The sequence below is a fragment of the Eschrichtius robustus genome, chromosome 3, assembly GCF_028021215.1.
Source record: "Eschrichtius robustus isolate mEscRob2 chromosome 3, mEscRob2.pri, whole genome shotgun sequence".
Classification (NCBI taxonomy): domain Eukaryota; kingdom Metazoa; phylum Chordata; class Mammalia; order Artiodactyla; family Eschrichtiidae; genus Eschrichtius; species Eschrichtius robustus.
Window position 1 is genome coordinate 27,925,218 of NC_090826.1, and position 72,089 is coordinate 27,997,306.

A 72,089-nucleotide genomic window follows, 5' to 3' on the forward strand; every position below is an offset into this window, starting at 1 on the left:
TATGACAAAGGAGGCAAGGATATACAATGGAGAAAAGACAGTCTCTTCAATAAGTGGTGCTGGGAAAACTGGACAGCTACATGTAAAAGAATGAAATTAGAATACTCCCTAACACCATACACAAAAATAAACTCAAAATGGATTAGAGACCTAAATGTAAGACTGGACACTATAAAACTCTTAGAGGAAAACATAGGAAGAACACTCTTTGACATAAATCACAGCAAGATCTTTTTTGATCCACCTCCTAGAGTAATGGAAATAAAAACAAAAATAAACAAATGGGACCTAATGAAACTTCAAAGCTTTTGCACAGCAAAGGAAACCATAAACAAGACGAAAAGACAACCCTCAGAATGGGAGAAAATATTTGCAAACGAATCAACGGACAAAGGATTAATCTCCAAAATATATAAACACCTCATTCAGCTCAATATTAAAGAAACAAACAACCCAATCCAAAAATGGGCAGAAGACCTAAATAGACATTTCTCCAAAGAGGACATACAGACGGCCACGAAGCACATGAAAAGATGCTCAACATCACTAATTATTAGAGAAATGCAAATCAAAACTACAATGAGGTATCACCTCACACCAGTTAGAATGGGCATCATCAGAAAATCTACAAACAACAAATGCTGGAGAGGGTGTGGAGAAAAGGGAACCCTCTTGCACTGTTGGTGGGAATGTAAATTGATACAGCCACTATGGAGAACAATATGGAGGTTCCTTAAAAAACTAAAAATAGAATTACCATAGGACCCAGCAATCCCACTACTGGGCATATACCCAGAGAAAACCGTAATTCAAAAAGACACATGCACCCAAATGTTCATTTGCAGCACTATTTACAATAGCCAGGTCATGGAAGCAACCTAAATGCCCATCAACAGACGAATGGATAAAGAAGATGTGGTACATATATACAATGGAATATTACTCAGCCATAAAAAGGAACGAAATTGAGTCATTTGTTGAGACATGGATGGATCTAGAGACTGTCATACAGAGTGAAGTAAGTCAGAAAGAGAAAAACAAATATCGTATATTAATGCATGTATGTGGAACCTAGAAAAATGGTACAGATGAGCCGGTTTGCAGGGCAGAAGTTGAGACACAGATGTAGAGAACGGACATATGGACACCAAGGGGGGAAAACTGCGGTGGGGTGGGGATGGTGGTGTGCTGAATTGGGCGATTGGGATTGACATGTATACACTGATGTGTATAAAATTGATGCCTAATAAGAACCTGCGGTATAAAAAAACAAACAAAAAAACAACTAATACTAAACTTTCCTTGGGTTATGTGTATGGAAATATGTTAATATAAATGTTTCAGACATTACATGAAATTTCTAAAAATCTTATATGTTCTGGTATAATGTTATAAGTCATAATTCTAGTTATTACTTTAAAATGTATATCTCAGAAATAACTAATTTTCTTGTCAACTGCATTATTATGAACTTTCATCAAATCTTTAACTGTGGTCATTTTTAAGTCTTTTGTCATTTACAGACAGTTCTGGGTGTACTCTGATGCTTTTGCAAATATGTTCCTATAAAAGGGTTTCACCTTCAAGAAATTCATGGAAAAGACTCTGACAAGTACAGGTTTCTGGTAACTGACTGTACTGCTGAACTGAATGAATAAGCATTTTCAGAACGCTAATGAAAAACTGATGAACTCGTAAAAGTGCTAACAAAAGATCAAGATAAAAAAAAATTAATTACATGGGACTGAGTGAACTGATGAGGATGAGTATAATTTTTGTGACTTTCTGTCTGAATTAAAAAAAAAAAAATCCCACAATAATAAGTTCAGTTCCAAACAGCTGTTTGCAAGGCCATTTGTTTGCAAGTCCAAAGAACCTAGTGAAGGTTAAGTATGTAATCCCCAGGTACGTTTTCCACCAAATAGAAAAGTGAGTTGATGCTTCACACAATCTTCTGTTTGGCTCAATATGTGTTCTTTTTCCAAAATCTCCTAGTTCCCCCACTTTGAAAATCTGTTGAAGCAGGCAAAGCCCTCCTTCAAGATCTTTACAAGAGAAGCCCTTGGCAGCTATAGTATCAACATCATTTGGGCCCTGGGGAGACATTAGAGGCACTCAGCCTATGGAATCATTCATAGCTCACAACAGCAGTAAGACTTTTACTGTGGCCAAGTTCTCAAATAGACTCCTAGGTGTCTCCTGGACTCATGTTAGGCTAATGAGCCTCCCTTGATGCCACTCCTTTCTAGCCAAATACTCAAAAGTTTTTCTGCTTTTTTGATTTTGTCAATTGCTTCCCATCATATTTTACTGGCTATTGTCGATAGCACGGGTGCAGCATTTTTTTTTTTTTTTGTATGTTGCCTGATTCATTCTTGGTCCTTCACAATCATACCACTGTCAAAAAGTGTATCCCATTTTCGCTTGCAACATCCATTTTCTCATCACCTTCAATTTTCGAAATTATTATTCCACTTTGATTTCCATCGTAACCATATGTCTCTTCTGACTAGCATTTTCAGTGCACTCTCACTCACTGCTTCTCCACTTATCGGTCATGATGATAACAACATTTGTAAAACACCTTCATTCTAAGCACCAACACTGCAAACAAGCCCTAACAAATCAAGTGACAACCAACTACAACCACTGTCGCCATCTGTTGGTGGCAGGAAGAGCTGAAGCGCTTTTGCTGTGGAGCAGGGGTCAGCAAACCTTATTTGCAAATAAAGTTTTATTGGAACACAACCGTGCCTAGGTATTTATTATTGTATATGTTAGCTTTTGAGCTACAATGGTAGAATTGGACAGCTGTGACAGAAACCGTGTGGTCCTTAAAGCCAAAAGTATTAATGATCTTTATAGGAAAAGTTTGCCAGCCCCTACTCTAGAGCACTTGTGGAAATTAATAAATTTAAAGTTTGCAAGGAAGGAGCATACAGCTTGAGTCCATGCATGACTCAAGTAGATGGTCCTCATGACGCTCGTTTGCATGAGAGCCTTTGAGAGAATTCACCCTAAGTAAAGAACGGACCAAACCCAAATAGCCTGACCCAGTCAGAAAGTTTAAGTCAGTGCACAGAATAGAATTTCTCATTACTAGTAGTGGCTATAACTCCAACCTGTCCTGAGCTCATTTCCATTGATGTATGTCTGGGTCTTGGAGGGAAGAGGGCTTATCTCAGTCTGCTATAGTCTAAATAATGCCGCATAACAAACCATCTCAAAACTCAGTGGCACACAGTCATAAGCATTTATTCCTCACTCTAGCATCTGCAGGTCAACTAGGGAGGCTCTGCCTCAGTCACTGGTCTGCCCTGTCTGGCTCAGTCCCCCATGTCTCTCATTCTTCCAGGACAGTGGTCTATCTAGGAGGGCATGTTCTTCTCCTGACAATGGCAACAGCCCAAGAAGGTAAGTCCAAATGCACAGGCACATTTCAAACCCTTCCTTGTTCTACATCTGCTAACGTCCCGTTAGCCAAAGCAAGTCACATGGTCAAGCCCAACGTGAATGGTTGGGAAATACACGCCTCTCATAGAGGTTTGGGGGAAGGAAATGAATATTTGCTGAACAATAAGATACCTAAGTAAAGCCCGCGAGACTGTTTCATCAGACTCTATAGAATTGGGGGATGATTCCAAGACAGTGCAGCACAAAGGAGGAAGAGGCTTTCTCCTTTGCTCTCCACCCTCATTCACTGTAGACCACCATTCAGCTTTGACATTCAGACTGTGTCCCTTGAGAGATGGCAGCAATGAAAGAGCCCAGTGAGGCAATGGTGGTGCCTGTTGGCCACTGCTGGGCCTGGCAGATCAGCAGCAGAACTCGACAGGTTGCCCAGGAGTACAGAAGGAGAGGCTGCAGTGCCCAGCCGAACAGCGACAGTGCCCGAAGTTTCCAGTACCTGCGGAGCAGCCGTGGCATCTGCAGGGGTTAGCCATACCCAGTGGAGGAGCAGCGCCCCCTAGAGCGAACATGGGACTCAGCAAAACAGCCACATAGCCGTCCAGAGGCGCCAGGAACACAGCGGGGGAGTCTCAGGAAACAGTGAGATCTTTTACAGGAGTCGAAGGTGAGGGCACACGGCAGTGAAATCTGAGTCACCTCATTGATACCCACAAACTGGTGGATCCCGGGGAAATTTATATTATACAAACTGGGATATCTAACCCTAAATCCCAGAGAACACATTCCCTTAAATACACACACACAATACAGAGTGAAGTAACTCAGAAAGAGAAACACAAATACCGTATGCTAACACATACGTATGGAATCTCAAAAAAAAAAAAAAAAAAAAAATGGTTCTGAAGAACCTAGGGGCAGGACAGAAATAAAGACACAGACGTAGAGAATGGACTTGAGGACACGGGGAGGGGGAAGGGTAAGCTGGGACGAAGTGAGAGAGTAGCACTGACAAATATACACTACCAAATGTAAAACAGATAACTAGTGGGAAGCAACCGCACGGCACAGGGAGATCAGCTCGGTGCTTTGTGACCACCTAGAGGGGTGGGATAGGGAGGGTGGGAGGGAGGGAGACGCAAGAGGGAAGAGATATGGGAACATGTGTATATGTATAACTGATTCACTTTGTTATAAAAGCAGAAATTAACACACCATTGTAAAGCAATTATACTCCAATAAAGATGTTAAAAATAAAAATTTTTTTAAAAAATACACACACACACACACACAGCACAAACACCCTTAGGTCCCACCCATTAGAAAGAAGCAGGAGCATTAGATTCTCATAGAATTTCCTTCCTTCCTTTGGTAGACTCATCAAACAGAGATTCCTACCTATTCTAACCAAGACAGAACCGTGAGCTGTAACTAAGCCTGTGCCTGAGGGCAGAGCCTGCATCCTGGAGTCTCCGGAGAAGCGCGCTGGAACACCTCTTTATGGGGGAAGCTCCTCCCCGCTCTCCATCTGTCCAGCCCCACCAGGCCCTGGAGCTGCTTCTCATTAAGCAGTAAGTACAGTCCTAATGGTGGCTAACGGCGGGCTTAAGTACTTGTTACGGAAGGAGCTCCTAAGGTTGGCTGACTTACATGTATCGAGTGGTCCGGCAGACCCAGGGAACAGTTCCTCCTAATGAGACGATCGACTAAATGCTGAATTTGAGCCCAGGAAATGGCTGGGGAGAGGGAGGAAACCCTGCCAGCGCCCTCTGTGAGGGCCCAGTGTGAAAGTACAGCCTCCTTTGCTATCCCCCGGGGGTCCCGTTGGACGAGCACCCCTGTAGGAGTTGAAGAGTTAAGGTGCTGTTAGGAGTTAATAGGTAACAGTAAGGCTGCCAGGCTAGTCTCGATTTTCACCTCTGCTGCACCTCAGTCATACCCCCCCCCGCCAGGACAACCCTGTGTTCATGCTTACTCAGAACTGCCCTGCCTGCCTCAGAAATTCATCCTGCTCATGGTCCCCTGCCCTCCGGCTCTCTCCCACCTGCCTCCCACCACTCCTGCCTTTCCTTTGACATTCTCCAACCCAGCAATGACCACATATATCTCCCAAGTATTTAAGCCGGAAAGCCAGAATCCTAAGAGTCATTCTAAATACCTTCCTCTCCCTTGAACCCCTATGTCAATCCATCACCAATTCCTACTGATTCTACCTCCTAAATGTTTCTTAAATCTGCCCATCCCTCTCCATCTTCCTTGTCCAACTTCCCATCATCTCTTGCTTGGACTACTTTGATGGACCCCAATGGCAGGGACTCCATTGTATCCATCTTTGTATCTCAAATGTTGCACCTGGGTCTGGCACAAGCTGAGAACTCAGAAAATGCTTGCTGAATGAATGAGTGAGTGAATGAATGAATGAATGAATGAATAAAAGGGCCCAAATATATTCATGTGCAATTATTCTCAGCTTCTCTCTCCTTCCCAGTACTAGCTGTATGCAATTGGACTAGTCACTGCTCTGAGCCTGTTTCCTCACCTGTTAAACAGAGATAATCCAATCTTAGGTAGAGCTGCTGTAAAGATGAAAGGAAATAATACTAAAGGAATTTTTTTTTGCTGCTGATAATAACCTGAGAAACAATGACCTACGCCAAGCGGGCTTTTTCTTTCTTCTCTGGTAAGAAGCTTAGAAGAGGCTGTTGCTGGCATTGGCCCAGAGGCTCAAGACATCTAGGCCAAGACCTGTATAATATTCTTGGCTTTTTCCTTATGATTAGGTTACAAAATGGCGGCTGTACTTCCAACATCAGCCCACATTCCAAGTAAAATGAAGAGGAAATACCAAAGGCAAAGGGCAAAAAAGGTACATGTCAACTCTGTTTATCCCTTTTGAAGAGCTCCACACACTTCCAGTTTGGTTAAAAAGTAAAGAAAGCTTTGGATCAGACACCAAACATCTGCTTGAATGGCTGTATCAGTCAGGGTTCTTGGTTGCAAACACTGGAAACATCTTTGGCTATATTAATTTTTTTTAAGAATTTCTTAGAATGATATTGAAGGCTCAAAAAATTATTAGGAAACTAGGCGCCAGGGTTGGAAAATAAGCAAGAACCAAGGGCTCCCCCAAGGGCCCAACACAGGAAATGATCTGGCCAGGATGCTATGGCCACTACAGCAGGACACCACTGACACTAGCCACAACTACTGCCACTACTAAGCCCCACAATGGCTACCACAAATGAATTCCCAACTATAGTTCTTTTTTGAATAATTTGCTCCATTTTCAAAGTCCTGGGCAGAACAACCAACTGGCCAAGTCCATTGTATCAGTAAAGGTCTTGGCAGGAATTGGGTGATTAAGAATTTAATAAAGGGGCTATTTACAAAGGGGAAGGGAGGGTATAGGGAAACCACAGGAATGGTTCAGCATTCTGCAGTTTGTAATGGCACGGGGCCATGATAGGCCTGAACAGGCAAGGGAAGGGAGTGGTTACAGAAACCCAGAAGAGTCTTACAGAGATAGAGGGCCACCTACGGGGGCTGTGACCTTAGGGAGAGGGACATAGTCAGCCCAAGTGATCCAGCAGAGAGGGATAAAGAAAAATAAAGACTCAGACCTCACTCTCTTCTCTATTTCTCTCTCTCTCTCTCTCTCTCGCTCCCACTCTCTCTCTCTCTCTCCTCTCTCTCTATAGTCTCCTGCAACAGTCCTCCATCGGACACACTCAACCGGAACCCAGAGAGCAACAGGCCCACTGATGTTGATAAAAGTCAGCCTCTGGGAGCACAGAGCAGAGCAGGGCAGGGTGGCAAAAAGATCTGAAGAAGCAAATGTAAGATATCTAGCAAGAGCCACTCTTTCTACCTCTTAGCGTCCACTTTTGCCATTCTTCTGGGTCAAAAGCTCAAAAGTTCATGTCTTCGATACAGAGAACAACCAAAGTCCATCTGCCCCTATATCATTGCAGGGCTAAAAATTTAGCCACCACAAGTGTTCTTCATATAAGGTAGTAGAAGAAGAAGAAAAGGGGGAAATTTTGACATAAAACTTAGCTGCTACTGTCCATACTTTTATAGCTGGACCTGAGACCTAAGTTGGTAATAACAGTGGCCCTCTTCTACTACCAATCCGTGTTCCCTTGGCCTCTAAGAACACCCTGGATGGATGGGGTTTATTGCCTGGTAGGGTTACCCAACCCTCATTCCTGTTAGATCTGAGTCCCTGGTAGTCTTGTCTTTACTGGTTTGCCACAGTTTTACTTTCATCAGGACTATTGGGTAAGGGAATATTAAGAGGAGCCCCAGTGACCCTGGGGTTCTAAGCGGGTCTGTCTTACCCCAGGATGTGGCAAAAAGCAAATTTTCCTCTGGTAGCCAGGATCAACAACCTGGGCCAGTACAGATATGCCCTCTTCAGCCTGGTGGTTCAGCAGCACAGAGATCCCAGGATGGCTAAGGGACACACCAAAGTCAAGGAGACAGCAAGCAAAAAATTTTCAGTTAAGTTACTGGGTGTAATAGTGAAAGAACTACTTCTGCCTCTACCTTGGTGCCCAGATCCATGCATTCTGGCTACAAGAGAGGCAGCAGCAGACATTGGCTACTGGTTTAAGGCATATACTGTACCCTGTAGAACCCCACCCAACTTCACAGATGCTATCCCCCAGTTGGTGTTGTAATTTAACCTTCAACAGACCTCTCCACCATATTGTCAAGCCAACTGCTTCTGGGTGATGGGCCACATGGGTTGAGTGAATTCCAACAGTTGAGTGAATTCCAACAATTCAACAGTGAATTCCATGGGTTGAGTCCATTGTCTTACTTCTTGGAAGCCTTGAAAAGTGTCCCCTCGTTGGAGATATGATTGCGTAAGATACCAAGGAGATAGATTAGGAATTCTCTAAGTCCAGAAATGATAGTTCTGGAAGGAGTACTGTGGGGAGGAATGGCAAGTCCATACTTGTGCAACCTACTCAGCCACGCTGCACTAGCAAACCACGAGAGGGCTTTGGTTTCACCAAAGTATTAGGAAATGCATTGGCCAGAGGGCACCAGAATTCATGGAAGTCCATGGGCTTATCACCTGCCCCATCTCCCAGAAGTCGCTGTCCTGACAGGAAAGTGAAACAGCCTGATGAAAGTTCAGGGTAAGCATCTCCATGTTGGGTTATTGTGGGAAATGCACACACCTTGTCTCTGATGGTTCAGCGTCTGCATTCGACCTCAACAATGCTAGGATCCCATTATTCCCACTAAGAACAGGGATCCTGGTTCCATACCCAGTTTACAGATGAGTCAACTACAGAACTCTTTAAGGATTTTGGTGCCTGTTGACAATGCACTTCTCAATACTTTGGTGAAAGGAGCTTCAGGCCCTCCCAGGTTATAGGGGCCAGGGCGGGGTGGGAGTCAGGAAGTGCTGGGAGGGAGAGCAGTTTACATATCAATGATCCCCTCCTCCCTTCCCATCTCACTGAGGCTTCGGACACCTTTTGCAGCGGTAGTTCTCAGCCCCCCAGGGGACATTTGGCAATGTCTGGAGACATTTTTGGTTGTCACATCTTGAGGAGTGCTACTGGAATCTAGAGGCCAAGGATGTTGCTAAATATCCCTCAGTGTTCAAGACAGCCCCCGACACCACACACACACCCGCACACACACACACACAAAATGAAGTATGCCGGAGACATTCTGGGTCCTTGATCTCATTCAGTGTAGGCCACTGCGACCAGCTTTCCCTTAGCCAACCCAGTAGACCAGTGCTTCTCAAACTGTGGTCCCTGGGCCAGCAGCATCAGGAGCAGCTGTGAAATTATTAGCAGAGTAAATTCTCAAGCTCCACCGCAGACCTACAGAATCAGAAACTCTGGGGGTGGGGCGCAGCAGTCTATGACTTAAAAAGCCCTCGAGGTAATTCTGTTCCTCAAGTTTAAGAAGCACTCCAGTAGACCAGGGGGTGGCAAACTTTGTAAAGGGCCAGAGAGTAAATATTTTTGACTATGAAGGCCAAATGATCTCTGTTGCAACTATTCAACTCTGAAAAAAAAAAAGCAGCTACAGACAACACAATCAAATAAGCAAAGCTGTGTTTCAATAAAACTTTACTTATGGATACCTTAATTTGAATTTCATAGAATTTTCACATATAACAAACAATTCTTCTTTTGAATTTGTCAAGTATTTTAAAATACAAAAACCATTCTTAGCGCCGGGTCATACAAAAACACACAGCGGGCTGGATGTGACCCACGGGTGTAGTTTCCCAACTCCTGGAATAGACTATTAACACCACCCCCAGTGCTCAAGCTGGCGTGTTCAGTTCTGAATCCCAGGAGAATACATCACGTGGATGAATCTTGCCTGAAGAAACAGTTCAAACCGTATTCTCGTCTCTCTCCCACATCTGCCAGTGGTCCCCAGTGGCTGAACTGCTTCCTGGGACACAGACAGGGTGGGGAGTAGATCGAGTGGGGATTGGGAGTAGCTTCAAGTCAGGGGCAGGAAAAGGGAGCTCCCTAGAGGGGGCGCTGCCTCACAAAAGGAGATGGGGTATTGCAAAAATTTTAATATCAAGTATCTACTACAGTGGTGTATTTTCATCAAGCATCAATTGATCTTCTTAATGTCATATTGATACAACCCAAATTTCACACAGACTGGATCTACGAATGCTCTCTGCCACAGCAGAGTTAAGATAGAAAGATAGTCCCCCATGTGCCCAGGGGGCATTCAGAGAAAGCTTGGTCCCTGCAGAGCTCCCAGGCCACCAGCACCGCTGGCTGGGCGGACTTCAGACCCGGTCCTCGGCAGGCAGGCCCATGCGTGCGCATGTGAGTCTCCCTAATGTCCCACCGCAGCGGAAGGGGCAGTGCAGGGTTCAGCAAAGCCAAAACACAACCATCTCCTGGTGTGAGGTGGGCACCATTTCATTTTCCCTGGGGAACTCAGAAAAGCCACAGTCATAACATCCATGACAGTGCTTTCACACCCGAGGGGACTCCTTGACAGCGGTTCGCTTGGAACGTTGACCAGCCCTCGAGGCTACTGCTAGACTAAGGCCACGGTGGGGAACGCTAGCTGTCAACAACCTTGTACACACATACCTCACACTCAGCGCACAGTCACCATGGTCACACCTGCACCTCTCAGAGGTCCCCCAGACAGCACACCACAAGCAGAGCTGCACACACACTCATACAGAAATACAGATGTGTGTATCTTTCTTTAAAATAGAACTGAGCTGCAGAAAACCCTTTAAACTATCTACTTAGAAAGCCCAGAGGTGCTGCATGGGAGCCAAGTCAGGGGCTGGGTGAGAGGAGGAATCTTGAATCCAGGCATAAACAGAGTGGAGGCAGCCAGGTGTATCCTAAAGTTGTTTTATGCCTCCCACAACGGTTATTGATGTCTCAGAAGTTAGGAAACAAAGAAGGGAACAGCTTATACTAACCACTTAGCAGAATGGCTATCTGGAAGTGAGTTTCCAAAAAAAGAGAGAGAGAGAGATAAAGGGGTGAGGAAGTCATTTGTCCTCAGAGATGGGCTAAGAGGGAGCTCTCTGGAACGAAGACAGCTCTGATGCTAGAGACACCCAGGTTTGATTTCCAACTGCACTGATCAGCTGTGTGATCTTAGGCAAGCTACCTCACCTCTCTGAGCTCAGTTTCCCAGGTTTATAAACAGGGTTACTGTGAAAGTTCAGTGAGATAACCTATACGAAGTAGCTGGTGCAATGCCTGGCATAAAGTAGGCGTTCAACAAATGCTGTTTCTCTTGTCTTCCCCCTTCCCATGAAACCTCCTCTCCAGGAAACACTGAGCCTTACCTGCCACACTGTCACCACATCCTGGACATTCTGGCATAATTTCGTTTCTGTTCCTGAGTTGATTCATCTCGAGATAGTGGATCTCCTCTTGCCCCTGGTATTTTGGGTCCCTGTCTAATTTTTGGCTCCACACTGGAATTTCATTTTCTGTCTGTATCTCCTCCTGTGAGCCCCTTTTGCTTGCCCTGCTTCCTGACTCAAGTCCATCCTGCCTTTTTCCTGTTTGTTTCTCCCTCCCCTCCCCCCTCCCTCCATCCTTCCTTCCTTCCCTCTTGCCTACAATAGCTATAGAGAATCTGCTGCATTCCCAGTACGTGCTGGGCATGCAGCCTAATAGGTCATCCTAGAAACAAGACAAATGCAGTCCCTGATCTCAAGGACCTTCAGTCAGGTAGGAGAGACAGTCAATGAACAAATATATTACAGGATGTTTAAATGGAAGTGTTAGCCAGGGCATCAAGAGACAGTAGCTCTCATATTTCAAAGAAGGTGCTAAACCATATGCAGAATTTACAAATGAAGTTGTCAAAACCAGTTTCACATTCAAGTGTACATACAGGTCAAAAGCTGGATTTGGGGGAAATATTTTAGCAAAGAATTTCTTGAGATAAGCTGTGTTGTGAATCCCACCCCCTTCCAGGGGAAGGAGTGGGAGGCTGTGGTAGTCACTACTACTCTTCACTGGTGTTTGGTTTTTCTCTACTTCTGGGCACCAGAGATATTGTATCCCACCCACACACACCCCCTTGAAATTAGGGATGACCATTAATTTGCTTTGGCCAATGAATTTCGTGGCAATGCACATCCTTCCAGCCCCATCTTCCCTTGTTGTGGCAATGGTAGAAGAATTTTTTCTTATTATTTAATTCTATTAAGGTTATTCCACCCATCAATTTACACCAAGTGCTGAAAAGGGAAAATATTGATAATATCCGAATGAATATCTAGCATCTAGTTAAGGTAAAAATTATTTTCTCTTACGAAGCAAAAGTTAAGTTCACAGAAAATAACGTTTTTCTCCATGCAACATTTGTTTTTAATTGCAGTAAAGTATATACAACATAAAATTTACCATTTTAGCCATTGGTAAGTGTACAGTTCAGTGGCGTTGAGTACATTCATTTTGTTGTGCAAACGTCACTACTCTCCATCTCCAGAATTTTTCTGTAGAAGCATTTTTGATATGGAGATGCCATAGATCAAAGCAGCCTGGAATGCTGGGTCAACACTTGGAGGACCACTGCCCATAAGGCTTGTCTGGATCCATGGGGCACTGAGAGCAGGAAATGCACTTGTGTGGTATTAAGTCATTTTGGTTGGATGCTGTTAACTCAGAGTAACCTAGCTTAGTCTTATTAGTGCACGGATGCTACCTCCTACCTGCAGGGTGACAAGAGATTGGCTTTGAGAGACTATTTGGAGAATTTAAGTGGGATGCCCATAGTTTCACTTGAAAAAGCCAAATGTCAAGAGGCTGGCCGCAGCAGCCTGTAGAGCAAAGGAGAGAGCTACAGTTTGGGAAGTAACTTACTCCCAGAGTTCACCAAGCAAAGAAATGACAAAGGCAAAGAAATGTAAGTCAAGTGCAAGAGGAAGCCAGTGTGGAGGTCATCTTGGGTCCTGTCGGTCCTGTCAAAGGGAGAAACCAGAGACACTGCTGGGTTCCCAGGAGAAAGCAAATAGCCAAAATAGAGATGCATGTGTTCTAGACCTGTAGGCGGAAAGATCCCCAATGATGAGATGGCCATCTCCAACAGCCCACAAAAGCACCCAGGAGAGAAAGAGTTCACTTTTAACATCTGCCAAGTCCAAAGAGTGTTGAAACTGGTCACCACCATGGAAACAGTCCCTCCTCCCCTTACCTCTTCTAGCACGCCTCCATCCCATCCTGGAGGTGTCATACATGGCTAGCAAGATGGGAGAGGAGGAGAAGTACTCGGGGAAGGAAGAGAGAAAACACAATCATACATCTCCCTTCCCCAACAGCTTCCAGCCTGCAGTAGGCCTCAGTGGAGGGCATCTTTATGGCAAAATTGCAGGGCTGCGTATTTTAATCACTAAGTTAGAAATACAGTAGAAACATAAAATACACATAGTACTTTTTCTTGCTGAATAACAATCAGAGATGTCAAGTTTTCATCCAGAGGCAGGAGAACTAGCCCCACGGAATGGATCTAAACTGGGACAGTGGGAGACAAAAATGAAGTCGTTTATGATGACATCCCACAAGTCATCATAACTTATTCAACATAATGATACAAATAAATCTACAAATATTTTCTGAAATCAGCAAAGTCAGGTTAAAGGTTTGACAGGGATGTTGTGACTAAAGAAACTATTTGTGAATCAAAATAGGAAGTGGTCTGCCACAGGCACAGAACAAGAAGAGAACCATGGCGTGTCCATCTGAGCCCCGATGGCTCAGGTCACTATGTTCCATGGCCTTGATCCTCCAGTTTCCAATGGCATATGAGTGGCAAATGTAGAGGTTAATTGTTTATTATATGTCAGCTTCACACTATGCAGCTTTCAAATCACATAATTAAATCCTATTATTCTAATTCCACACATGTCAGATGTAAATGGTCAGTTGGCTCTCAGCAGCTGTCCCCATCTCCTTCTACTGGGCATTCCTCTACTGGAGAAGCTGAAAAGATTTTTTATGTGTATACTTACATTTCCCACACTCCCTTGAAGATTGGTTCTGGGTAAGAAATGGGTTTCAACAATCAAGTGATGAGACAGGCTGGAACTTGGGACCCTTTGCTGCAGTGTTGCAATGCTTGCACCTGGGCTAACGTCTCCTTGAGCTACAAAATACAAAGAAACTATAAGGGACTAAAAATAACTGTGGGGCAAATTATAGACAAAAAGATACAAAAAGACCAGAAACCTCAACTGCCACTTCTGAAGAGCCAGGAGCAAAAGCAGGGTACTGCCCATGCCCGCTGCACTCAACACCACCTAAGGGGTGAGCAAAACACCTAACCCATCCCTCCGGCTGGACTCCTGGACAAACCCCTACCCTTACCCCATATAAGGAGCCAGCTCGCCCCACTTTGGGGAGTGAGCAAGCAAGGGAACCTGTTACTTGTTCTCGCTTCCCCCTGCTACAGCAGGGGCCCCAATAAAGCCTTGCCTGAATTTCTTGATTAGGGAAGGCCAAGAACCCTGGTCAGTATCAGTGAGATATTTGCAGATGAAAATAAAGCAGATACTATCTTCCTGGTGACAAGCAAGAGGGTAGAAACACCAGTAGGCCTTTTTCAGATTCTGTTTCAGTGCCCAGGAAATAGTGGTGGCAGCAGCAGCAGATTCCTGAGTCCTGGATCATATCGCTGTGTAGGCTGTGCCTCTGTGATTTCAGGGTCAACCCCTGATCTCCCACAGTCCAGATTATGTCAAAGGCAATAGCTCTCTTGATGGACCCCTTCTACTGGGAGTCATTCTCGAGGCCCATTTTAGAGTCTCTCCTCCAACCCTTCCAACAAATTTGGAAGTACCTAATTCCTCATAATAAAGAAATCTCTTTCTTCTTAAAATATCCAGAGTTTCTGTTTCCAGCGTTGAACACTGACTGATACACAAAAGCAGCTTCTGACTGTAATCTAACTTCTCACTTGGCATGGCCACAAAGAGAGAATGCTCTATTTAACCTATGAGTAACCATTCTCCAAAGTGGTAATATTTTTCAAAGAGGTCTGATGTCATACATCAGATTCTTATGAAGTTCATGGGCATTCCTGAGTTTGAGTAATTCAGGGGCATGCACTAAACTGCGTTTCTATGTTTAAGGGCTTGACTAAAGTCTGGATATGGGTGAATTCACCAAGGAACGTGCCACCTTGGAAGATCTTGGAGGAAGAGGACACCCAGATTTCTCTGGTGGCACTTCAGCTTCATAAATACCTCAACATTCAAACACCCCTTCTATGTCTCCAGTCCAATCCTGGTAAGACCAGCCCTAACAGGCTCCATTGCCCATGGAGCAAATCTGGATGATCTAATCATGCTCTCCATCCCCGTCATACTCCTCTTCTTCTTTCTTCTCCTGCTTCTCCCTCCTATGAAAAAATCACCACACAGTTAGTGGCTCATCAGGAAAACCTTTCATTTTAGCTGGAAAAGTCCAGTTTTAAGGCATTTCCACCCAGGTGTAACACACCCCAAGAAACAAAGTAGCTGTGCTTCCCTCAGCTACAACAGGGAGTTATGCATGAAAGTTAGTGAGTTGGCAGAGACCACCTGGACAATATTCTCTTAACCCTTCCTTTGTGGTCTCCATTTGAGCTCCCTGGACAGTAGATGATTTTGAAGGCAGAAACTGTCCTGTTTGTCTTTACATTCCCAACACCCATCTCTGGACCTTGAAGAGCAGATGCTTAGGGATGGTTTGTTGAATGAATGGATGAATGAATAACACTTCTATTTCTCTGCCTCTTTTTTTCCCTACACTCCTCTTGCGCTCTACATACCAGCCACACAGGATAGCTTTCATTTCATGCTCTCTCTTACCGTCTGCCTCCATATACCCTTTTCCTACTATACTATGCATACATCCATCTTCAAGTTATGCTTGGACCTCCACATTTTCCAGGGACCTTCCCCAACCACTTAGACTAGTTTCTCCCAGTAGACATTCCCATAGCTCCCGTATCTTCTGCTTCATACCACTCATCACCCCTGTGTGTCACTACTTGTCCAAGTGTCTGTCTTTTCCACTATAAGGTAAACTGCAAGGAGGCAGTGGACCACATGCTCTACAATTATTTGTTGAATGAATAAATAAATGTCTCTTTCAAAGGCATGCATTAAGAGTAGAACCTTTCTCCCAAGAACTCTCAGCCAGATTTTCTAACCACAGAGCATGGAAGGGAACTCCAATCTACATCTCTGCCCTTCTAGAGGATAGCACACCTTGTCTCTCACCTGCCACCAGGTTTACCATGCTTAATTCACCCACCGGGTCCCATTGGTCCCTTGGAGGTTGGTACTTGTGTTATCTTCTATACTGTGTTTACTATAGCAATTTTCTTTTGTTCTTTATTTTCCTTGCATTGTGTCATTTTTAGACTATTTTATTCCCTTACATTATGTTTTCTCCTATTTTTTTTTATTACTATTTAAAAGGAAGTTCCATTTTAAGAAGTCATAGCTTTAAGCAGCTGACTTATCCTAAGTCAGGAACACTAAATGTCACCCCCATCACTCCCCACCAGCTAGTGCTACAGAGCCATTTCCTGTGTCCAAACGAGAACTTTTGGTCCAGTCCTGGGAGAGTCCCTAGACTATAAAGACTTTTCAGTAGGGTCATGAAAAGCTTCCCACCAAAAGTCACTATGTCTGATCACAAAGAAGAGCAAAAGAGACATAGAGATAAGACTTGTGGTTGCCAAGGGAGTGGGGAGGGGGAGGAATGGACTGGGAATTTGGGGTTGGTAGATGCAAACTATTACATTTAGAATGGATGAACAACAAGGGCCTAATGTATAGCACAGGGAACTATATCCAATCTCCTGGGATAAACCATAATGTAAATGAATATTTAAAAAAAGAATGTATATACGTGTAAAACTAAGTCACTTTGCTGAACAGAGAGATTGGCACAACATTGTAGATCGATGTTATACTTCAATTAAAACAAAAACAAAAACAAAGGAGAGCAAAAGGCCAGGATTCTCCGGCCCCAGAGTGTGAATAAGTCCAGCCTCCAAATACTACCCTGCTGCCTGTGCATTCATCTGTATTCCCCCAGAGCCAGGCTCAGGAGCCTTCATCTCTAAAGTGTCAGAAAACGGCTGAAAAGCGGATAAATCAACAAATAATGAATGTATGAGCAAATGACTGAGAGAATAAACGGATGGACAAATGGATGAACTAATGAGCAACTGAATAAATAAGAGGAAGGAATCAGTGAATGCATCAATGAGTAAATAAATGGATAAATAGACAGACAGGATGGGCAGAAGAATGGATGAACAAATGAATGAATGAGTGGAGGAGAGAATAAGTGAATTAGAGGATGAGTGATTGAGTGAACAAATAAATGAGTGCAGTAATAAATAAATTTGAGTGAGGCCTGTAACTCAGGCATCAACCAGGCATGAATTCCTAGCAGGAACCATAAACCAGTCAGTTCCAGAAAATGGAACTGGATACTAAAAATACAATAAAGAAATGAAAAACAAAAACCCAATACGGAAGATATTGATCAGGGCCCAGAATCAATATTCTCCTGGACAAGTCTTCAACGTGGCCTCAGCCCCACTCATTGACTGTCACTGGACCTGTAGACCTTCTGAAAAAGACAGACTGAGAGAGACAGTCTGTGCGTGTTGAGAGTCTGTACACTTGATCAAGACAGCAGTACTTTACCCTAGCTTTTCCAAAAAAAATCATAATGCTTGGTCCCCACACCCAAAGATTCTGATTTACCTAGATTGAGGGCAGAGGGCAGGGAGCAGGAGACAGGGGAAGGCAGACACTGCTTTGTTTGATCTTTTTAAAAATTCCCACAGGAATCTAAAATGCAACCAGAGTTGAGAACCACGGTCTCCAAGACAAATGAAATTTTAATGTGGGCACTTGGATGCAATCATTTAGAAGCTGGTGACATCCTCATGTCACCAAAAAAAAAGAAAAATTAGCCTTTCTGTTTTTCACCAAGTAATATGTGAAACTTACAACCCAGCCCCCAACAAGACTTACTTCATTGCCTACCCTACTCACACCCTCTGAGAGGCACAGCTTGACCACGTGACTCCTCCTCCTGCACCCACATTAGGCGGATTTCCTGGAGATGGACCGTTGGCCTAGAGACAGAGTTCTGGGGTAGAACTCAGATGGAGTAAGGCTCAGGAAAGGGGCACAATTCCAAGAAGGAGAGAGATACAGGGGTCAGAGAGGTTCAAAGATATCCAGAATTCAAACTGCCTCGTCATTAAGAATATTTTTTTACATTTGATGTAGCCACTTTGACATGGTAACATCAACATGGATGAACAAAATGTCACCTCTGTCAAAATGTCTTGCTTGGAGACAAGATGGCAGACAAGCTTTTGTGACACAAGAAAACAACAAGATCCCTGGCAACCAACCACCTGGCCAAAAGACAGGCAAGAAATCAGGTGGAAATCAGCAAGCCAACCACTTAGAAAATAAATGCAGTGTTTTTGGTGCCTGGGAACCAGAGGCCTGGGGAGGTGCTTCTCTGCTTCAGTTGGGGGGGCTTAAGCACTGTACTTTCTGCTTCTTTCTTATCTGGGTTGCCTTCATTTTTAAGAAAGTTCTTTTTAGAAGGCCATTCTACTATCTCCATCATGCCAAAGAGATGAAAGGAAAGGTTAGGAGGAAAATGAGAACAGAGAAAATCTTCAGATCTCTTGGGATGAACAATAGGGTTGATGCAAGGCTGGCGTAGAACGTAAGAAACTGCTTATCTATCCCCAGGTTCTCGTTTTAGCAGAAGATAAAGGAATGGGGAGGGGAGGAACCTTGGAACTTGAAATTTGCAGGAGGTAAATTCAGGATCCTTCACTCAGCAGGGGGCAAGCTTATAGAGCTTATCATCCCAAGAGGGGATGCAGCTGGGATGCAAGGAGGTTCCTCAAACTTGTAAATATATTTTGGGTTATTGAAAGAAGAGAGTGATGTTAAGTTGACATCTAGGAGAACAATCCTGTTTTCTCCTAATTTGCTCTTTAGTGTCCTGGACTCAAGATCCTGCACTGCAGGCACCATGGAGATGACCTAGTGTGGTGATCCAATGATCTCATGTTTGATCTGGGGTTAACAATTGCCTAGGAAACTAACTTCCTTCCTTCTCGCTTCCTTCTTATAAGTGCCAGTGACAGACTCCATCTGTTAAACACCTTCTATTTTCCAGGCACTATTACTTTACACCCACTGTTTAATTTAAATCAAGCATTCAAAGTGCACTTATTGAGTACTTTTTTGTGCTCACCACTCTACGAGGTTCTATGGGTAGTGGAGAATTAAAAGATTCCATCAAGGTCTTTAAGGAGTCCATGATATATTTGAGAAGGCAGAATAAATATGCATAATTAATTAAACAATTGACAGATACAGAAAACCACTAGAAATGATGGATAGATACAGGAAACCACTACACATGTGAGGCATGTAAGATAAGGGACCAGTGGGGGCCGAGGACTTAGCAATCATGAGTTTAATAGAGTTCTAGCAAAGTGATTAAGAGCAAAGCCCTGGCTCCAGATGGCCTGATTTCAAATCCCAGCTGTTCCATTTACTAGCTGTGGCATTTGGGTAAGTTACTCAATCTCTCTGAACCTCAGTTTCTTTATCTGTGAAATGTGGATGCTAACAATTCCTTCCCCACAGAGTTGTTGATTAAATGAATCAGTGCACCGAAGCACTTAGACCAATGCCTGGAACGTACTGAGTAATGTTCATTATCACTATGTTTATCTCTGGTAAGGGCTACCACGAGGGGAGTGGTGACCAGAAGGCATATTAAGAACTTCCTTGCCTGTCTGGCTGTGGTCAAGGTGAAATTCAGATACCTTAAACAGTCTGCAAAGCTCCAGATGCTCTACCCTCAGCCTACTCTTAAGCCTTATCTCATGCCCTTTTCCCCTGCTTGTTGTGCCCTAGACACACTGCCCTTCTCTCTCTTCTGTTCCTTGAACACGAGGACGAGCTCTTTTCCACCTCAGGGTTTCACATACGACTTCCTTCTGCCTGGAGCCTCAGTCCTCCCCCGTTCTTCACATAGCTGGCTCCCTCTCATCCTACAAGTCTAGCTTAAATGTCACTTCCTCGGAAAGGCTTTCTGTTGCCATCTGTATCCTTCGGGGTCCTGGCGGGAAACAATGGCACACTCACATAAGGATAATTCAAGGAGTATTTATAAGGGCATGGAGCCAGACAAAGGGATATCACAGGGACAGAGCAGAAACAACCCTCGGCCAGAAGGATGAAGGAGCAGGACAGTGGCTGCAGCCAGCCCAGGTGATTCTGCACAGAGAAGCTAGGAGAATCAATACCCCAACCTCACCCTCCTCTCTAATATCCTGCTGGAGATCTCCTTCGGCAGAACCCACTAGAAGCAGAGGACAAGAGAGCCCACTGACGTGGTCCATCCAGGTCAGCCTGCCAGGGCAGAGACCAGGGTAAGAAGGGTGGAGGGAGTGCCTGGAGGAGGAAGAGGAAGACACCAGGTGAGTTCCCCTTAGTACCCTCAAAGTTGGAACCTTAATCTTTTTTATATCACAGAACAATTTATTTTTAAGGTTCATCTCTAGAACCATATTGGCTTTGCTTACCACTGGGTATCCATTGGGATACATCCTTGCAGAAATAGTGTATAATTGGTGAAGGCTTGAGACAAACTAATGAGTGAATGAAATTGTTGCTACCCACGAAGTGATACTGAAAGGTCCAAACTGTATTGTCCAAAGATGTGGGGCCATCTCCAGCTTGGGTCAGACCAGTAGCCAAGAATTTCAGTGTGCAAGAGACCCAATCAAGTGAACAGAGACCCCCTATAGGTAGAGACTAAACCTGGAGTGGCAGGACCCTAGTTCCAGGTCACTTGTGCATTTTGAGCAAGACCTGAGTCAAGAGCTGAGAATAAGAGACAGAGTCCAGCCCCCAGGAGGGGGCCTGACAAGAACTAGGCAGGGGGTCAAGCACAGGTGAGAACTGGGATGCTTGGGAAAAGAAGTGAGGCCAACTCTCTATCATGGCGGTGACAAACCAGCCTCCCTCCTTTCTCCACACCGCAGCCAGTGTGATTTTTCTAAATTATAAATCTGATCATGCCACTCCCCCACTGAAACACTTCCACTCACTTTCTCAAAAAAATTTTACTGCATGCCTATGATGTGCAAGCCCAACCTTCTAAAGACAGTATATGTAAGTCCCTGCCTATCCTGGCCCCTGCTGCCTCTCCAGCCTCATCTCACACTTCCACCTCCAATGTGCATGCTCTCTCCCTCTCTCTCTCTCTCTCTCCATCCAGCTTTCCAATACACTATTCCCTCTTTCCCCTCTGTATCTTTTCACATACAGTTTCCTCAACTGAAACACTCTTTACCTGTAATTCCCTTTCACCTGGCTAAATTTTGCTCATTCTTTGAGTCTCAGTTTAGACCTTATTTCCTCTGGGAAGTCATCCCTGATCTTCCAAGGAAGAGTTAAGAGATTCCCCTTCAGGCTTTTAGGTTATCATCTCAGCACCCTGTACTTTCCTTATCCAAACGCTTGCCTCTCTGTATCATAGCTGCCTGTATAAGTGTTTGTCTCCCACTTAGACAATGATTTTGTGAAGGTGGGACAGAGTCTGTCTTGTCCAGCCTAGTATACCCAACACCAAGCACAGTGCCTGGCACATAATAGGTGTTCAAAATATTGCTGAATGATTGAGCGAATGGATTGATAGGTGGATGGATAGATGGATGGTACATGATTGATGTTAAGGAAAGCTTTGACTCAGCTCTGCTCAGTGGAAACTCAGCAAAACATATTGCATACTGAGCCAAAATTAGGCAGAAAGCACTAGTCATCCCAGGCCCACCCATGGGGTCAGACACTCTGAAAAGACTCTGATGGGATTTGCCAGGTGAGGTTTTATCACCTGTGAGTGAGCAGGGTCTGGGAGGGCTAGACTGATGTTACTCAAGAAAGACTTTTTGAAAGAAGTGGATACTGGGATGTATGTATATGTATGGCTGATTCACTTTGCTGTGCAGTAGAAGCTAACACAACATTGTAAAACAACTATACTCCAATAATAATTAATTTAAAATTAAATACTAAATTAAAATTTAAGAAAAGAAGAAGTGAATAGTGACACTTGAAGAAAATGATGCACGGAGGTAGTAAATACTGTCACAGCCTGCATTATGGAGCACTTATTTGATATCAGGCTCTGTGCTAAGAGATTTATATATTTTATTTCACGTAAGTGACAGAGGTAGGATGTGAACCCAAGGAGTCTAATTCAAGGGCTACACGTTTAATGAATATACTACAAAGTCTCTCAAAGCTTGGGTGGAGAGTAAACAGGAAGATATCCCAAGCAGAGACATCTAACAAAGACAAAGATGGCAATAAGCAAGTCTTGGACAAGATCTGGCAGAGTGTCAGCCCTGGCAGGTGTAGGGAAACTGAGGGCAAAAGACAAGGGAAAGACTGATGCATAAGATTATCAGGCTAAATAAAGACTTTAGCGTTGGGCCCGCAGGCAATAAGATGTTGGATAGAATCATAATTACCTGGGGTTTGAAAAAGAACATCCCATGGGTGATGTGCAGGAGGGGTCAAAATGGAGGGAAAGACAGAGGACCACTTCGGAGACTTCAGGGTAACCCAGGTGACAGGTGACAAGTAACTGAACTTGGAAGGCAGCCTGGGGAAATAAAGGAGCCCCGGCAGAAGAACACAGGGGAGTATGTGGGGTAGTGAGTGGCAGTGGGCAGCCCCGTTCAGTCCTGTAATTCTGTTTTTACTCTCAACACTAGCTATTGACTCGATTCTGCTCCTGCCCCAGACCCAAAAGCTGCTTCTGTTTTCATTTGTCAACTTAAGTGGAACAAAAGTCATCAACATCGGTTAATCACCTTGCTGCTGCACGGAGGGGTCCTTGGATCTGAAAGTCATCAGCCAGGTCTGGTTTTTGGATTCACTGACCTCCAGTCTCTCTAGGATATGGAGAGGGAACCTTAATTTAATTGACCTGATTAAAACAACAATTTCTGTGATGACTTGCATGGAAATAGGCCACTGGCGGAGAGATCTTGGTGACACATTAAAAATTCAAATGCCTGGAGAGCTTCAACGGTCAACATGTCCACCACTGTGAGCTTGAATTCCCTGGCAGCTTGGTTGACTCCCAGGGGTACTGACTCTTCTCCTAGGTGTGCCCCCTTGACCAAGTGGGAACAGCCCTCCCAGTAAAGGGGTCACTTTGGAATTAGAGGTAAAGGGCAGAGCTTGATGGAGACACACGGGGATGTGAAAGAGAAGATCTGAACCTTCCCCATGTTCCCTGAGTGGAGGGAACCAGCATTTACTCCAACCAGTACGCAAGCCAGAAACCTAGGACTCCTTTCCCTTCCTGGTCCATAACACCCCATGGATCACCAAGTCCTGCCTATTCTAACCCCTCAGCATCTCTCAGAGCACATACTTTCTCCATCTTTCTATCATGTCTCTCTTGGTTACTACAAAATAGCTTCCTACCCGTATAATCTTATGTTCTTTGCTGAGCCACAGTGAATGGCTTTCGCATTTCTCCAGGGCACCAAGGCTCTGTCATTGCAACTAGAGGCCACACGTGCACTGGGCATCCCGACAATGGGGGCAGATGGAGCCCCAGTAAGTGTCAATGTCTTCACACTTAACCCTTGAGTCCCTGTGTTCATTTCCAGGAGCTGCTGTAACAAATTACCACAAATTTAGTGGCTTAAAACAATAGAAGTTTATTCTGTCACAGTTATGGAGGCCACAAGTTCAAAATCAAGGTGTTGGTAGGGCCACAGACCCTCCAAAGTCTCAAGGGGAGAATCTGTCCTTGCCCCTTCCAGCTTCGGGTAGCTGTAAGCATTCCTTGGCTTCTGGCTGCATCACTCCACTCTCTGCCTCCGTCTTCACATGGCCTTCTCCTCTTCTCTCCCCATGTCTTCTCTTCTTCTGTCTCGTACATGGACACTAGTCACTGGATTATGGCCCACCCAGATCATCCAGGATGAGCTCATCTCAAGATCCTTATTTACATCTGCAAAGATACTTTTTCCAAATAAGGTCACATTCACAGGTTCCGTGATTAGAACATGAGCATATCTTTTGGGGCCTGACCAGAGAAGGGCACGATAGGGGTAACTCTTGAGCAAGAGAATGACTAGAGACTGGATGTCTGTGTCACCTCAAAATTCATATGTGGAGGGCTTCCCTGGTGGCGCGGTGGTTGAGAGTCTGCCTGCCAATGCAGGAGACACAGGTTCGAGCCCTGGTCTGGGAAGATCCCACATGCCGCAGAGCAACTGGGCCCGTGAGCCACAATTACTGAGCCTGCGCGTCTGGAGCCTGTGCTCCACAACAAGAGAGGCCGCGATAGTGAGAGGCCCGCGCACCGCGATGAAGAGTGGCCCCCGCTTGCCACAAGTAGAGAAGGCTCTCACACAGAAACGAAGACCCAACACAGCCATAAATAAATTAAATAATTAATTTGAAAAAAATTCATATGTGGAAACTTAATCCTCAATGTGGTAGCATTTGGATTTGGGGTCTTTGGAAAGTGAGTAGGTTGTGAAGGCAGAGTCCTCATAAATGTGATTAGTGCCCTTATAAAAGAGACCTCAGAGAGCTCTCTCAGCCCTTCTGCCATGTGAGGACACATCGAAAAGACCGCCATCCATGAACCATACACCAAATCTGTTGGCACTTTAATCTCGGACTTCCCAGCCTCCAGAACTGTGAGAAATAAATTTCTGTTGTTTATAAGCCACGCAGTCTATGGTAGTTTCTTTGTTTTGGTTTGGTTTGGTTTGGTTTGGTTTTTTTGGCTGTGTTGGGTCTTCGTTGCTGTGCGCAGGGGCTACTCTTTGTTGTGATGCATGGGCTTCTCATTGTGGTGGCTTCTCTTGTTGCGGAGCACGGGCTCTAGGCATGCAGGCTTCAGTAGTTGTGGCTGGTGGGCTCTAGAGCGCAGGTTCAGTAGTTGTGGCGCATGGGCTTAGTTGCTCTGCGGCATGTGGTATCTTCCCGGACCAGGGCTCGAACCCATGTCCCCTGCATTAGCAGGCATATTCTTAATCACTGCCACCAGGGAAGTCCTGTGGTAGTTTGTTAAAGCAGCCCAAATGGACTAAGACAAGGATCCTTCTGGAAATATAAGTCACAGATGAGGTATGGCAGTATGACCCAGGGAAGTGCCAGGAAGGGCAAAGGTGTCAGTCAAATTGTTCTTTAAAATGCACCCCAGTTTTGCACAGAAACCCTGACCCCCACGGAACCCTGGAAATGATCAGAAGTCGGCCAGAGCCTAAAGCTTGAGCCTGTCCCTGCTTCCTGTGGATTTGGGATCCCGTGCCACCACCTGCCCATCATCAGCCCTTGTCCTAAAAGCTCTGAGACCCCACGTCCTTTAGCCTATCTTATGAGCATAAGGGAAGGAGCTGATAGAGGGGGAAAACCATAAACTTGGGAGTCAGCAGACTGGATTTGAATCCCAGCTCAGCCACTGCCTAGTTGCTTCCGTTTCCTTTGCCATAGAAGAGGGTAATGACAGCCCCTTCTCAGGGCCGTTAGAGCATGTGAAGTATGAACACTGTGCCCGGCACAAGATGGAGGTTCTAAAAGCAGTCTCCCACCACTTTCAAAGTCACCCATTCCTTCTGTCCCTATCCAGGAAAGATGGTCTTACACCTCCCCATCCTGCAAGTATCCAGTCTGATGGGGAGGCTTAAGAAGACAGATAATCGATGAGAAGGGGGAAGCTATAATAGACTCCACTGAAGCAGCACCAAACAAGCTCGAGCGAAAACTCCTCCTCCTTTGTTCTTTACAACCAGGCCATGCTGCAGCCCCTGCCATCCTGCATTAAGCCATGTTTCAACTCTCTGTCTTTCTTTATCTAATAAACGGGACCACTGGGTGAAAGCCTGCACTCCCTTGGTACCTTAGTGTGCTTTCCTCTTCCCTCCTGGTTCTTATATATGATTTCATTCACTTAATTTACTATTGCTGGACCAAGAAGGGACTGTCCAGGTCATACCCTTGGTGTGGAAAAAGTCTAACAAAGCTCATATCCTTCAGGTGTGACAGGTGCAAAAAATCCCAAGATCTCATGAGATGTTTGTAAGCAAAGAGACAGAAGGGGGACCAGTGAAAACCAACATCACCAAATTGGGCATGAAAGTCCCCTGATGTTCCACCACCACGACCCCACCACCCCTATCCACTGCTGTGTATTGGGAAATATCACAGTACCAGAAGACGACTGACATTAGGGAGAGTGTGCAATTCTTGGCAATGACTATAAAATATTGCCTGTGGGAGGGGTTTCCTGCATCTTATGTCAGTCTTAAGGGGGATCATCCCTCTTTAGACTCAAGGCTTCACGTTGCCTGCCTCCATGCAACTGGCTCTTGGACTCCACCTGGATAACAGTATTTCCCAAGTGACTGCAGGCCAGAGAGTCTTTGTCATTATTTAGCTACCCTAGTGCCCCAGGGTCCACGGTGACTGAAAGGTATCCTTGTCCAGCTGGCACAATGCACCTTTATTGAAGGGAACTCTAGTCTGGCCCAGTGGGTCTCAACTGGGGGAAATTTTGCTCTTCCCACCCCACCCCAGGAGACTTTTGGTAACGTCTGGAGATATTCTTGATCTTCATAGCTAGGGAGGTGCTAGTGGCATCTAATGGATATCTCACCCTACAATACACAGCACAGCCCCCCACCACAAAGAAGTATCCAACCCCAAATGTCCATAGCCTGAGAGGCTGAGAAACTAGTCTAGACCCTTCACCCAGAGCAATGCAGAAATGCTTCTCTGAGTCGGACCCAACTTGCTCCATCAGCACTGGTCATGCTCCAGCAATGCAAGCTTGTTGGGTGAGCTGGTTTTCCCTCCCAGCACTGGGCCCACCCGACTCTGCTGCCTGCAGCCCCGCCCCCTCGGGGACAGCATCATATGGCTAAGATGAAAGGCTGGTGCCGCAGGCCCCCATGCCAACTCACGGCTTGATTGCTTTTAATTAATTCTGCTTGATTACAGCACATGGGAGTCGCATCGGAGAGATAAGACAGGCCCTTTATATTCTGTCTTCATTTAAAAGTTTGGATCCAGAAGCTTTTTCAAAGAGCCATGTGTCTCCTTTACTTTTGTGTCATTTATTGAGGAGGGCACAGGGAGATGTGCCGAGCTGTGCTGAGCAGAGACTTTGTAAATGAAAGATGAAATGTCTGAGGCCCATTTTAGGGGAGAAGCAGCCAGGATTGGGATCCAGTTGCGATAGCCAGGACAAGGCCAGCCCGCTGTGGCTGAAAGAGGTGTGGGAAGAGAAGCATCTCTCTTAGTCCATTACCAATAGTGTGTTAATCCGGATCTACGGAATGACATGACCGGGTTACTTCACAAGGCGAGAAGAACTCTCGGTGAGGAGCTGGGAGATTGTGCAGTGGTGATAAAAGAAAGGAGATGGGGAAGATGAACCACCACAAATTATCTGTACCCATCTCTAGCTAGAGGACCATCCCAATCACAGGGGAACCTTGCCCAACTTCTCCATGGAGATTTAATCACTCCTACCTCAGTACTCCTACAATACATGCTTTATCTCTTGAGCAAAGCATCATGCTGTATTAGTTACCTATCGCTGCATAACAAATTACCCCACAACTTAGTGGCTTAAAACAGCAAACAACATTCATTATCTCACAGTGTCTATGCATCAGGAACCTGGGTGTGGCTTAGCTCGGTGCATCTGGCTAAGTGCCTCGGGATGCTGCAGTCAAGAGGGGTAGGATGCACCTCCAAGTCCACTCACATGGCTGTTGGTAGACCTCAGAAGATCCATTTCCAAGCTCATTCCTGTGGCTGTTGACAGGCCTCAGGTCCTCACCAGCTATTGGCCAGAGATATCAGTTCCTTCCACATGAGCCTATCCACAGAGCAGGCCTCCCTCAGAGAAAGAGGTGGAGAGAGGGAGGAGGGCAGCCCAAGACGAAAGCCAGAGCCTTTCTGTAACCTGGTCACAAAGGTAACATTCCATCCCTCTTCCTGTATTTGTTAAAAGTGAGTCACTAGGTCCAGCCCGCACACAGGAGAAGGGAGTACACAAGGGTATGAACACAGGAGGCAGGGACCACGGAGGGCCATTGGAGAGGCTGCCTACCATGCGTGTTGCATTGTAATAATCTGCCTCTTCTTCTGGAACAGTTGCTCCTTGAGGTTGGCACCACTGTTGACCTACCTCCGAATCGCCAACAACTAGCCCAGTGTCTGGGACGTGCTGGGCACTCTAGGGGTGTTTGGTAGAGTGAACAAATGCATAAACACATGCATGCATAATTAATAAATGAATGAATGAATGGATTCACAAATAAACAAAATAATCATTTCTTAAACCTTACTTATACTCAGCAAACCAGTCCTCAGCAAAGAAAACCTGTTTGCCTCCAAAACTACCATAGCAGGAGTAGATACATCCAGGTCATCTAAAAACTCAATTAGGTTATTTAAACATAAATTTGAAATAACAGAGTGTAATCATATTTTATTCCATTGAACATGGGGCCATTACTATCCTCTCCTATTATGATTTAATCTGCATCCACTCAAATATTTTCTCTTTGGGGACTAATGACTGATAGTAAATCAATAATGCTGGAAAAAAACCAAAGCTTTTCATTATTTTAAGCTGCCATCTGGGTGACACTAAACAGTATAGCAAAGATCAGTATTCAAGCAGTTCTGTCTAGACCTAGTTAGTCTTCATGCAAGATCGATCAGCAGGGAGCTGGAAACAAGGGAGCAGGGGTTTGAGTGGAACCAGGAGAGGCTGGTGCCTGAAGACCCAGCATATCAGCTAGAATGTGGCCAGGGCCAGAAGTTGAGCCCAGCTGAAGCTGATTGAAATAAGTCAACCCATGCCAGGGGTGCCCCAGGATCCAGAGAAGGGCTAACAAGTAATCAACAGATGAACAGTTTTCCAAGCAAGTTCAGCTGCAAAAGGATTTAGGCAAAAATAAGAGCTTCAAAGGAGAGTGGAACAGGCCAATGCAAAGAACCTGGCAGGGAGTAAGGAAGATTAAGGTCCCAGAGACCAGGGCTCAGAGACAGAATCCCATACCCACAAAGATGGTCTGAACCAGGTAAGACCTCAGTGTTAGTAGGACTGGGGTACAAGGCAAGAACATAAGGTGAGGAGGGAGGAGCCAATTAAGCCCCAGATACCAGGGGTACAAAGGAGGGCTTTGGTTTGAGGATTAAGCAGAAGGCTTCTCTCCAAGATTGGACTGAGTCCTTGAGATACTGAACCCTAAATTAGAGTTCCTTCGAGTCCCCTTCCTCAGAACTGAATTGGGCCCAGGGCCTGGAGGTGGTGGGAAGGAAGATACTGGGATCTAGGGAGAGATCAAAGAACCTGTACCTTCCCATCCACCTGGTTCCCCACCTCCTGGAGGAGGGGTGTCGCTCAGCAGAGTTCAAATTCAGGGCCGCCACAGTCCCACTGAATGGGGCTTTAAAGGGGTTGTGCAAACATGGGTGTGGTCATTTTATGGATGTTCTCTCTTCTCCTATGAGAGTAGGTAAGAGGGATGCAAAGGAAACATCCCAGGGGAAAAAGCCTTGGGTGATCTAGGCGAGCTCAGCTCTAAGCACCAAGGAACTTCTGGTTCCACTCGCTGACCCTGAAGCTTTGGACTAATCTGTCCTCCCACTGAAATCATAGGAGCTGAGATGGGGGTCCAAGCTTTGGGCGGAAGAAAATGAAGCAGACAAAACGTTTAGGTCATTGCTGCCCACATAGCTAAGGCAGAGGTGGTCCCTCACTGCCAAGGCTGCTGACTCATGCATCACACTGGGTTTACAGCCAAGGCCCCTGGTAAGAAAGCCTTCCTGTGCACAGAACACCCTCAGGTTGTCCTGAGTTCCTAGCCTGCGACCATCACACTATCATATCTCAGTCACAATGCAGTATCACTTCTGGGAGTCAATGAGGCCAAAACTCCTGCCCAGGCATCCAGCTGGGAGCCCAGGAGGGCTCTTGGCTTGCAGAGTCCAGCCAGTTATTACAGTTGGGGTTGGAGAGATCTGCATGGGTAGTTTATGGAGGCCAATGATACAGAACCTGGAATGACCATAATTTGGTGCAGATAAAGGGTAAGTCTTTTAGAAGATGTGAGAAGCCACATAATGAATCCATCCTGAGGGAACTATTTCCAAGGAGTTAATTAGGATAAATCATTCAGAGTGGGTTATTTATTTATTTATTTATTTATTTAACAACCCTTTGTTGATGTCTGCCTGTGATGTGGCAGGCACCGTGGGGAATACAAACATGCCCAAGGTATGGTCTCTGGCCTCAAAGGAGGATGTAATCTGGCAGGAGAGACAGATGCCTACACAGTTAACACAGGGAGGAAGGAAGCAGGGGAAGGAGGTGAGCATGCAACTAATCAGCCTTCCCATTACAATTAGAACACTTGGGCTCAGATGCCAGGGACCAATTTAGAATTCCAACTCAGTGACAGAGTTGATAAGATGAAGTCCTCCCAGGTCTGGGGGTAGGAAACATCCTGAATTATGAAGAGTTCAAAGGCAAAGTGCATGTGGTTCTAGTGTGAATCTGATCATTCCTGGTAGATTTCTAAGTCACGTTGTCTGGTTTTGCATAGTGTGGCTAGGTCTTACTCTAGCCAAGAGGTGTTATGGGTAAATTGAATTATTGAGTTACTGTAAATACTGGGTATGGGATAGGCATGAAGGAATAGGGAGCATGAAAAAGAATATTCATTCATTCATTCAAAAATTATTTCTTGTTTTGCCATATTAAAAAGAGTTCTGAAGATGGATGGTGGTGATAGTCACACAACAATATGAATGTACCTAATACTACTGAACTGTGCACTTAAAAATGGTTAAGATGGTAAATTTTATGTTATGTGTATTTTCCCATGATAAGAAAAATTGAAAAAAAAAGTATTGAGTTAATTAATATGTGCACTGTGTTACATGCTGGCCCAGATAAAAACATGAACGGTACAAAACCCTTGCCGTTAGGAAGCCCACAATCTGAGGGAGAAAGGCAAGAAAAAAGTAAAGCTCAGCTCAGACACCACCTCTCCCAAGAAGCCTTCCCTGATCCTCCCACACTGGGTTAGGTCTGCGCCAATTGTCCCTCAATAGTCTGTGCTGGTTTGTTTCATAATTATCTTCATTTATTCAGCAAACATTTATTAAGCTAGGCATTAGGGATATAAAAGCAAATGAGGCTTTCAATGCAAAGGAAGAAACAAACATGCAGATGGTTAAGTATTAAAAAAAAAAAAAATTACTGCGCTTCTCTAAACCATAGACTGAGCTTCTATAGGTTGTTTTCAGTAAATGTTTGCTGGCTGGCTGGATGGCTGGCTGGCTGGCTGGATGGATGGATGGATGAGTATCTGTGGTATGGAGAAGTGAGTTATAAACTATGTGCCTGTGAATATAAACAAGGATCATTTAAATTGGGTTTCAGAAGATGAATAGGAGTCTGCACGGAGAAAGAGAAGAAAGGCACCCCACACAAGGACATGTGTGTGGGAAGAAGTCTGCAAGTCTGGGAAGCAGTGGAGAACTTGGTGCTAGGAGTTCTGGGAGAGAAGCAGAGGGAACCTGACCAGGAAGGCCCATGTAGGCCATTCTAAGGAGGATGCAGTTTGTTGTGATGCTAATCAGAGGCTATGAGAGGTTTTTAAGCAGAAGAATGTTGCCTCGCTTTTTATTTCAGCTTGCTCACTCTGCTGTGGGTTGGAGGAAGTGAGACTGAGTCCACATAGGCTGGCACAAGGGACCAGATGAGAGATTATCTTTACTTATGTGGTGGAAATAGAGAAATGTGGCCAAAATTAAGAAATGTTTATGAAATATTATAGACGGATTTGGCAACAAACTGGACTGAAAGGCTTATTCATTTATTCAACAAATATTTATGGAACACCTACTCTGTAGTAGGCACCATTCTAGACACTGGGAATTTAGCGATGAACAAGGGAGCCAAAGTCTTATCCCCATAAAACTTATGGTGGGGTGCAAAAAGAATAATAAAATAAAGAAGCAAACAAAAACAAACATGATTAAAGATGTGTGAGCTTAGGGAATTCCCTGGCAGTCCAGTGGTTAAGACTTCACCTTCTAATGCAGGGCTTGCAGGTTCGATCCCTGGTCGGGGAGCTAAGATCTCACATGCCTCGCAGCCATGCCAAAAAATCAAAACATAAAACAGAAGCAATATTGTAACAAATTCAATAAAGACTTTAAAAAAAAAAAGATGTGTGAGCTTGAACAAGTGAATTTTTCTGTGCCTCAGTTTCCTCATCTGCAAAATGAAGCTGTTAATAGTATCTACCTCACAAGATGGTTGTGAGGATGCAATGAGCTGATATACATAAAGGACTTCAAACTGGCCTGGCCCATAGTAAGCACTATGTAAGTAGTAGCCATTATAATTAAGAAAAATAATACAGGACCCATGCATTAGAGAGAGACTTTCATGGTGGAGGTAGGGAAAGATGATTTTGGTTAACAGGTTAAGAAATGGATTTCTGGGCTGCTATTCTTGAGCTGAAACCTAAAAAATGGATGAAGGAGCCAAAATGGCTAAGTTCTATAGATTAGCATTCCAGAGGGAAAGATCCTGAGGCTGGAATGAGCTAAGAGCATCCAAGAAGTAGAGAAAAGGCCAGTGTGACCAGAGCACAGTGAACCAAGGCTAGGGGTGATGGATAAAACTAAAGAGGCCAGCAGGGACCAGATCATGGAGGGCCTGCAGGGCCATGTGTTTTTATTTCAGTAGCAGCAGGAAGGAAGCCATTAGAGTGTTTTACATAGGAGAGCGATATTCTCTGATTCTTACTTTTAAAACATCATTCTGGCTGCCTGTAAAATGTTCCAAAATATGGCTCCAATTTCCTCCAATCCCTGTATACACATCCCTTTGCTGTGTGATTTGCCACTCCCCCACCAAGAGGAGAAGCCTGTTTCCCCATCCTCCTTGAACCTGAGCTGGCCTTATGACTTACTTTGATCAATGCAGTGAAATGTTTGGGAGGTCCAAAGCTAAACCTCAAAAGAAACTGTACAGTTTCCTTCTACCCTTACCATCTTGCCACCCTGTGTACTAATCGTATTTATTATTTTCTATATTTTATGATGTCTAGGCATCTTTAGAGGACCTTGCTGGCTGGGGAGTGACTGCCCTCCCAGGGCTGGCTAATTCCTAGACAGTAAACAACTTGTCAGTGAGCCCAACTTTCATTTATAAACCAACCAATCCCAAGTCCATAACCCCAACCACCTCCTTTATCTAACTCTCACACCAGGCCAATATTTCCCTTGCCCTAAATCAACCAGGACCTGCTACCAGACAAGTAAAGACAGCTCCTATGCCTCAAAGCCTGCTAGAATTATTCAAACCAGCCAATCCTAAGCTGTTTGCCCAGGCCGGCCTTGCTTCCTGCAGAAATTCCAATAAAGGCTGTGGCTGATGCCTCCCTTGCATTCCTTTCTGCCTCCTGAATGACACTGGTGCTTCTCCCTGTGGCCCTGCATGGAGTGCTGTGCCTCTCACTTCTAATGAAACTGTAACTTTAAATTATTCTTTCAATGGCACTGACTTCCCCATGTCATCACCCAGTCATCTTTATAAATTAAGACTCAGGCACAAATCACCCTACCATGTGAAGAAACCCAGGCTAGCCTACTGGAGGATGAGACCACATAGAGTAGAGAAAAGATGCCCCAGCTGACTGTCCCTACTCCAACCAGCCCCAGCTGATCTGTCAGCTGACTGCAGTGGAATGAGTGGCCCTGGGTCAGACCAGCAGAAAAACCACCCGGCTGAGCCTGGCCCAAACTGCTGACCCACAGAATTGTGAGCAAATAAAATGATTATTGTTTTATGCCACTAAAGTTAGGGATGACTTGTTACACAGCAGTAGATAACTGATACAGTGTTCTATGCAGACAGGGCTCTATAGGAATCAGAGTAGAGGCCAATGTTAGGAGACATTGGTCCAGACAAGAACAGACACGACTTGGCCTGGAATGGTAGCAGTGGAGATGGAGGGGAGTGGCCAGAATAAAGATATGGTTTGGAGGTAACACTTGCTGGTTAGATGTGAGTAGGACAGGAGGAGCAGACTCAAGATAGATGCCACGTTTTCAGCTTGAGTAATTGGGCAAACAATGGGGGCATTTACTGAGATGTGAAGAAACTGGGGGTGGGAGGCGGGGTGTGTTTAGGCGTGGAGGGAGATCAGCAGTTCACTTTGGGATAGATTCAATTAGAAATATCTATTAGATAACCAAACAGAAATGTGGAATTCCAAGTTGGACATTCACACTGGAGCTCAAGGGAGAGATTTAGGCTGGAGATAAGAATGTGTGAGTCATTCAGCTTAGAGAAAGTATCTAAAGCCATGGTGTTGAAGCCAAGTCTTACGAGATCACCTAAAGAGAGCATAGAAGGAGGAGAAAAAGAGGGTGCAGAATCCCTAGGGTTTCAACGTGGAGTTGAGGAGGGGAGAGCAAGGCAGACTGAGAAGGAACAGATAGCGAGGTAGGAGAAGGACCAGGCCAGCATTTCAGGGAGAAACGGGTGATAGTGGTTATGCTGCCGAGAGCTTGGGTAAGAGGAGGAAGAGAAAGAGCCATTGGATTGGGCAACGTGTGGGTTGCTGGCTGCGATGAGAGCAATTTCAGTGACCTAGGGAGGACAGAAGCCAAGTTCAAGTATGTGGCGGAGAGAACAGGGGATGTGGGCGTGAAGACAATGAATCCAAACAACTCCTCTGAGAAACTTTGCTGTAAAGGATGGTAGGAAAATGGGCAACACAGGGATGGGATGTGGGATCAGGGGAAGGAACTTTTGTTTTATTTTTTATGATTGTGAAGTGCATCCGACATTCAAAAGAATAACTATAGGATCTATGTGTTGTTTGAAGGGAGTTTTTCTTTTTTCTGTTTTTTTTTTTAAGATAAGAGGTACTACAGCATTTTGTATGCTAATGGGAATGATCCAGTTGAGAGGGGAGAAACTGATGATGCAGGAAAGGGAGAGGATATTTACAGGAACGAAGTCCTTGAGAAGGTGAGAAAGAACGGGATCCAGGGCCGCGTGGAGGGGTCAGCCTCTGTTAAGGGTAGGGACACGTCTTCCATTGTAATAGGAGGAGGTATGTCAATTTAGCGATGGGAAGGCACAGGAGTTCTTGTCTGATTGTTTCTGTGTCTCAGTGAAGTATAAGGCAAGGTCATGAGCTGACAGTGAGGAAGTGGGGGAGGGTTGGGGGTTTGAGCAGAGAGAGACTGATGTCTCTGAATGGGAAAGGGAACACAGGGAGGCAGTGTTGTGGCATTGCTGGGCAGTGTCGAGTGCCCATCTGAGGTCTGAGGTCATGAATTCAGAGCGAGACCGGTCAGCAGGGTTATAGGGTTTCTATAGCAATGCTCAGAGGTGCCAGTTCATGGAGAACCAATGAGTGGAGTTAGCCAGGATGGGGCTCTTGCCAGGATGGAGGTTTTGCTAGGAAGGCAGTTAAGGACATTTATAAGGAAATGATTATAATACATCCCGAGCAGGCTAAGGAGGAGGCAAGGGAGACGGAGGGTGACTCCTAGGTTTCTGCAGGGCACCTACAGGTAGGTGCCATTTGCCAAGACGCCATTCCCATCCAGGAGGAAGCCCAGGTTTGGGGAAGGGAAGACCCTGAGTGATGACACTGATAGTTGTGTCTGTGGGAATGCAGGCAGGCAGGATGCCACCTCCCCTTCCTTCGCCCTCTCACCTGCCCTGGGCCCCTACCTGGGAAGGTGGAATCCAACCTCAGTGGCCCCAATGCCCACTGCCCTGCACAGCCAGCTGCAGCTTCCCTCCTTCTCTGGGAACCTGCCAAGGCCTGTTTGCTGGTTTTTTTAGTTTAATACATTTTAATCAGAAAATTAATCAGGAAACACCAGTTCAGCAGGTAATTGAGCAATGAGGAGACACGATAATTGCTGTTTAGTCTAATTAACTTTGTTAAGTCTTTATTGGTAACAGAGACTTCCTGAGTGAAACTTATTAAATGTCCTCCCCTGGAAAACTCAATTCCCATTCAAAGGAAAAGTCATAGGTTCTGTCTTTGTCTGCGTTATTTCAAGAAAAAGGACATCAGCCTCACGGCAGTCCAGAACATCTCTCCTCTGCTCTGGGGGCAGAGGAGACCTGTCAATCTCTCCTTGGGCTCTGGCCAGCTTCCTTCTCCTGAAATCACAAGCAATCCATCTCCAAGGGGCAGGGCTTGCTGCCTCCGCCTTTCACTGCCCCTATACCTACTTTTCCTTTCTTTAATCCCCTTCCCATGATGACTCCACTTCTCCTGTATCCGCTGCCTTGATTTTTCATTTTGCTGCTTTCTCTTTGAACCTCCTAACCTTCCCTGTTCTCCCCCTGCCATGCATTAAAGGGGCTTTGGGGGTGAGCTCTGGGTTTAGGGGCCTCCTCCATCCTTCAGCTACTCTTTGCCTAGCTCCCCCTCGGATTCCCCACTGCAGGGGTCATAGCCCTAGTTCAGGGCTGTGTGTGGACGGAGGGAGAGGACAGGTTCCCACCCCTTCCTCCCTTCCCACCCCCTACACATCACAAAAATCTTCCCCACACCCTTCTCTGCCTTCATTTTTTGATTTATGCAACTTGTAACTAGGTGTTTGTGGAATAAAGGAGAAAGGGAAAAAAAGAGAGAGAGAACCACTGCCCTAGGTCACCAGGCTCTCTCCAAACCACATGACTTGCAGCCCATTAGTCCTGTTCTCCTTTTATGCTTTGGGGATCTTCTTGAATAGAGTCACCCAGAGTCATGGAGAGAGCACCGAGGACCCACCCAGGCGCAGGGACCACCCATGCAAATCACCTGTAGGTAGCAGCTGGCAGACATTATACACCAACAGGCATCTGGCTCCAAGTCGTTTGAAAGCAGGCTGTTGATGTGAATTTTCCAAATAAAGTGCTGCTTCATCCATGCAGTCCCTCTGCAAAGGACATGGTACCTTCAGGACCCCAAAAGTGTGCGAAGTGGTTGGTTCATGCACTAAATGTTTTTCTCCTTAGAGTTTCTTCTCACCCTTTCCTCTGTGATTATTTCTCATGTAGGTCCTCTCAGAGAGAACTTGCTTCTAATCTACTGCCTTGCTACACAGAGCTAGTTCCTGCCCATATCCCATTTCCCCCACAGAGAATGATCTGGTACCAGGAACAGCAGACACAGCCAGGGCGTTTAGCTCATGGAAGCCCTGGAGATTTTACTGAATGATGGGATCTAGAAAATAGGTGTTACCTGCCAAGCTCAAAAAGTGGACATTCAGAAGATGCTTCAGTAAGGAAGAGAAAGCTACCCTCTCCCACTGCAACTTTGCACAACCACCTTCATTTTCAACCCCCTCTCACCAACATGACAATCAGCCTGGGCCTGTACCCCAGGGATGCTTGTCCTGAGAGGTCCCCTCCTCCCTCCACCTTGTGAACTCTTGGCACCTGACCTTGAGCGCCTGTTCACATGTGCTGAAGGGTTTGGTTGCTCTAGACAGTCTGTCACAGGTGGTTTTATTTATCACAATTGCTCTCTGTCAGGTCTAACATCGATAGGCCAAACAGATATTAAATGTATTTAGATCCAGCCTGTCAACCAGGGGAAAGGTGACAGTGAAATATTCCAAGGCAAAAGGAAGTACAGATCATTACCAAGTGGTTTGGTTTAGCAGGCAAAGAAATGAAGAGTGACAGACCGCTGTTTCTGCCGGATCTGGGAGAGCATTCCCCTCACTGCTGGAAACGAACCCCTCAACCTGTCCTCCAGCTCCTCCCAAGAGTCTCTCAAGGTACAGCCCAGGGTGTTCCAGAACAAGCTGTTGCCACGGCCTCCAGTGAGGTCAAGAGGCTGCTGAGCCCAGCCGACCTTGCCTGATGCCACCAGATGGCCACCTCTGATGCCCTTGCTCAGGAATTGACTGCTCTTCTGAACCTGGGTCATCTCCTCCCACAATTTGCTAACGCCGATTACCTATGTTACTGCTGCAAACAAGCTAGAACTTTAGCAGGGCTTTACTGAAGATTTGGGACTAAAGAAAAGGAAGGACAGCATAAGGCACAAGTTAGAGCTACTCCTAGTAGTGGCCACCCTTGGAACATCCAGGTCCAAACCTGACCTCAAAACCTCTTGCGGGACTGGTTCCCTGCTTGACTGCTGGCCAGCCCTTCCTCTCCAAGCACAGATCTGCATCCCAAGTCCTCAAATCCTATCCCCAAATGGTAGACAATGGGGACCCCTACCCACCGACAGGGGTGAGGTCTGGCACCAGGTCCCCAACAAGACAACCCTGCGAGAATCCCACAGCACATTTCCCAAAGTCTGGGTGTCCGGGAGAGCCAGGCTGTGCTGGCTGAGGCCAGTCCAGCCCTTTCCCCACTCTTTCCCTGGCAGTGCCCAGAAGTTCAGGCTACACAGCCCTTCCGTGCTCTCCACTTTCCCAGTTCCACCTTCCCTTCCAACAAGGGCACTAAGAAAAACTTCGCCATCTTGGTACAAATGCAAAAATTTACAGGCACGGGGCAGTCTGGATTCAGAATTAGAAAGGAAACATTTCTCTAAAGGGAACATAATTTGCAGAGGAATGGTTCTGCTAAAATACCCTTCTGATTTACATTACTAAGCAGTACACCTAACATCACATTTAGGTCTTCTCCAAGAAGCAGGGAGAGCACTTGCTTCTCATTTACATAACCACAAGGGCCCACTCAAGAGGTTTTGCCAAGAACAAAGCGACAGTCTCCACCCTAAAAGACAGACACTGTGCATTATTTTTAAAATAAGTTTTTCTGCTTCAGAAATTGTAAGGTCCGATCTACCAGGAGCCCTGTTATATAAGGAGTGGAAGGAGGGTGATAAATCTGAAGGCAGGGATGATGTCATATTTATCTCTAGACATGGGAATGCCCAGCTCAAGAGTTTCTGCACACATAGTAGGTTCTCAATAAATAGTCAAATGAGATGGCATAGACAGGGGCAGGTGTGAGATTCCAGGTCTAGGGCAGCCTGGAAATAAAAACTAGAGAGACACCACAGGCCTATCTATGCAAGCCAGAAGGAGCCAGAGAAGATCTTCTCAGGCCGGAAGATGCTATGGGTTTAGAGAAGCTGAGGTCCTCCATCAAGGCTGTGTGCTTGGGCCTTGGGCCCTGATTACACCCCTAGCTGAGAGCACAGGGCTCTGAGTCCGTGGAATCTGGCTACAGTTTTGTATAATAATAATAATACTAATACTCATGTAATAATAATACTCATAGCCAATGCAGCATGGTATGTATCAGATCATTAAATAATCATAACAACTCCATTGTAATAGGAGGAAGGTACCAGGAGGAAGGTATCATTACCACTTCCAATTAATAAATTGCAAAGTGAGGCACAAGAGGTTAAAATATTTGCCTTTTTGCATAACAAGACAGATAGTATTTTCAGCTTTGCAGGCCATATGGTCTCTGTTGCAAGTATGCAACTCTGCATTTGTAAAGCAAAAGCAGTCATAGACAATATGTAAATGAAAGGGTGTGGCTGTGTCCCAATAAAACTTTATTTACAAAATCAGGCAGTGGGCCACATATGGCCCATAGGCTGTAGTTTGCCAGTCCTTGAGCTGGGAGGTAACTGGCTTTAGGGTCCACGTTCTTAACCCTTATCCACATCCTCTTTTAGAGGCTGAAGTGAGCAAGTCCCAGAGTGAAGACCATCAAAGATGCGGGAGGCAGGCTTCACTTATCAGCCAGGAACCAGCAGCCTGGACCTGTGGTCCACACACCCGATGATCTCAACCTTTCACACCATTTATCACTGATCCTTTCTGTGTTGAGGACGGCGATTGAATCCTCAAGTAAGGAAGGAGAGGAGATAGAAGTTAGGGTGGGAATGAATAGGGTAGGAAGCATTGGGGAACAGGCAGGATATTGGGGCTAAAACAGAGCATGAGATGGGGGGATAGAGGCTAGGGATTGTGGTGGTGACAATGATGATGATTTACAGCATGCTTAGTCTGTACTATCTAACTCCATACTTAAGTGTCTTGATTGCAATATCTCAGTTATGAGTTAAATTTTGTGCCTCCCCTAAAATTCATAAATTGAAGCCTTAACCCCAAGTACTTCAGAACATGACCTTATCTGGAGATAGGGTCTTTACAGAAGTAATCATGTTGAAATGAGGTCTTTAGGGTGGGCCCTAATCCATATGACTGATGTCCTTATAAAAAGGGGTAATTTGGAGACAGATACACATAATGGGAGAATGCCACATGAAGATGGCCATCTACAAGAGGCCTGGAGAGAGGAAAGGAACAGATTCTCCCTCACAGCCCTCAGAAGGAACCAACTCTGCTGACACCTTGATTCAGACTTCTAGCCTCCAGAACTACAAGACAATAAAGTTCTATTGTTTAAGCCATCCAGTTTGTGGTACTTTATTATGGCAGCCCCTGCAAATGAATACAATCTCATCAAGTCATTGCTACCATTCTGGGAGGTCAGCTCTGTTATTATCCCCATTTTACATAAACTGAAATTCATAGGTGTTGAGTAACTTGCCGACAAGAAGTGGAATTTGAACCAAGCTTTGCCAGATTTCAGACAGAGGTTCCAAACAGACATCTCCAAACAGAATATGCCACCCCAGAGAATGCTGCTTTGACATAAGGATTATTTTGAACCGAAGGCAATTGAAAAGAGGCAGATACAAGAAAAGCTCTCTGCCCTCCCCTATTTGCCTAAAAGCAGGATGTAAATTTACAAATGTGTCCCTCCTCTGCTCTGGACCAGGAAGAACAAAGGTTACTTCATGGAGACAACTTTAGACTCCTACCAGTGAAGAAGGCACCAACTTAAATCTGCATAACAAACTTTACTCATCTTTACTGTGCTTTTCCTGGTCACCACCCCAGAACTGGCCTCCCCCATACCTTTCTTTCTTTTGCCTTTAGCTGAAGATGGCATTTAGGCTTCCGTTCTAAGCCACCTCCTGGAGTTACTCGTTTTTCTCTGGGTCTCTCCCATGTAAACATGAGTATACGGGTTAATAAACTTCTGTTTATTTTTCTCTTATTAATCTCTTTTATTCCAGGAGTCTCAGCCAAGCATTCAAAAGAGTAGAGGGGATTATTTTCCTCCCCTATACATATTTTAACCACTAATCTACACCACACTGCATACAGTGTTGGGGTACATGAGAGTGTTGAGTGGCTCTTATCATGTCTTACATATATCTGCTACCTGTACCCTCTCCCTTGAAGGACAAACCCTGACCTCTCACATCTCTTGAAGTCCCCACTCTTGCTCCTCAACTATCAGTGCTCTGTCTTGGGGAAAGGCTCAGCTCTGAACTCAGCAGAGTTGGTTCCAGGAGCAGGGAGCTTGGTGACTGTGCAGTGTGCTATGTTCCCACAGGAGGAAGGTAATTTCCCCTCCAGTGCTAAGAGACCAGTGGGGCTGTCAGCCTGCCCAGGGTAGGATCTGCCTGGTCCACATGGACAACCCTGCCTCCCCACCCCACCTCACCCATCCAGCAGACACTGTGGTTGGCCTGTCTCTTCTCATTAGGCGGGAGGGGACAGGAAGAAGCTCAGCCAGCAGCTTGCTGCAGAGTCTTCTGCCTGGAGACCAGGATTCCACCGTGGAGATGCTGTGGCTGCCAGCCCTGAGTCACCTTGTCTGCTCCAGGAGCCTCGGCCTTCCTGGCTAATCACCCCAGGACCAGCACTATCCAGAGGCCTTCTGCACAGAGACAACCACATGCTTGGCCTTTCACAGACAGGAGGAGTCTGCTGAGGCTGTTTTAAGAAAGCAGAATTGTCAAGAGTCCGAGAGGTAATTAGTACTTAAGAAGCACAAGTTGCCAAGGTTAAAAGCTAAGAAATAAACACACACACACGTGTATACTGTCATACACAATTTCAAATGATTCTTAAAAGCTAAACAGAGACATATGGCCCCTACCTGGAAACCTATTAAAGAAAGATAGGATTTCACACAGAAGAAGACCAGGCATCACTGCTTGGGACAGCTTGGCTGGGCACCTTTAGGTTGCAGAGGTCTATGTTCCCCTAAAACCTGTTCTTCCTCAACCTTCCTTGTCTCAGCCAATGGCTCCACCATCTTGCCAGCACATAACTGACATCCTCAGAATTCTCTACCGCACTGTGCACTCAGACCCCACATTCCAGGGATTTGCCCTTGCAAATGTACTTCATATCACACCCCCCTCTCCAGGCCTGTGGACTCTGCCCTCACTCTGGCCTCATCCCTAGCATGGACCACTATCACTCCTCCTATCTGGTCACTCCCCCACTCACTCCATCTTCCATAAAGAATTCAATCATGTCGTCCTCCTACTTCAAATCCTTTCATGGTGCCCCACCGCCAAGATGCAACATAGAATGGCACATTCACCCTTAATCTTCAGCACTGGGTTTGAACTGCAGCTCTCCCTGGTTTCCCTGTGGCCTTGAGGAAGTTACTAAATCTCTCCAAACATGGCTTCCTCATCTGTAAAATGAGGATTATCTTACTTACCTCAAAGGACCATTATGAGAGATTAAAATGATTAGCACCTTGAAGATGTAAATGACTCAGTAAAGCATAGCTTTTATGATTATCAATCCAGGAAGGAGAAGGGGCTTGTCCAAGGTTACCAGGTGGATTAGTAGCAAGTCCAGATCTTCCAACTCCCATGGCACTCCAGGGCCTCATGTAGAGACTCTCAACAGCTATTTGTTGGATGAATGATCATCAGTCAATCAATCAGTCAATCCCAGCCTCCTGTGCTAGAGCCTCCTTAATCCCCTCTAGGGATTAAGTACCATGAGTCTGTTAAAAACCACTCAAGACAAAGGTAAGGAAACCCACCTTCCTTTTTTGGCCTGTGTTAATCTTTCTCAAGACTCAAGGGAGCCCCCTGGTGCTCTTATCTGGCATTGTATGAACAAGCCCAGATTGGTTCAGACCTTCTAAACCCTGTCCTGACTCATCTGGGCATTTCAGACTGAGAAGGCGCTGTCCCTCTGGTTTCCACATGAGGATGCCTTTCTCTGCACTGCAGCCCAGCAGAGATTGCCTGAGCTCCTGTAGCTGACTCAGGTGGGACTTCAGGTGGCCTGACAGAGGGACCAGAACTGCTATCTGTAATGGGATGATGTCTAGCTGTGGAGGGTGGAGCTCCTGAGCCCTTGAATTCGAGCCTTATCAGGGGCCCAGCTCAGAGCACTCCTCTGAGATGTGTAAGAGGTCAAGAGCCCTGAGGGAACCAGACCTCCACCTGCCACTGAACATTAGCCTGGACCCACCACACCCCTGCTCAAACCCTCAGCCCTTTGCTGCCTGGGCTACAGACCCGAGTGTCTCCCTCCACCCCTTTCTCAACTCAGCCCCACACCAAGTCCCATCCATTCTATCTCCCAAATGTGTCCATTTCCCACCAACACCACTGCCACCAACCTATTCCAAGCCACACTCATCCCTCTCCTGGAATGGTGCCACAGCCTCCTTCGTGGTCTCCCTGCCTCCAGCCTCACCACTTGCTAAAACCAGAACAATCTTGCTATAACACAGATCCTACCTCGTCACTCCCCGGCTTGCAAAATTTTCTCACTGCACCTGGGAGAAAGTCCCCAATCCTTAACCAGGTTGACGATGTCTGAACCATCTGCCCTTGCCTTTGGCCCAGTCTGACCAGACCCTTGACTTGCCTGCTTTTAGAGTTTCAGATTCCTTCTCTCCTCTGGGCCTTGGCATGTGCTATTCCCTCTGCCTGGAACGCCTTTCCCCCCTCTTCTTCACCTGCTGAGGTTATTCAGTGGGTGTCTGTAGAGTGCCAGGGATGTGTCAGGCGCTGTCCTCTTGAGGCTTTGAGTCTCATGGAAGAGTCATAGATTAATCAAATAACCACATGGTGTATAAGTTAAAACTGTGATCAGTGCAATGGAGGAAAATGACACGGCAACCTAACCTTGCAATCTGGGAGGGCTTCCCTGAGGAAGGGATCTTTGAGCTGAGAGGTGAGAGTAGTTCTGGAACTGGCAGGATAGGCACCTGGGGCTGTGAGTGGCCCCGTTCCCCACTAAGTGGGAAAAGCCCACCTGCCGTGAGAGTAAAGGAAGCAAAATACGAGAGGATCCTGAAGGTCAGTGCAGCTCTAGTTCCTGGCCTGAGGCTCCTGACGCTTCTGCCTCTTATTTTCTGAAGCTACCCCATCTTTCTTTCATAGACTAGTAATAAGCAACCCCTGAACAACAAATAATAAGGCTCCCGGCAGACAGTGGCATGGCCTTTGAGATCATAGAGGCTTGGATTCAAATCTTGGAGTGTCCACTCTTTATTGTGTGTCCCTGGGCCAGTTAACTTCCTCTCTGTGAGCTTCAGTCACCCTATCTATAAAATAGGACCACAGACCTCCCTTTGCAGGGTTCTTGTGAGGATGAAGCGAGATGGAAGGCACATCCCTTGCATAATGAGCTGCAAAGGGATGGCAGGGCTTGGGCAGTTTGCCATCTGAGTGGGGGTAAAAGAGTGAGGGGACCCTCATGCTCTGGGCCAGAAGCCAGACCCAGAAGCTGTGTGGGCTCAGAGAGGCAAAACTCGAGAGTTTGAACTTTCTCATCACAGAGAAAAATCAGCAATGCCATTTAAATTGTTGATGTATTCCATTAAAATTGGTTCACTTTCTGGTAGCAAAAAAGTGTAATTGAATCTCTGGACCTCCCAATCTTAAAGAGGTTCCCGGACTCCTCTCCCACACTCCCAACCCTCCATCTATGAAGGAGAAACAGGTTGTATTGAAAATACCTGCTAGCCCTCCAAACTGAGAAACAATGGGCTCTGGGCCCGAGAATGGAGAAAGGGAGGGTGGCTGATGAGGACTTGTGACACCGCTTTCTGATTCTGCCTGAATACAGAACTTAGGGAGGCCAGCAGATGGAGGGTGAAATACCAGCTGTACTATCTCGAGCGCTGGGGACTCCACTGGGGACTGCGGTTCAAGTGGCAACACTGGGCTTCCTGATTCTGCCCTCCGCATAAGACAGCCTCACACCTCCAGCCACAGGGAGCTGTAGGACCGCGAGCTCCACCCCACAGGGGCAGAAGATGCCTAAAGGAGACACAGGGGGCGGTTGAACACTCAGCCCCTTTCCCCAAACTCACTAGTCAGAATGATCACTTGTCCTCTCTGAGAGGAGGGAGAGAGGAAATGGGGCAGAAGGAGGCTGGGATTCACCAGGTGTGGAAAATAGGAACATCTCTCAACATCATTCACCCCATTCTATACCCTCTCTACACTGGTCTTCCTTTTGGTTCTACAAAAATGCATGCTTCTTCCCACCCCAGGACTTTTGCACATACCTTTGTGTGTGCGTGTGTGTGTGTGTGTACTTAGAACACTCTCCTCTTTTCTCCCTTTGTCTATTGACCCCTTACTTGTCTTTCAGGTCTGAGCTTAAACATCACTTCCCCAGGAAACCCTTCCTGATCTCCCGCACAAGGTCACATCCCCCTGTTATACGCTCTCCTAGCTTCTGTACGTCCTCTTTGCAGCATTTGTCATGAGTTTAGGTACATAATTATTTCTATGATTATCTGACCAATGTCTGTTTTCTGGAGAAGACTAAGTGCATTGAGAGCAGAGGCTATGTCCATGAGGGTGTCTGATGTATCTCCAGCAACAGCACATGGTGGGTGCTCAAAATAGTGGTTTTACTGTTTATTTATTTGTTTGTGTGTTTGTTTTAATGATACTTCCCTGTTGTTTTGAGTTTTATTTCTTTTTAACAACTATACTGAGATATAATTGATATACAAAAATTGCACATAGTTAATTTAATGTATACAATGTGATGAGTTTGGGCATATGCATACGCTCATGAAAGCACTACCACGATCAACCTAATAAACGCATCCAACATCTCCAAAAGTTTCCTCATGCCCCTTTGTTTTCTAATTTTTTAGGGTTTTATTTTTGGTTTTGCTTTCACTATAAAAACACTTAAGAAAAATTTCAAGTGCAAAATACAGTATTGTTAAGTACAGGCACTATGTTGTACAGCAGACCCTGGAATTGATTCCTCTTGCAGAAATGACACTCCATACCCACTGAGTAGCCACTCCCCACTTTCCCCCCCTCCAGCCCTGACAACCACCATTCTACTCTCTGCTTCTGTGAAATCGACTATTTTAGATACCTCACATAAGTGGAATCATGTAATATTTGTCCTGTAACTGGCTTATTTCACTTAGGATAATGCCCTCCAGGTTCATCCATATGGCAGCATGTTGCAGAATTTCTTTCTTTTTTTAATGGCTGAATAATATTCCATCGTATGTATATACCACATTTTCTTCATCCATTTATCCATCTATGGACATTTAGATTGTTTCCACATCTTGACTATTGTGACTAATGCTGCAATCAATATGAGAGTGCAGATATTTCTTTGAGATCCTCAATTCAATTCTTTTGGATATATACCCAGAAGTGGGATTGCTGGATCATATGATGGTTCTATTTTTAATTCTTTGAGGAACTTCCATACCATTTTCCATAGCTGCTGCACCATTTTACAGTCTGTGACTGCTCAAAATATTAATGAAGTAAAAATAGTTAACACTAAAGTCATTTTACACACATTAACTTCTTGAAGGTTTATAATTCTAAGGTGGATACTTTTAGTACCTCCATTTTACAAGTGCGGAAGCCAAGGCACAGAGAGGTTAGATAACTTGCTCAAGGTCACACAGCTAACAAGAGGAGCTGGGATTACAAGGCAGGCAGTCAAACTCCAGCTGCATGTTATTCACCACTGCACTATGTTGCCCCTTGAGGAAGGGGGCATTGGAGAAGCGTGTACCTAGGAATAGAGAGGTAGAGGAGGGCTGTGATGCAGAGGGCTTTTGTTGCACAAGAGACTAGCCAGAGGAAAACAAAGGCTATGAGAAAAGACATACAAGAACATCCCAGCTGCTACATTGTGGTAATGAGTCAGGAGACACCTCTGATTTGGGGACCAAATGTGGGGCCATAGAGAGCCCCAGTGCTCACTTCTGCCTCTGGAATCTTAAGCCTGGTCATCAGCTCCTGTCCTTAGAGTAGGTACATGGGCATGGCTATCCAGTTGCCATGGCAACTGGCTCTCTCAGCCCTTTGGAGTGGTCCAGCTGTGGCGACCTCTGCCTCTTGGGCATTCTCAGTGCACCTGAGAGATAATACCCACCTCGTACCAGTTGTCGTGAGATGATGTACACAAAACACTCAGCACAGCACCTGATATAGTAAAAGTTTGATAAGTGTTTTTAAATCCTTTTAGAAGGGCTCATGTGGGTGGCACAGCCCTGACAAAAGCCTAATAGATGTCAGGGGGTGCCTCTTCCTGGAGGGAAATCTCCCTGGGGGGCTAATGGTTCATTAACTCTGCCAAAGAAGTCCAACAGAGATGAAATGCTGCCACCTCCCCCTGCCCGCACCTGCGTGGTCAGCATCTGGCAGGCTCATTGTTTTAAGTGATAAGCAATTGTCATTTTCTGTCACCTCCATGATAAATCACTTTAAGAACTCCCTTCTCTCGACAGCCTAAGTAATTACATCCCTGGTGTCTGGGGCCCTGGCACCGATTAGGAGGGAAGCAAACTACGCTGGAGCTGATGTTGACTCATTTGTCTTTTTCACAAGGGCCTAGAGGCCACAAGGGTCAGAACCGGCTGACTGGACCCTTCCTGGGCTGAAAGACCAAGCAGCCCTTCAGCACTTCCAGAGCTAAATCCTAGAGACTGAGCCCTCCACTATGCAGCCCACGAAGCCCCCCACCCCCTTTTCCCTAACTGTCTTCAAGACATGATTCCCAAATGGACCAGTGATTGGGAGGAAAATGTATTGTACTATAACAGGGAGAAATAATTAGGCTAGATAATAAGAAAGGGAAGCGTACCTTGTAAGAGGTTCTGCATGTGGTAATGTGAGCTTGGTGTATTTTATCTATTATGTTTCCTTAGTAGACAAGGAATGTATTGTATTGAATCGGTAGAATTAATAAACATCTTGCAAGAGGGAAGAGATATGGGAACATATGTATATGTATAACTGATTCACTTTGTTATAAAGCAGAAACTAACACACCATTGTAAAGCAATTATACGCCAATAAAGATGTTAAAAAAAAAAAAATCTTGGTCAGCAAGAACAACATGTCTCTAAGAATCTTGGTGACCCAGAAATGACAATGAGGAAAAGATTAGATGATCTGGACGCTCTTGTAAACTGAGAAGGAGATCCAGGAACCAAACTGGGCAACGTTTGCACATAGGATAGAGAATTAAAGCACAGGGGGCAGGCTTGAGTGGTATAAAGGATAAACAAAACCCAAATGCTCAGCAAAGTCGTGGGCTCGGTGCCCACTGTCATTTCCCCTACTGCCGTGTTGCTACCAGCCTAAATAAACCCAGAGAAACCACATCTTGCACCTGCATGCCTACCCCTGTCCAGGAGTTGGGGAAGGTCATTCTCTTGGAAGCTTCTGTGATTCCACTTGGGTGCTAGCTAGCATGACAGCCTCCTGTCTTGATTATTCTCCCTGCCCCTTATCAAGAGCCAGGGAGGTGTGAGCTTTCCCAAAAGTGATTAGCTTAGAGAGTCAGCAAACAGTCCTGAGGAATGATGCCAAAAATAAAAGGATGGAGAGATGTACATGATTAAATAAATTTGGGGGTGCTGCATACCGTAGCCTTCTTTAGGAGCGTCACAGTAGCTCATTAGCTTTTTTTTTTTTTCTTGGCTGCGTTGGGTCTTCGTTGCTGCGCGCGGGCTTTCTCTAGTTGCGGCAAGAGGGGGCTACTCTTCGTTGCGGTGCGTGGGCTTCTCATTGCGGTGGCTTCTCTTGTTGCAGAGCATGGGCTCTAGGCGTGCAGACTTCAGTAGTTGTGGCTTGCGGGCTCTAGAGCGCAGGCTCAGTAGTTGTGGCACACGGGCTTAGTTGCTCTGCGGCATGTGGGATCTTCCCAGACCAGGGATCAAACCCGTGTGCCCTACACTGGCAGGCGGATTCTTAACCACTCTGACACCAGGGAAGTCCTGGCATTAGCATTTTTAAAGCTCTGAGAAGTCCTGCAGTAAATAACCTACTTAGCTTTGTTTAACCCATTGTTTCCCAAACTGCTTTGATTAAGGGATCTTTTTCACAGATACCTACCAACATCCTGCGGAACCCTCTTTGAAAAAATGTTCTTGGCGCAGCTAAGACTTTTGACTGCAGGTAAGAAGAGGAACTGGAGCCTGATTCAACCCAGGACCACAGTGACCTAATCTAAGAGGAGATGCTGAAATCAGCCGTGTTCACCTGAAAATAGCAGTAGCACATATTTGCTGGGCACTTACAGAGTTCACGGGTTTCCAGTCGCAGAAACTGAGATTAGAGGAACTAAAAGTGACGTGCCCAGTGACATATAAGAAGTGGTCGGGCCAAGACTGAACCTTGGCCTTCCTGACTTGGGTCTGTCTCATAAACCCTCTGGGCTTTTATTTCCTTATGTATATAACATGATCAGTGTACCTACCCTTATAAAGTTGCGTTGAGGAGTAACTGAGATAATAAAGGGCTTAATGCAGGGCTTAGCACATACTAAGCTTTTAAGATGTGTTTTCAGCACAACAGACCCCACAGAAGGCTGGACTTACCCTCTCCAGTGACAGTGACGGGGAGCTCAGTATCTTACGAAGCCCTTTGGGGCAGCTCTAGCTATTATTAGAATAGTCACCCGGCTATTGAGCCAAATACATGTCTCCCCTTCCCCCTAAGTCCTAACTCTGCCCTGGAAGCAGCCCTCAACTCTTGTCCACAAGAGTTGCTCCACAGGGACCTCAGACCAGGATAGCATCCCTGAGCCCCTTCCTCTTCCCCACTCGTCCCCTCCCCCAATGCATTGAGCTTGGAGGACAAGACATTTTGCCATCAGCTTAGGACCTGTGAGCATTTCTTTCTCTTTATCCCTCCCCTGGGCAGAACCCCTGGTTTCTCTACCTGGAAAGGTCAGCCTCTGCCACAGGGCACTCAGCCCATGAGGAGAGGGGAAGGACTTCAAGCACAGCTCACCTGGGATGACCTTGAGGAGAGCCAAGGTCAGGAGCAGGGACATGCCGGCCAGCCCTCCCTGCGCACTTCATTTCAGGCTGACTGAGATCCACAGGCCATTTCCAAGGCCCATGGGCGAAGGTCCAGCCTGAGTGCTGGACCCGGAGCCAGGGGACGCAGGTTCAGGGAGGATGAGAGCAGGACAAGGCACCCATCGCCAACAGCATCCTGAAGGTGAGGAGTCCCTGAGAGGCCCAGAGGGTGGAGGGAGAGAGCGACATTATGTGGTTTAACCCTTAGGTGGCCCATGCCATGTACCAGCACTGTTCTTTATCTATAGATTATCTCATTTATATTCACACGACCCTATCTGCTCCCTTTTGAGAGATGAGCAAACCAGGCCAAAGAGAGGTTAAGTAACTGGCCCAAGACCACACAGGAAAGAAGCAATACAGCTGGCCTGTGAACTCAGGCCATCTAGCTCCAGAGCCTACAGATCTGAACTACAGATCTTCCCAACACTATACCATCTGGAACAGTCCAGGGAAGAAAGGACCAGAGGAAGAAAAGTTTAGAACAGAGACTAAAAAGGTGCAGAAAATTCAGAACATTGGAGACAAACCGAAAGCCTGTTATCCAGGGGAACATACGGCAAACAGCATAGACATGGGCCTGGATGTACAGTGGACCGAGGTTGCCGGCTGGACAAGCGGAGGTCAAGGGTAAGTTGGTTTCACCCTCCCTTCAAGCTGAGGATTATCACCACACAGAGGAGACAGGCTAGAGTGGATGGAAGGCAGAGTCCCAGCTATGCCTCTTCTGGGACAGAGACACAGAGACGAATAAAGTCCCTACCCCAAGGAGCTCACAGTCTGTGGGCAAAGGCCATTGCACTGGCCATAGCAATGAGATGAACTTGAGAGGGCCCCTCCCGCAGGTCTAGTCCCTGTGACTCTGAAAGACAGCATCTCCCCATGAAGGGAGTTTGGTAGCTTGCTCGGCTGCATCATAAAGCAAGTCAGACTCCAGGGGGAAAGTTTCTGGAGTCCCATTAGTGCCGAAATAGCCCAGTGTCGCCTCCCTCCACACTCTCAATGAATTAACTCCATGACGGAGATGGAGGAGATGCCAGAGTCCCCCATCATCTTCCCTAACCTTGGGACAAATTAAATCAAATTCCACTGCAAGGCCTGAAGGCGTAAACTTCGTAGGCTGCACCAATATATTGTGCCAGGCGGGCAGGCTCCCAGGTACTAACTACTTTATTCAGCAAGTTAAACAAATGATATGATATCTAAATTCAAGGAGAGGCACCCAGGAGTTATGGAGTACACACCACTGGGACTTGACAATGAACAAAGCAAAACAGAACTGCTAAACTAACGGCTCAAAGTATTTATCTGTCTATCCTTTAAGATTTAGCTTGGGGCCTCCGTTCACCCCTCCTCTGGGAAGCCCTCCCTATTGACACCATCTCTATGGATCTTTTCTCTCCAGAAGGCTGTATGGCCTGGTGGTTAGGAACGTGGCTTTGGTCTTGGTTAGAGTGGGGTTTTACCATGGACCAGTTGTGTGACTTGGCACATTGCTTAAGCTTCAAGTCACTCCAAGCTTCAGTTTCTTTAACTGTAAAACGGAGATGATAATAGCTTCCATCTCCTCAGGTGGCTGCCAGGGTTTCCAGTTAATCCATGCAAGGATGTTAGCACATAGGAAGATCTCCATAAATGAGAATTATTTCTATTATTATCTTTATTGTTGTTACCATCCTTTTGTAATCCTATTTATATTGTTCGTAACTATTGCAATGTTGGGTCTCCAAGGGATTCCCAATTAAGTAGCAGCCTTCTTTTTCACTTAGTCTAGAAAAAAAAGTTTAATGAAACAAATAGATGGAGATCAAAATATTGACAGTGTTACAGACAGAGGCTGAGTTGGAAAATGTAACTTAATGTAAGAGAGGATGGGCGGGAGAATGAATCCAGGGTTTAAGGGTCACGGCAATGCCGAACAGGGCAGACTTCTGTGTGGGAGGCCAAGCCTGTCTACTGCAGGGTAGAGCCCTCAGGTTCTCTTCTGGAGCAGATCACTCCCGTGAGAGAGGAGGCACCACACAGGCATTGTGGGGTTTCTTCCTAAATTTACCAATTGGTAAGATGAGTCATTCCATCTCCCCAGGGTAGAAAAATAAATGGGTGAAAAGGGACCCAGAGTCAGGCTAATTGAACTCCCTTCACAGGAAGAACCATCCAGAGTTGGGGAAAAGCCTTTCTCAATAACACGTAGGAGACAATGAGATGTGGTGACTTTGGAGTCCAACAGGTTGGGTTTGAACCCATTCTCCCCTCACTTACGCGTTATGTGATTTGGGGAAAGAACCTTAATCTTTTAGATTAAGGCTCCAATAAAACCTGGCTTTAGCAGCACACAGCTCATTCAGAAGAAGTCACCAGCACTTCCCTGAGCTTGATCCTTGGTTCTTTGTTCCCAGAATCCAGACACGTCCATGGATCCTGAGCCTGGCATTGCCTGGGCTTTGGCTTTCCGACTTCCTCCACTAATGTCCTCATTGCTGACCCTGCTGCCTAATTCTAGAGCTTCTAGAGCAGAGACAAAGCTCACACTTACCCAAGCAGAACCATGACCAGCCCAGCCACCTCAGATATATGTCCACTTACTCCCAGTCAAAATGCAGCTTAATATCAATCCCGCACTGGCGGATAAGCATACAGCCCCTCCTGCTTCTTCCAGCTCCTGGACGTCTCCCTCACTGAGGGGTGGCAAAGTGAGGAAGCATGTGTCTCCAGTCCCAGAGAAGAAATGGATATAGGGTAGCAATTTGTATGTGGTGCTACAGAGTTGAAAAAGAACTTCCACATACGTACATTAGCTCCTTTGACCTTCACTGTAAGTAGGAATTATCATCCCACTTTCGAGAAGAGAAAACTGAGTCTGGGAATAGTAGAACCTTTTGGAGGATGGTGAGTCCCTTTCTGGATACCCTTGATGGTTGACCATGGCAGCATTAATTGTAGGAAATGACTTCATCTTCCTGGTTACAGCTGATTGGACAAAAGTGAGCACATGACTCAAGCTGAGCCAATCAGGTTCTCCTCCCAGTAATGTGTGGAATTCATAATTCACACTCCTGGGGAAGTTGGAAACAGCGGGGCAACCATCTGATGTGTCAAAAGGATAGATAAAACCAGACCAGAGAGAATGAGATTGAAATGTGAAGCACAGTCCCAGAGAAAATCCAAGATGAAAGACCCTCTGGCTCCAGAGAAAGCAAGATACACAGACAGGGTGACTGCAGTGTCTCTTGGTGGCTTCCCGGTCAATGATCTCTGTATCCCTGCAAAAAAATTCTGTTTTTGTTTAGGCCAAGCTGGTCTCTGATACTTGCAAGTGAAAGAATATTAATTAAAACACTCAGAATGGTTAAGAGTCAAGCTATCGAGTCTCTAATCTCCTCTAGCTCCAAACCCCACCCCCCTGGCTGGCTATGGGGAAGGTGGGTTCTGGAGGGACCTGTGGCCCCTTCCAGGAGGGAGGAGGGAAATCCTGAAAGCAAAGCTAATGAGGAGAGGTACAGACTCAAAGCCTACTCCCCGTGTCCCAGACCCAGTAGAATCTGGAATCCCAAACCAGGAGACAGTTCCCATCCTGTGACTCCTATCATGGCAATTCTCCGCTAGGGAGGATGGTGATTCTCAGCTCTCCTGAGGATCTTCTTCTAACTAGTTTTGTTTGTGTTTTACCAAAAAAGACATGATTCTGAACTTTTCATTGGAACAATCTATAGTCATTCACTCCCATGCTCCTGAATCTGAAGACCTGCTCATTAATCTACCATAAGAGAGAAATTCACCTTTTCTTTTCCTGATTTTGGCATCAACCACGCTGGCAGTCTGGATGCTTCCGGTAGAAGGCAGTGGCACCATGGAGTCACCTGCTCCCCAGTGTGCACACCAAGGAGTGGATGTGGGGACTCATCAGAGTTGTTAGTGGGGGCAAGTCAGAGCCTACGGGGGAATTCTACCCCTGGGCAGGGGACCCGGAACTCCTGATCAAGTCCTGCCTCATGTTTCTCAATAAATATTACGTCAATAAATTAATCCCATCCATCACTCAGGCCCTCATCCCCACCACCAACCTTCATTGGCCCAATCCAACCCACACTCCCTCCCTAAACATCCTTCAGATCTTCTTGCTTTCATCAGAACTGCTATTATTCTTGATTAGATTCTTCATTCTTATCACGGAGATTAGCAAAAAATAATTCTCTGGACTCCCCATCAATCCTCTCTCTCTGCCCCAATCTAGCTTCCACACCAGTGGCTGCCCAGTGGTCTTCCTAAAAGAGCCCTATCACTCCCAGGTTAACAGCCACAGGAGCTCCCGCCAAGGTCCCCTGAGTCCTGCCCCTGCCCATCGCTCAAGCTCCACCTCTTACCTTACCACTTGCACTGGGGCGGCACTGAGCTGTTGACCTCATGAAGCTCTTTCAAGACTCCATGCCTTTGCACAGACAGCTCCCTTTGCCTGAAGTGCCTTATCCCTCCTCTTCCCTTGGCCTGTCTAACTCCTGCACAGCCTTCCTGACTCACCTGTGGCACACATCCTCTGGGAAGTTTTTCCCAACTCCATTCCCCTGTTCCCACCCAGGGGCCTGGGTTCATCTTACTTGGTCCTCAGCACTGCTCCCCCATAAGGTAACAATGGTTTACTTGTCTGTAGCCGCCACCCAGCTGTGAGCACCTTGAGGGCAAGGATGCATCTTATTCACCTTTAGTATCAAGAAGAAACAATGATTGCTCTTCAAAATGGGAACTGACTATGGCTGCTTTTACATCCTGGAAGAATGGCAAAATTCCTATCAGAGGAGATGGCGTCTTATCTAGGAAAATACATGGAGGCACTTCTTTGGACTCAAAGGAATTGTATAATAAGGTAAGGCAATGTTCTAGTTCCCCGGACGGTCCAGGAGAGGAGGCACGCAGCTCTCGGGAAAACAGAGGGAAATGGGGGAGAGTGTGAGAAAGGGTATAGGGGATAGTGGACCCAGCAAGTAGGCTGAGGGCCTTAGGGGGAAAGGAGGACAGTGGACATCTCTGGGGCAGTGTGGGCTGAGGGACATGGAGAAACAAGGTGATGAATATTCCAGTTTAAAGTGTTTCTTGTACTGTGTTTTCCCAGGCTGCAATCCCTCCTCTGCCCTCCCCTCCCCCAATGACTGCAAACCTTCAGGACAAGTCTATCGCATGACAGCAGCCATGTGGTGATGGTGCTTTGAAAGGAATGAAGGAAACGAGGCCCTGTCCAGCATGGAGAGAGACAATACATAGAGGGACAGCTACAGAGGGGTGCTGACAGGTGCACGACTGAGAAGTCAGGGAAGCAAAAAGTCAGAACTGAAAGGTAAGCATGAGAACAAAAACTGCCCCAGGAATTTGCCGAAAGCTTGGGGAAGGCACTGAAGGAAGGAGAGGACTTGTCATTTTCTTTAAAAATTCGACCCATGTTCAAATGAATTGAATCAAAACCGTGGTCAGTTTGGGGACCTCTGAGACTGGCTTGCATGCATATGGGGCAGCTGTCTTCCGTGGCACATGGGAGAGGTGAAGAATGTCCAAAATGCTTAGCAAAGGGTATTCCCCATGGCTGTAGCAGAGGGTGTAAGAAGAGGGAGGCTTTGGAAAGAGATGAGCGCTGACAAGGTTTTCTTAGAAAGGCTGGTGAGAACAGCGGAAGAAACAAAATCTTCAAATGCCTGAGCAAGAGCAAACCTTAGGGAATATCTGGTCCTCAGATGGCAAATAGAGCTCAACGTAAGTACCAACTCTGATCAGCTGGTAGTGGCTGTCAGAGTACTACCTTAACAATTCTAAGGCTCATCTGGAGTCAGCAATAAAGAATTCAGTGATCAATTAATACTGTCTGCCACTGGTGCAGGAAGGGGAATGAGAGCATGTGTGCCACATATTTGCCATCTCTAATCTAGCCCAACTCCTCATTTTATAGATGGAAAAGGGGAGGAACTTATCCAAAGTCACATAGTCAGTGGCCAGAGCAAGTCTAGTGTTGAGTTCTGGATTCTTCTGTGCACTGTGCTACCTACATATACATGAAACACAAGGTGGGGAAGTGGGAAAATTGACATCTTGGCTAACTATCTGGTCAGACTAACCAGTGCAGAAGCACAGACTATGCCAGAGGAAGGGGCAAAGGGAAACTGTATTAGGTTTATATCAGGAACAGGATTTGGCCAATCTCTTTGTTCCCTTTGAAGACAGGTTCACCCGCTTTAGGGTGCAGAATTGTTACAGTTTGGGTTAACACAGCAGTGTGACCAGGACCCTAGCTCAGGTGTAGGGCTTGAAAGCCCCATGACGAGGAAAGAAGAAGACAGGGTGACCTGGGTAGTTCGTGTCTTTAGAGTCTTATGCATTCATTCAACGAACATTTTTTGAGCACCTTTGAACAAACTACTGAGCTGGAAGCTGGGGCTACAGTTCTCGAGGCGTTCCCATCAAGGATCGGGCGGAGACAGGCATGAAACAGCTAATTATACAATTAGTTATTTAATTATAAATGGCAATAAATGCCATGAAGAGGTACAGGGAGCTCTGACAGCAAACAACCCAGGGATCGGATGTAATCTGGAGAAGGAGGGAAAGCTTTCCCGAGGAAGTGACATTTCAGCTGAGACTGAAAGGACTGGAACAGGAGTTAGTGATGGATGGGGAGTAGAGGGAGGCAGCAAGAGGAAGAAAGACAGGGAGACAGAGGGCAGAGGGAAGAACCTGTTAAAGGGCCTAAGGAGGGAAGAAACATGACATATTTGAGGAATTGAAAGACCAAAAGGCCAGAAGGGCTAGAACACAAAATATACATTTTCTTTTTCAGATTGCTGTTGTCAGGGAAGAAGAGTTAGGAACCAACAAAGGATAAAGCTGTGACAATGGGACTCAGCAGAAATGGCAGCCTAAGCCCTCCCCACCTCCCCCACTCCCACCTGCAGCCTACGTGGAGCCTCGGCGTGAGTTTTTAGAAGGCACTCCTTCGGGACTGACAGCCCAGGCACACACCTGGGCGAGTGGAGCCCAGGCTGGCTTTCAGCCCTCCCTTGCCCCCTCAGCTGGTCCCCTTTGCACAGCATATAACGGCACAGCCATACATGGCAGTCCATCCCCACCCCCTCATCCCAGCCCCCAGAAAGTACGCTAGATCCCTGTGCATAGGAAACACCTGGAGAGCCTGTTAAAATGCAGGTTCTGACTGTAGCCTGGGGTAGGGGTCACACTCCCTTATCTCTAGACCATGCTTTGAATAGCAAAGAACTAGCAGACAAGTTGTGAATGTCTGGGCTTTAACATCCCAGAGCAAACTGTGAAGAGAAAGAAATCCATGGAAAATGATTCTGCTTGATTAAATGAAATCCTTTTGGATTATTTCCCACTGTGCGCCAGGCCTTTTCATGCTGGAGACAGGCAAACATGGCACAGCCCTTGTCCACAAGAGAAGGCGCCCAGAACCTGTGGGACAGATGAGTATGCACCCAACACCCGGGCAGGAGGTAATCACTTCCATTAAAAGAGCCATGGAGCCCAGTAGGAATGACTAGTGCGAATCAGAAAAATCTGGGAAGACTCCTAGGGAGAGGTGACATTTGTGGTATGAACAAGATTTCAGCAGGTGGAAGGTGGGAAAAGGTAAAAAAAGAGCCAAGGTATACCTCAACCAATCAACCAATCAATATGTAAGTGCATGAAATTTTTTTAATTAAAAAAATGAATACAAAGAACCAAAATGTAAAGAGATGTGAAGATCCCAAGCATACAGACCTTGACATTCATGGAAAAGGGGGGTTCATGGGAGGCAGAGCTAAAATATTACTTCAACGTCAGGCTATTCTGGGCCTTGAATGTCAGGCTTAGAGAAGAGAAACAGGAGATTCATGTATTTTACTAAAAATGAAAAAGTGAAGCCCCACCAAGCAGAGTCTGGGGCCACCTTTGTGAGCTGTGGTCCTGTGCGGTCCCCATCAGGGCTCCCGGGACTGACGTGTCCCAGGCAGCTTGCCGAGGCTTGAGGCCCCAGCAGGTTCGATATAGAACCGCTTTCCAGTGTCTGGGCTTGTGTTGTCAACACAAGAAGGTCAGGACAACAATGCCGGAGGCCAGACATCACACTGCACCTGTGGGGAAAGCAGGCTGGGGACACGCGGCTGGAGAGACAAGCTTTCAGCCACAGAAAAGGCGATCTCTGAAAAGAACTCACTGAGGAGATGTGAAAGATAAAGCCCAAGGCCCTCAAAAAGAAACCGTCAAGTTGTGTTTACAAGATAGAAGGCGATGAAGAGAAATGGATGGTTTGACAGGGAGGAGCTCTTCAGGGCTCCTGCGTGAAATAACGGAGGCAGCACCAGAACTGAGCCTCCTCCCCAGGTTCCCCCGCCCAGGATCTCCATCTCACCCCATCCCCACCACCCGGTCATGTGGCCCACTCCTGCAGCCCCTCCAACCCCGGACCCCAGACCCCAGTCCTGCCCCAGCTCTGACCTTGTGCTCCCTTCTGCCAGTGGCCTCCGTCTTGCCCCAGAGAGGCAACTAACACACCAGGCACCTAGACCTTGTTTCCTAAATACCATTCTCCACCAAAAGAGACCAGGGTTCTTTAAAGAAAAGGCTAATCCCAGGACTCGGGCAGGGAAAATACAAGCTGAGCCCGGAACACCTTGCCTGTGCCCTGGCTGTCCCCTCTTCCTGGGCTTCCCTTCCTCCAGTTCTTCTCACTCCCTCCAATGACACCCCATCAGATAAACAGCACACCTGCGCCCATGTTCAACCCTCTGGTGCTGATCAGAGACCTGGCAACGCACTGTAGGCCAGGACAGCACCTTTGGAGATCCAGAGGAGCTGGGTGCAAACCCCGGCTCTGTCTGGTACTAACTTCACCTGTCTGAGCCTCAGTTGTTTCCTCTAGAAAATGGGGATACTGATACCTTCCTCCTGGGATTCTGGGAGGCCTCAGGTAGGTGATCCGTGCTGAGCCACTAGGCTCAGTGCTTACCCAGCAAACACTAAATGGCGGTATTTTATTCACCATGATGTGTTCACCTGCCCTGTGAGATCCTGAGCTCGGCCTCATCTACTCTTCCCATCCCCGGACGCCCAGCACTGTGTCTGGCACCCCAAGAGTGATCAGTCTGTGTTTCTTAGATTGCTTAATTGAATTTCAGGCTGATATTTACCGACCAGCCCTCATGGACTGGAATGTACTGACCGGCACCTTCCAGATGACCTTTGGCGTGTGTCCACACATTGATTGGGCTTGTCCTGCCAGTGTCCACTGATTGACACCTACCTGGGACAGCACCTCAGAGCATCTCCCAGGGCCCCAGCCTCCGCAGTGAAAGCCCACAGGAAAAAAAAGCTCTCTCTGACTCTCCCTCCACCTGCCTTTCTCGTGCTCTCTCTGACACTCCCATTTCTCTGTGTCTCCATCCCATCTCACCTCTGCCTCTGTCCTTTGTCGGCATCGCAGTGTCTGGCTTTCTCTGTGTCTCTGTGACCCTGTTCTTTCGCTGGGTCTCTGCCACCTTTGTGGGCTCCTTCTCTGTGGCTTTTCTCCTTGCCACCGTCTTCCCCTCCTACAGAAAAGCTGCCCCCTCCCCTTGCTGGTGGCCCTCCCTGTCCACCCTCAAGGACATGACACTCAGTGACACAATCGCACATTTGTTGTTACCTCTTTATTGTTCTCCTGGCGACAGACTGTCTTTTCATCCCTACTCTTTAGGGATTCGATGCAGATGGTTTTCTTATCTGCTCCATCTGGGATGCCTGCTCTCCCCCTCCTGTCCCCTTCCCCCAATCCTAGAACTTCCAGCAGTGGCATCATCTAGAGATCAGGGGAGGAAGCTCAAGATCTGGGAAGGGGAAGACCTCCATAGGCCCGAGAGAGGATTGTAGGAAGCAGCCTGAGGCTCCCCCAGCTAACACATCAGGGAGAGAAGGATGTGGTCACATGTGCTATGTACACAGGGAGGCATGCTGGGGGAGGAGGAACACATGCTCCACTCCAAAGTCGTCACGGACAGTTCATACATCATGTATCTCAGCCACTTATTTAAGGGCACAGACAGACGCTCTATGTATTGGAGGACATGGTATAGGAGGGTGGAAATGTGAATGTTGGAGGGAAAGGGGCACGCACATAACATTCGATCCTTTGTTCTGATGAAACCAATCAGTGACGTGTGCCACACCTGAACAGAGCTTCTAGTGCTATCACATTGCCTGCTTTTGCTCTTTTCCTCCTCCCTAAGGACCACAGGTCCTAGATGGGGGCTGCTCCTTCAGCCCAGCTGCCAGAATGAAGAAGACATGCAGAGCTAAACAGAGCAGAGACATGGCATCTGACCTGCAGGTAATAGGTAAAGAGATGGGAACATAAACACGTGTTCTTTATGAACCACTGAAAATTTAGGGATTGTTTGTTACAGCAGCATAACCTAATGAAAGCTGACTGAAACATCTCACATAGTCCAGAGGCTTTAAATACTATTCATATGCTGATGGTTCTTGTATGTATATCACCAGGCAGGCCCTCTTCTCTGAGCTTCAGACTCATACATTCAACTGCATATTCCCATCTCCACTTGGGTATCTAACAGGCATTTCAAACATAGCATCCACCATGTAACTAAACAAAAATTTGAGAACCATTGCTCTTCTACTTGCCATCATATACAAAATGTCCTGAGCCATCACTTAAAACACACTATGTGACATTATAGATGTCTGTTGTCAACTTAGTGTCACACCTACATACATCATGCCACATGCCGTTGTATCAAAGTGGACCTATCCTTTATTTTATTTTCAGGTTTTTTGCGAAATATTTTTCAGATTGTAAGAGGAATATAGGCCTGTTGTAACAATTGAAATGTACAATAGAAAGGTTATAAATTACAGCTTTCCCAGTCCCCACTCCACTACCTCTCCTCTGATGTAACCAATGTTAATATCCTGTTATGTGACCTTCAAGTGGACATTTATGATGAACAATTTTAGATATCCCTAAAATCATCCGTGCAAAAATCTGCCCTCTATAATGGCAATCGGTATGAGCAAGGCAGGGTGTGAAAATACATTCCTCCTTTTCACCCACAAGTTAAGGAATCCCCGGAAGTTACCTATGGCTCCAACAAGAAAGAGTAATCAGAACTGGCTGGTGCCCATGCAGTTTAAGCGGATCAGCAAACTGGCAGGCTCTGCCTCTAAGAGGGACGCCCACGCTGATAGTTAACCCTGGGGCTGGAGTTCTGGGAGACAGCCAGCTTTGCATGTATGAGGTCATGAGTAAAGTTCAAGTGCCTGGATCTCCAGGTTATGTTCAGAAATAGTGGAATCTGGTGATGGAAATCCTGCATCAGGCAGACACGGGTTTAAATTCCACTCTGCCTTTTTCTGTGTGCACTTGGGCAATTCACTTCTCTAAACTTCAGTTTACTCATCTGACAAACAGAAATAAGAATAACACCTATGTATTAGTCAGTGTCCAATCAAAAACATGGAAGCCACTTGATATATTCCAGGTATTGATAGAAAGGGCTTTAATGAAGGGAATTAGAAGCTTCCACAGCTGTTGGAGGGGCTGGGAAAGCAACAGGTGGGAAAAGTACATTGAAGACCTCAGCTACATCACTACAGCAGGTATTTTTCCCTTGGGAAGCTCCTGCTGACCTTCTCAGGCTGCAGGAGGGAAGCAGGTGAATCTCGGAAGCTCATCTGGAATGCGCTTCAAAACTCATGTCTATGTATCTACCTGACTTTCTTCTCCACTTTCCAAATCTCCTACGAGCATCTTTCTTGGCCAACTCAAACCAAGAACCATATGAGGAAGGGCATTCTGGGACATGTAGGTCCCAGTTTCTCCTCTGCAATGCAAGAAACACCTGATGACAGGTGGCCATGATGCCACACAGACAACACGCAACCCGGTGTGACCTGCCACATAGGAGTCTTAGGAGATTAAATGAAATAATGTAGATAAATTCTTAGTCAATTGTCTGACACACAGTTAATTCTCAATAAGTGGCAGTTATTACAATTATTTTTATAATTTTGATGCTGGAACTGGTGGTTTTCTACCCAGCCCAGCACACCCACTGCATTTCACGTTACAGAAAGCCCTAGGCATTTAGGTTCCTGTCAAAAGATACATTCCCCACCGCCTCACATCACTCAGCTGGTTCTAACATTTCTTTTTCAGATCCTATTATAATGGCAGCATTTGTAAATTGCTGATCCTTTAATTCCCCATAAGCACACATTCTGACTGAATGCATTGAAATCAATTACACTCAGGGACATGAACTAAATTCTCTACTTCTGCGTCTCATAGTTTTGGATTCCGTGACAATTGTACCCAAAATCACCACCCAAAAAGAGCCTTATGCTACAGGTGTGTCTTCTCCATCATCGATCAATCCAGGCACAAGGAAACCCAATAACAACCCCATTTGTGAGCAAGCAGTTCTAGCCTTACGATTGCTATCACCAAAACAAATACATTTCAGAATAATAAAATGTTTCCAATAAGACTTAATTTTTAAAACCCAAACTGCATGCAAGCTTACTCTCATGAAACTTAAATTCAAGCCATTCCATGGGTAGTAAAACTATACTTGGAAAGAATTCAAACTGATTGGACCTCAAAATTCAAAATTCAATTGTAGACAATAAAATCGGTTATAAACTACAAGGGCCTTTGCCAAGTCGTCCCCTGCTCTGAAGCACAATCCAAACATCACATGGTCACAGGTCAGCGCTTCCCGCAAAGAAATCCATTTTACAAACAAACCTAGGGTAATAGCACCCACATCTGTAATTCCTTATCCTGATTAATGATGGGCCCACACACTGTCGCATCCATGGTGACCAAGTAAAGCTAACATTCTGAGGAGCAGCATTATCCTGAAAAGTGCAATAATCTCCAGGGAAAATGACCCAATTTAAACTTATTCTCTCTTTAGCTTGAATTTGTTTGGCTCTTTTAAATTTGTTCTGTGCTGTTACCCGTGTCCTGCCACGACAGGCCCCTTGTTGTTCTACATAACTCTCCTTTCAGCCAGAAGTCTTCAGTGATTTTAAAAGCAAGTTAACCCCTGTTTACCATGATGCCTTCAAAGGGCAAGTCAGTGCCTCTAACTAATCTTAGGCAGTCAACTTCCAATTGGCCTTTTCTTTTAAACCCTAAATTCCTGTGCACAAATATCCTTTCAGTCTGCCAGCCCATGTCTAGGTGCTGGGGTGAATGAGTCAGCAAACGTCCCAGACCTCAGGGAGCTGACATTCTAGTCAGGAGAGACAGGTAAATGAGTAAACAAACAAGATCACTTCAGAATGTGTAAGGGCTGATGTGAGAGTCTTTTCATTTCCATTGGTCAGTCTACTCTTAACCAAGGTCACTCGATCTTGATTACTAGAGTGTTATCGTGATATTTAATACGACTAGCGCTCCACCTTATTCTTTTCTGGCAATATTTTGGCTATTCCTGATGCTTTATTCTTCCACGGATACTTTAGAATCACTTTGTTGAGATCCTTGAAAAAGAAACCTGTTGAATTTTGATTGGAATTGCATTGAATCTAGATCCATTTCAGAGAACTGACGTGTGTGCTTTATTGTCTCTCAATCCATGAACTTAGTATACTATTACTTGATCATTTTTAAATGTCTTTCAATAGTTTTCTAATTTTCTGCATAAAGTTCCTGCATGTATTTTTTAGATTTATTCCCAGGTATTTCATTTTATTGGAAGTATTATACCATTATAAATGGTATCTATATTTAAGTGCAGTTTTTACTGTTCATTGTTGATATAGAAAATGCAATTAACTTTTTGTGCTAGCTTTATATATAGCAAACTTGATAAGCTTTTATTAATTCTATTAATGTATCTGCATATTCTTTGGAGATTTCTATGTTTATAATCAGATCATCTCAAAATAATAACAGTATGATTTTTCTTCACAATTATCATTTCTTTTTTTTTAAATCTTTGTCTTATTTCATTGCTAGGGCCTTTGGTGTGCTGTTGAAGAGATGTGGAAATAGCAGGCACCCTTATCTTGTTTCTCATCTTAAAGGGAATGCTTTCAATGCTTCACGTTTAAATATGATATTTGGTGTAGCTTTTTGTAGGTTCTCTTTATCAGGTGAGGACATTTCATTCTATTTTTGCTTTGCAGAAACTTTTTTTTTAAATCATAAATGGATGTTGAATTTTATTAAATTGTCACATCTATTAAAATATTACTTTTCTTCTTTATTTTGTTAAAGTAGGAAATCACTTTAATTTTTTAGGCTTTAATGTTTACCCAGTCTTACATACCTTGAGTAAACTAGGTCATGGCATAGTTTAATACATGGCAAAATTTGGTTTAAAATTCTGTATCTGTGTTCTTGGGTGAGATTAGGTTATAATTGTCATTTCTCATACTGTCCTTGACAGGATATACTATCAAGATTGTGCTAGCCTTATAAAATGGATTGTGATATGTTTCCTCTTCTTCTGCACTATGGAATAGTTTGTGTAAGATTGGAAATATCTATTCCAATAGATATCTGGTGGCAGAACTCCTGAGTAAAATCATTTGGGAGGGTCTGTTGTTTTTTTTAGGGTACATTTTTTAACTAATAATTCAATTTATTTAATAATTATAGTACTGATCAAGTTTTATATTTCTTCTTGAGTCAGTTTTTGTAGTTTATATTTCTTTAGAAATTTTTTTTCATTTCATCTAAGTTTTCCAAAGAATTAGCACAAAGTTGTTCACTATACCTTCTTATCTTTTAAATCTCTGCAGCATCTATAAATATGTTCCCTTTTTTAATTCCTTGTATTATCTGTCTTTCTTTTTTCCTTGATCAATCTCACCAGAGATTTTTCAATTTTATTAGTTTTCTAAAAAAAAAAAAAAAAAAAACCAACTTTTGGCTGAGTTGGGTCTTTCTACTGTATGTTTGATTTCCATTTCATAAATGTTTGCTCTTGTTTTTAATATTTCCTACCTCCTAATTTTTGGATAATTTTTATATTATTCATTTTTAAATTCTTAAGTCAGATATTTAGTTCGGGGGTTCCCAAACTGGGGCAATTTTGCCCCATAGGGAACATTTAGCCATATTTGGAGACATTATTTGTTGTCACAACTGGGGAGAAAATGATATTGCCATCTACTGGGTAGCAGCCAGGGGTGCTGCTAAACATCCCACAATGCACAGAACAGCCCCCAACAACAGAGAATTTGCAGTCCCAAATGTCAATACTAATGAGGTTGAGAAGCCCTGTTCTAGCTTATTAATCCTCAGCCTTTCATCTTTTCTAATAAGAGCACTTAAAGATAAAAATTTCCTGGTGAGTACACTTTAGCTGCATCCCATACATATTTTTTTCAATTTAAATGAGGTAAAATTGACTTTCTTTTTGGTTCTACGAGTTTTAACATGTGTAGATATGTGTAACTACCACCACAATCAGGATACAAAACAGTTTCATCTCCCCAGAAGATGCTCTCATGTTGCCTCTTTGTAGCCAAACTCTCCCCCTACCATTGGTAACCACTGATCCACTCTCTGTACATCCCGTTTCCCAGGATGTCACATAAATAGAATCATACAGTATATAACTGTTTGAAAATGGTTTCTTTCACTCAGCACAATGCCTTTGAGGTTCATCCATACTATTGCATGAATCAATAGTTCATTCATTTTTATTGCTGAGTAGTATTCTATTGTATGAATGTAATATAGTCTTTTTATCCATTCACACATTAAAGGACTTCGGGGTTGTTACCATTCCTTTGATGGTTATGAATAGAGCTGCCATTTGTGTACAGATTTGGGGGTGAACATAAGTATTCATTTCCCTAAATACCCAGGAATGGGATAGCTGGATCGCATGTGGTAAGTGTATGTTTAAACTTATAATAAACTGCAAACTGATTTCCAGGGTTGGCTGTACCGTTTTGATTCCTACCAACAATGTATGAGAGCTCCAGCTACTCTACATACTCACCAGCATTTGGTGTCCGGTTTGGTGTTTTGTTTTATTTTTGCTTTTGTTTTAGCCATTCTAATAGGTGTGTAATCATTTTGGTTTTAATTTGTCTTTCCATAATGGCTGATAATTTTAAGCATCTTTTCTTGTGTTTATACTTCATTCATATAGCTTCTACAGTGAGATGTCTGTTGAAATCTGTCTATTTTTTATTACATTATTTGTTTTCCTGCTATTAAGTTTTTTAGCAATTTTGTTGAGGTCTAACTGACATACGATAAACTGAAGATATTTAAAATGGACATTTTGGTAAGCTTTGACCTGTATATACACTCATAAAACTATCATCAAAACTGAGATAGTGGGGGCTTCCCTTGTGGCGCGGTGGTTGAGAGTCTGCCTGCCGGTGCAGGGGACACGGGTTCGAGCCCTGGTCCGGGAAGATCCCACATGCCGCGGAGCAACTGGGCCCGTGAGCCACAACTGCTGAGCCTGAGCGTCTGGAGTCTCTGCTCCGCAGCAGGAGAGGCCGCGATGGTGAGGGGCCCGCACACCACGATGAGGAGTGGCCCCCACTTGCTGCAACTGGAGAGAGCCCTCACACAGAAACGAAGACCCAACACAGCCAAAAATAAAAATAATAAATAAATAATAAAAAATTTAAAAAAAAAAACAAAAACCTGAGATAGTGAACATAATCATTACTCCTCAAAATTTCTTTGGAATCTCTCCCTCTCTTTTCCCTCCCCCAATTCCCAGGAAACCATTGATCTGCTTTCTGTCCCCATGGATAAGTTTGCATTTTCTAGAAATTTGTAAAAGTGAAATCATATGGTAGATATTTTTTGTTTGGTTTCTTTCATTTAACAAAATTACTTTTGAGATTCATCCACATAGTATGTGTAGTTCATTCCTTTTTATTGCTTAATATTTTCCATTGTATGGATTTACCACAATTTATTATTGCCTCACTAGTTGATGGACATTTGAGTTTTTCTAGTTTTGGACTATTGTTTAAAGACAAAAGCTGTTAGCCGGTATGAACATTCATAGACAAATATTTGTATGAACATATACTTTCTTTTCTTTTGGTTAAATACTTAGGAATGAAATGCAAAATCATATGGTAGATGCATGTTTAACTTTTTAAGAAACTACCAAACTGTTTTCCAAAGTGGTTTACCATTTTGCATTGTCACCAGAAGTGTATGAGTCCCAGTTCCTTTATATCCTTGCCACACTCGATACGGTGGGTCTTCTTAATTTTAGCCATTCTAGTAGGTGTGGAGTGGTGTCTCATTGTGGTTTTAATTTACATTTTCCTAATGATTAATGATGTTGTGCACTTTTCACATGCTTATTTGCCTTCCATATATCTTCTCTGGTGAAGTGTCTGTTTAAATCTTTTGCCTATTTTTAATTGGGCTATTTGTTTTATTATTGAATTTTAAGAGTTCTTTATATATTCTGGACACAAGCTCTTTATCAGATATATGCTGTGCAAATATCTTCTCCCAGTTTATGACTTGTCTTTTCATTCACTTAACAGTGTCTTTTGAAGAGCAGACATCTTTAATTTTGATGAAGTCCAATGTATCAATATGTTCTTTTACAGATGTGCATTTGGTGTCTTATCTAGATATCTTTGCCTAATCTAAAATCACAAAACTTCTCTCCTGTTTTCTCCTAGAAGTTCCATAGTTTGAGATTTTATTTTCACTTCAATGATCAATCTTGAGTAAATGTTTTATATGGTGTGAGATATGGATCGATGTTTTTTGTTTTTCTCTCTCTTTTTTTTTTTTTTTTGCGTATGGATGATCAATTGTTCCAACACCATTTGTTGGAAAGATTATCCTTTCTCTAATTGATCGTCAGTGTTCCTATATGTAAAATGACAGTATGAACACTTGTTTCTTCCTACTCCAAGTGGTTTGGAAGAGGATAAAATGTTGTCATTGTGTTCATGACATTAAAAGCTCTCTAAGGCAGAGTACACACTGATTAGATGCGTGAGCCCTTGAGTGGGTCAGACCTAGTTCAAGTTCTGGCTTCAGAGTCACACCATCTTAGTCTGAATCTTACCTCACCACTTGCTCTTACTATTTACTCATTTTTTCAGATCTTGGGGAAGTTAGTAAGTCTTTCTGTACCTCAGGTTTCTTATCTGAAAAATGAGCCTAATAGATCCTTCCTTGTAGGATTTATTGGAAGACTGAATATGATAATGAATGTAAAAAGCCAAGCACAGTGTCTGGGATGTGCAAGTAAAATTGATAGCTTCCACGTTAATTTTTCACTGTTGGACCCTCATTACCTAGCACAGGGCTCAATCAATATGATTTAAATAATAAATAAACCTGTCTGTGAAAGCATTTGTAATATGGAAATTCTCCCCACGCACACAAGTCAGGAGCATTGGTATTGCTGTTTTTGTTGTTACGTTTACACTGTAACCTCTCCCCTGACCCTCACCACACCCTGTTCTCCCCACTTGCGTGGTATTTGTCATCTGTGATGTGCTGATCTATTTATAATCCCCCTCCTCACTATAGTATGAGCTCCTTAAGGGAAAGGACCTGCTCTGCCTTGGTTCATCTCTGTATTCTCCACTTCCAGCATGGTTGCTGACACATAGTAGCCCTCAAAACATGTTGAAATGAAGGAATAACGAGTGAAAGGAAGGACAAAAAACTGATTCTAACTTTTGCCAAATGCCCAAGCCAATGCAAAGCGATTTTCCAAGTCCAGGCCAAATAGATATTGGAAATTTCAAAGCTCTAATCATTCCATGAGGCCTGATTTTTACTTCTACTTTTCTATCCATTGCATTTACCTGCACATCGTCCGTATAGGGCCAGGCACATAGCAGAGCTCCCCAAGGGAGGAGACTTTGCCAATCCTTGAGCCTGACGCCTAGTGGCTAAAGTCGGGAATGCAGGCTACTTTTCCAAACAGCTCCAGGCCAGGAGGGTCTCAAACTATCTCATCATCCTTACTTAGCTGAGGCAAAAACCCATGGCTTACCTCCTGACCTGTTCCCACTTTCCAGATAGGGAAGGGAGTTTGGGGAGCTCTGTGATATCAAAAAATTGGAGAGAAACAAAATCATGATTTTTGATATGCGTGAATATACTGAACCCTGTTGAATTGTACACTTTAAGTGGGTGAATTCTGTGGTATGTGAATTATATCTCAATAAAGTTGTTTTTTTTTTTAATTTTAAGTAAAAAGACCAAGAAGGTTATAGGGCTCCATTACTTACTCGGGGTTTTTGGGGGGCAGGGTGGGAGGGTCGGGAGGAGGTTGGTTGGTTGGTTTGGGGTTTTTTTACAATAAATAAATAAAGTTTTTTTCCTCAAAAATAATGATTTTCTGTAATCTTTAACAACTCAGCAAGTAACCCCTAGTGTTATACAAAAACGAAAGTCAGTAGACTTTTGCACAGCGTTTGTCTCTTTTTAAAAAGGCAAAAACAAAACAAAACAAAAAAACAAGAACTTAGATTTTTAGATCAGTCTGCAGCCTATCAGGAGGCCCTGTGTGGGCCAAGGACCACACCTGGAGAATCCTCAGTCTAAGCACCTAGAAAGATTGTAAGTATCTCTAAGTACATAGAAAGAGTCTGAATGTCACACAGGGAAAGATGACCTCAGATCCAGCTTCTCATCTAGAGAACTTATAAAAATCACTCTGAAGGTAAGGAAAGTTGCTATTAATTGTTATTTAATATCTCCTACTGGTCAGGAAGGGCAAGGCCAAGGACTCTGATTGGAGACTTACGTGTGTCTCATTTAATTCTCATGACACCACCATGGCCTGGAGGCCATTGTTATTACCTTTTTACCATCAAGGAAACTGAGGCTTGAGAGGTTTATTTGCCCAAAGTCACACAGCCAGTAGTGGCAGAGGTGGGATGACTTTCCCTGGCACAATTCTTCCTCCTTGCATATCCATTTTATATCCAATTTATGGTGTAGTTGAATTTTTTGCTTCACGCATGCTTTATAGGACATGAGGGTCTGTTGTATAATTAATGCACAGGTGCTCATTTTCTAGAACTCAGCGCTTGTTTTCTCGTTTTAAAATTATTGTTGAAGTTTATGGTTATTGCAGCTTCACTTTACGCTCTGGTGTTTGGTTTTATCTGTGATGATCCAATGGTCCCACGGAGGAGATGTGCTTCTTTTCGAAGACAACTCACCACAGTGGTGGCTTCATCTGGGAAGGACAGCCATCAGGGAGATGGGGTGAGCCATGCTTGGCTCTGCCAGGGGAAAGGGGAGACTTAGGAAATTTAGGGTTTTGAATAACAGCAAGGCAGCAAGGAGTGATGTGGGTAGAACGGGGTCTGATAGGGAAGCTTCATATGACAGGCCAAGGAGTCTATACTTTATCCTATAGGCAAGGGATGTTTTCACGGAGGGGCGCACCATAATCAGATCTGGGTTTTAAAAGCAGTCATCTTGTTTAGAAACAGGTCAGGAGCCATGCTGAGGAGGGACCCCTCTGGGTGCTGGGGTCTGCTGGGATAAAACGCATCTATGATCAAGCTGAGATGTGACTTAGATGTCTCTGGCTAGTGCGGTCCGGTATCATTCTCTGTTGCTCCAGGTCCTGGTTCTCCAGCTGATGCTCCTCTGTATCCCATGCTGGTCCACACTGAAACAGACTGGGTCTGCATCCTGACTCCGGCATTTACCAGCTTTGTGCCTGTGGTCCAATTTCCTCTGTGCCTCAATCTCTCCACTCATAAAAGGGGATAACAATAGAACTCACCTCATATAATTGTTGTGTGGATTAAAATAAGCAAATGGACATGAAGCCCTTAGAAAGGAGCCTGGTGCCAAGGATGCATTATATAAGCTTTCGTGCTGATCCCTATTACTGAGACTGGACAGCCTCGAATCAGGGCTGATACAAATTCTCAGGCTGTCTACCAACACCCGATCAAAGGGTAGACTTCCAGATGAAGTCTTCACCCCTAGCGTTTCTGTAGCTCTCTCTCCTTTCGTTCTCCCTGCCACTGAAAAGCATTCATGTAAATGCCAGGGCTATGCCTCTGCTCAGAATTCTGTGCTTACATCTGTGCAGCTGTCTGGAAACTCTTGAGGATACCTTTGTCTGACTTCTTCACTCTTTGTGCTGCAGAAGGAGAGGACTTGGAAGACTTCTAAGCTTTCAGTGGAAAGAGAACAGCTTTCTCTCTAACCAAGGGGCTTCTCAGAAGCCAGCCATTCTATGCTATTTCCCTGGAATCAGTAGTCCCTTCCAAGACCTTGGCAGTTTGATAAAAAGAAAGAAAAAAACTCTGTCCGTCCCCCCCCCACCTACCCACCCCATAGCTTCACTGGTTGGCTGCTTTTTAACTGTTTCCTGCCTACTTATGGGTGAGTCACACAGGCCTTCCCAGCGGCTCCCATCTCTGCACTCTGGCTCCTTCCAATCAGAAGGCGGTTGCCAAGGGAACCACAGGTACCAGTCTCCTGCCATCTCACTGAATCAAGGCCTAATCTACATTGAAAGAAATTTCCATTCCAGAGCTCAGCAGATTTCAACGTTTTACAGCCCACTTAAACTCTGGTGGCAGTTACTTCTTCCTTAAAGGAGCTGGCCTTCCTCCGAGGTAGTGAAAGCCTATTCTTTTGCCTGAAATGTTCATGGTGTTACTGAGATTTGCTTATAGAATTAATTTGGTTAATTGACCCCTACTGAGATGTAGAGATCGATTAACAGAGTAGGAAGACAATAAAGCCCTTTGGCAGAGCCATTGCAAGGACTGCACGAGATAATGCAGGGAAAGTGGTTGGCACCAAGTAGGAACTCAGTAAAAAACCATCCTAAGGGTAAGTGATGACAGTTCAATGAAGGTGCTGCTAACAAGGGAAATGTAGGGGAGCAGAAG